This window comes from Gnatocerus cornutus, chromosome 1, assembly GCF_029298725.1.
Source record: "Gnatocerus cornutus isolate USDA-ARS CGAHR chromosome 1, icGnaCorn1.1, whole genome shotgun sequence".
Taxonomy (NCBI): Eukaryota; Metazoa; Arthropoda; class Insecta; order Coleoptera; family Tenebrionidae; genus Gnatocerus; species Gnatocerus cornutus.
The window spans coordinates 21,800,465-21,872,553 of record NC_142233.1 but is presented as its reverse complement, the minus strand read 5'-3'; positions in this window follow the sequence as shown (position 1 = coordinate 21,872,553).

Sequence of the window (72,089 nt, the reverse complement as noted above, 5' to 3'; positions counted from 1 at the left end):
TTGAATCTTGGTAAAAAGTCATGATTTTGTAGATTTCGTGCTCTTCTTTGCGAATTCAAGATAGAAAACAACGAAAATCAGCAAGAAATCGTCGTTTTGCATCGAAATATGCGGTTTTCTCTAAGAATTTTGATGATTTCGTGCAGAATTCTGCTGTTTTCTTGCAATTCAGCCGTTGAATCTTGGTAAAAAGTCATGATTTTGTAGATTTCGTGCTCTTCTTTGCAAATTCATGCCAGAAAACAACGAAAATCGGCGAGAAATCGTCGTTTTGCATCGAAATATGCGGTTTTCTGTAATAATTTTGATGATTTCGTGCAGAATTCTGCTGTTTTCTTGCAATTCAGCCGTTGAATCTTGGTAAAAAGTCATGATTTTGTAGATTTCGTGCTCTTCTTTGCGAATTCAAGCCAGAAAACAACGAAAATCGGCGAGAAATCGTCGTTTTGCATCGAAATATGCGGTTTTCTGTAAGAATTTTGATGATTTCGTGCAGAATTCTGCTGTTTTCTTGCAATTCAGCCGTTGAATCTAGGTAAAAAGTCATGATTTTGTAGATTTCGTGCTCTTCTTGGCAAATTCAAGATAGAAAACAACGAAAATCGGCGAGAAATCGTTGTTTTGCATCGAAATTTGCGGTTTTCAGTAAGAAATTTGATGATTTCGTGCAGAATTCTGCTGTTTTCTTGCAATTCAGCCGTTGAATCTTGGTAAAAAGTGATGATTTTGTAGATTTCGTGCTTTTCTTTGCGAATTCAAGCCAGAAAACAACGAAAATCGGCGAGAAATCGTCGTTTTGCATCAAAATATGCGGTTTTCTCTAAGAATTTTGACGATTTCGTGCAGAATTCTGCTGATTTCTTGCAATTCAGCCGTTGAATCTTGGTAAAAAGTCATGATTTTGTAGATTTCGTGCTCTTCTTTGCGAATTCAAGATAGAAAACAACGAAAATCAGCAAGAAATCGTCGTTTTGCATCGAAATATGCGGTTTTCTCTAAGAATTTTGACGATTTCGTGCAGAATTCTGCTGTTTTCTTGCAATTCAGCCGTTGAATCTTGGTAAAAAGTCATGATTTTGTAGATTTCGTGCTCTTCTTTGCGAATTCAAGATAGAAAACAACGAAAATCAGCAAGAAATCGTCGTTTTGCATCGAAATATGCGGTTTTCTCTAAGAATTTTGATGATTTCGTGCAGAATTCTGCTGTTTTCTTGCAATTCAGCCGTTGAATCTTGGTAAAAAGTCATGATTTTGTAGATTTCGTGCTCTTCTTTGCAAATTCATGCCAGAAAACAACGAAAATCGGCGAGAAATCGTCGTTTTGCATCGAAATATGCGGTTTTCTGTAAGAATTTTGATGATTTCGTGCAGAATTCTGCTGTTTTCTTGCAATTCAGCCGTTGAATCTTGGTAAAAAGTCATGATTTTGTAGATTTCGTGCTCTTCTTTGCGAATTCAAGCCAGAAAACAACGAAAATCGGCGAGAAATCGTCGTTTTGCATCGAAATATGCGGTTTTCTGTAAGAATTTTGATGATTTCGTGCAGAATTCTGCTGTTTTCTTGCAATTCAGCCGTTGAATCTAGGTAAAAAGTCATGATTTTGTAGATTTCGTGCTCTTCTTGGCAAATTCAAGATAGAAAACAACGAAAATCGGCGAGAAATCGTTGTTTTGCATCGAAATTTGCGGTTTTCTGTAAGAAATTTGATGATTTCGTGCAGAATTCTGCTGTTTTCTTGCAATTCAAATGTTGAATCTTGGTAAAAAGTGATGATTTTGTAGATTTCGTGCTCTTCTTTGCGAATTCAAGCCAGAAAACAACGAAAATCGGCGAGAAATCGTCGTTTTGCATCAAAATATGCGGTTTTCTCAAAGAATTTTGACGATTTCGTGCAGAATTCTGCTGATTTCTTGCAATTCAGCCGTTGAATCTTGGTAAAAAGTCATGATTTTGTAGATTTCGTGCTCTTCTTTGCGAATTCAAGATAGAAAACAACGAAAATCAGCAAGAAATCGTCGTTTTGCATCGAAATATGCGGTTTTCTCTAAGAATTTTGATGATTTCGTGCAGAATTCTGCTGTTTTCTTGCAATTCAGCCGTTGAATCTTGGTAAAAATGTCATGATTTTGTAGATTTCGTGCTCTTCTTTGCAAATTCATGCCAGAAAACAACGAAAATCGGCGAGAAATCGTCGTTTTGCATCGAAATATGCGGTTTTCTGTAAGAATTTTGATGATTTCGTGCAGAATTCTGCTGTTTTCTTGCAATTCAGCCGTTGAATCTTGGTAAAAAGTCATGATTTTGTAGATTTCGTGCTCTTCTTTGCGAATTCATGCCAGAAAACAACGAAAATCGGCGAGAAATCGTCGTTTTGCATCGAAATATGCGGTTTTCTGTAAGAATTTTGATGATTTCGTGCAGAATTCTGCTGTTTTCTTGCAATTCAGCCGTTAAATCTAGGTAAAAAGTCATGATTTTGTAGATTTCGTGCCCTTCTTTGCGAATTCAAGCCAGAAAACAACGAAAATCGGCGAGAAATCGTCGTTTTGCATCGAAATATGCGGTTTTCTCTAAGAATTTTGATGATTTCGTGCAGAATTCTGCTGTTTTCTTGCAATTCAGCCGTTGAATCTTGGTAAAAAGTCATGATTTTGTAGATTTTGTGCTCTTCTTTGCGAATTCAAGCCAGAAAACAACGAAAATCGGCGAGAAATCGTCGTTTTGCATCGAAATATGCGGTTTTCTGTAAGAATTTTGATGATTTCGTGCAGAATTCTGCTGTTTTCTTGCAATTCAGCCGTTGAATCTTGGTAAAAAGTCATGATTTTGTAGATTTCGTGCTCTTCTTTGCGAATTCAAGCCAGAAAACAACGAAAATCGGCGAGAAATCGTCGTTTTGCATCGAAATATGCGGTTTTCTGTAAGAATTTTGATGATTTCGTGCAGAATTCTGCTGTTTTCTTGCAATTCAGCCGTTGAATCTAGGTAAAAAGTCATGATTTTGTAGATTTCGTGCTCTTCTTGGCAAATTCAAGATAGAAAACAACGAAAATCGGCGAGAAATCGTTGTTTTGCATCGAAATTTGCGGTTTTCTGTAAGAAATTTGATGATTTCGTGCAGAATTCTGCTGTTTTCTTGCAATTCAGCCGTTGAATCTTGGTAAAAAGTGATGATTTTGTAGATTTCGTGCTCTTCTTTGCGAATTCAAGCCAGAAAACAACGAAAATCGGCGAGAAATCGTCGTTTTGCATCAAAATATGCGGTTTTCTCTAAGAATTTTGACGATTTCGTGCAGAATTCTGCTGATTTCTTGCAATTCAGCCGTTGAATCTTGGTAAAAAGTCATGATTTTGTAGATTTCGTGCTCTTCTTTGCGAATTCAAGATAGAAAACAACGAAAATCAGCAAGAAATCGTCGTTTTGCATCGAAATATGCGGTTTTCTCTAAGAATTTTGATGATTTCGTGCAGAATTCTGCTGTTTTCTTGCAATTCAGCCGTTGAATCTTGGTAAAAAGTCATGATTTTGTAGATTTCGTGCTCTTCTTTGCAAATTCATGCCAGAAAACAACGAAAATCGGCGAGAAATCGTCGTTTTGCATCGAAATATGCGGTTTTCTGTAAGAATTTTGATGATTTCGTGCAGAATTCTGCTGTTTTCTTGCAATTCAGCCGTTGAATCTTGGTAAAAAGTCATGATTTTGTAGATTTCGTGCTCTTCTTTGCGAATTCAAGCCAGAAAACAACGAAAATCGGCGAGAAATCGTCGTTTTGCATCGAAATATGCGGTTTTCTGTAAGAATTTTGATGATTTCGTGCAGAATTCTGCTGTTTTCTTGCAATTCAACCGTTAAATCTAGGTAAAAAGTCATGATTTTGTAGATTTCGTGCCCTTCTTTGCGAATTCAAGCCAGAAAACAACGAAAATCGGCGAGAAATCGTCGTTTTGCATCGAAATATGCGGTTTTCTGTAAGAATTTTGATGATTTCGTGCAGAATTCTGCTGTTTTCTTGCAATTCAGCCGTAGAATCTTGGTAAAAAGTGATGATTTTGTAGATTTCGTGCTCTTCTTTGCGAATTCAAGCCAGAAAACAACGAAAATCGGCGAGAAATCGTCGTTTTGCATCAAAATATGCGGTTTTCTCTAAGAATTTTGACGATTTCGTGCAGAATTCTGCTGTTTTCTTGCAATTCAGCCGTTGAATCTTGGTAAAAAGTCATGATTTTGTAGATTTCGTGCTCTTCTTTGCGAATTCAAGATAGAAAACACGAAAATCGGCGAGAAATCGTCGTTTTGCATCGAAAAATGCGGTTTTCTCTAAGAATTTTGATGATTTCGTGCAGAATTCTGCTGTTTTCTTGCAATTCAGCCGTTGAATCTTGGTAAAAAATCATGATTTTGTAGATTTCGTTCTCTTCTTTGCGAATTCAAGCCAGAAAACAACGAAAATCGGCGAGAAATAATCGTTTTGCATCGAAATATGCGGTTTTCTGTAAGAATTTTGATGATTTCGTGCAAAATTCTGCTGTTTTCTTGCAATTCAGCCGTTGAATCTTGGTAAAAAGTGACGATTTTGTAGATTTCGTGCTCTTCTTTGCGAATTCAAGCCAGAAAACCACGAAAATCGGCGAGAAATCGTCGTTTTGCATCGAAATATGCGGTTTTCTCTAAGAATTTTGATGATTTCGTGCAGAATTCTGCTGTTTTCTTGCAATTCAGCCGTTGAATCTTGGTAAAAAGTGACGATTTTGTAGATTTCGTGCTCTTCTTTGCGAATTCAAGCCAAAAAACAACGAAAATCGGCGAAAAATCGTCGTTTTGCATCGAAATATGCGGTTTTCTCTAAGAATTTTGACGATTTCGGGCAGAATTCTGCTGTTTTCTTGCAATTCAGCCGTTGAATCTTGGTAAAAAGTCATGATTTTGTAGATTTCGTGCTCTTCTTGGCGAATTCAAGATAGAAAACAACGAAAACCGGCGAGAAATCGTTGTTTTGCATCGAAATATGCAGTTTTCTCTAAGAATTTTGATGATTTCGTGCAGAATTCTGCTGTTTTCTTGCAATTCAGCCGTTGAATCTTGGTAAAAAGTCATGATTTTGTAGATTTCGTGCTCTTCTTTGCGAATTCAAGCCAGAAAACAACGAAAATCGGCGAGAAATCGTCGTTTTGCATCGAAATATGCGGTTTTCTGTAAGAATTTTGATGATTTCGTGCAGAATTCTGCTGTTCTCTTGCAATTCAGCCGTTGAATCTTGGTAAAAAGTCATGATTTTGTAGATTTCGTGCTCTTCTTTGCGAATTCAAGATAGAAAACAACGAAAATCAGCAAGAAATCGTCGTTTTGCATCGAAATATGCGGTTTTCTCTAAGAATTTTGATGATTTCGTGCAGAATTCTGCTGTTTTCTTGCAATTCAGCCGTTGAATCTTGGTAAAAAGTCATGATTTTGTAGATTTCGTGCTCTTCTTTGCAAATTCATGCCAGAAAACAACGAAAATCGGCGAGAAATCGTCGTTTTGCATCGAAATATGCGGTTTTCTGTAAGAATTTTGATGATTTCGTGCAGAATTCTGCTGTTTTCTTGCAATTCAGCCGTTGAATCTTGGTAAAAAGTCATGATTTTGTAGATTTCGTGCTCTTCTTTGCGAATTCAAGCCAGAAAACAACGAAAATCGGCGAGAAATCGTCGTTTTGCATCGAAATATGCGGTTTTCTGTAAGAATTTTGATGATTTCGTGCAGAATTCTGCTGTTTTCTTGCAATTCAGCCGTTGAATCTAGGTAAAAAGTCATGATTTTGTAGATTTCGTGCTCTTCTTGGCAAATTCAAGATAGAAAACAACGAAAATCGGCGAGAAATCGTTGTTTTGCATCGAAATTTGCGGTTTTCTGTAAGAAATTTGATGATTTCGTGCAGAATTCTGCTGTTTTCTTGCAATTCAGCCGTTGAATCTTGGTAAAAAGTGATGATTTTGTAGATTTCGTGCTCTTCTTTGCGAATTCAAGCCAGAAAACAACGAAAATCGGCGAGAAATCGTCGTTTTGCATCAAAATATGCGGTTTTCTCTAAGAATTTTGACGATTTCGTGCAGAATTCTGCTGATTTCTTGCAATTCAGCCGTTGAATCTTGGTAAAAAGTCATGATTTTGTAGATTTCGTGCTCTTCTTTGCGAATTCAAGATAGAAAACAACGAAAATCAGCAAGAAATCGTCGTTTTGCATCGAAATATGCGGTTTTCTCTAAGAATTTTGATGATTTCGTGCAGAATTCTGCTGTTTTCTTGCAATTCAGCCGTTGAATCTTGGTAAATAGTCATGATTTTGTAGATTTCGTGCTCTTCTTTGCAAATTCATGCCAGAAAACAACGAAAATCGGCGAGAAATCGTCGTTTTGCATCGAAATATGCGGTTTTCTGTAAGAATTTTGATGATTTCGTGCAGAATTCTGCTGTTCTCTTGCAATTCAGCCGTTGAATCTTGGTAAAAAGTCATGATTTTGTAGATTTCGTGCTCTTCTTTGCGAATTCAAGATAGAAAACAACGAAAATCAGCAAGAAATCGTCGTTTTGCATCGAAATATGCGGTTTTCTCTAAGAATTTTGATGATTTCGTGCAGAATTCTGCTGTTTTCTTGCAATTCAGCCGTTGAATCTTGGTAAAAAGTCATGATTTTGTAGATTTCGTGCTCTTCTTTGCAAATTCATGCCAGAAAACAACGAAAATCGGCGAGAAATCGTCGTTTTGCATCGAAATATGCGGTTTTCTGTAAGAATTTTGATGATTTCGTGCAGAATTCTGCTGTTTTCTTGCAATTCAGCCGTTGAATCTTGGTAAAAAGTCATGATTTTGTAGATTTCGTGCTCTTCTTTGCGAATTCAAGCCAGAAAACAACGAAAATCGGCGAGAAATCGTCGTTTTGCATCGAAATATGCGGTTTTCTGTAAGAATTTTGATGATTTCGTGCAGAATTCTGCTGTTTTCTTGCAATTCAGCCGTTGAATCTAGGTAAAAAGTCATGATTTTGTAGATTTCGTGCTCTTCTTGGCAAATTCAAGATAGAAAACAACGAAAATCGGCGAGAAATCGTTGTTTTGCATCGAAATTTGCGGTTTTCTGTAAGAAATTTGATGATTTCGTGCAGAATTCTGCTGTTTTCTTGCAATTCAGCCGTTGAATCTTGGTAAAAAGTGATGATTTTGTAGATTTCGTGCTCTTCTTTGCGAATTCAAGCCAGAAAACAACGAAAATCGGCGAGAAATCGTCGTTTTGCATCAAAATATGCGGTTTTCTCTAAGAATTTTGACGATTTCGTGCAGAATTCTGCTGATTTCTTGCAATTCAGCCGTTGAATCTTGGTAAAAAGTCATGATTTTGTAGATTTCGTGCTCTTCTTTGCGAATTCAAGATAGAAAACAACGAAAATCAGCAAGAAATCGTCGTTTTGCATCGAAATATGCGGTTTTCTCTAAGAATTTTGATGATTTCGTGCAGAATTCTGCTGTTTTCTTGCAATTCAGCCGTTGAATCTTGGTAAAAAGTCATGATTTTGTAGATTTCGTGCTCTTCTTTGCAAATTCATGCCAGAAAACAACGAAAATCGGCGAGAAATCGTCGTTTTGCATCGAAATATGCGGTTTTCTGTAAGAATTTTGATGATTTCGTGCAGAATTCTGCTGTTTTCTTGCAATTCAGCCGTTGAATCTTGGTAAAAAGTCATGATTTTGTAGATTTCGTGCTCTTCTTTGCGAATTCAAGCCAGAAAACAACGAAAATCGGCGAGAAATCGTCGTTTTGCATCGAAATATGCGGTTTTCTGTAAGAATTTGGATGATTTCGTGCAGAATTCTGCTGTTTTCTTGCAATTCAGCCGTAGAATCTTGGTAAAAAGTGATGATTTTGTAGATTTCGTGCTCTTCTTTGCGAATTCAAGCCAGAAAACAACGAAAATCGGCGAGAAATCGTCGTTTTGCATCAAAATATGCGGTTTTCTCTAAGAATTTTGACGATTTCGTGCAGAATTCTGCTGTTTTCTTGCAATTCAGCTGTTGAATCTTGGTAAAAAGTCATGATTTTGTAGATTTCGTGCTCTTCTTTGCGAATTCAAGATAGAAAACACGAAAATCGGCGAGAAATCGTCGTTTTGCATCGAAAAATGCGGTTTTCTCTAAGAATTTTGATGATTTCGTGCAGAATTCTGCTGTTTTCTTGCAATTCAGCCGTTGAATCTTGGTAAAAAATCATGATTTTGTAGATTTCGTTCCCTTCTTTGCGAATTCAAGCCAGAAAACAACGAAAATCGGCGAGAAATAATCGTTTTGCATCGAAATATGCGGTTTTCTGTAAGAATTTTGATGATTTCGTGCAAAATTCTGCTGTTTTCTTGCAATTCAGCCGTTGAATCTTGGTAAAAAGTGACGATTTTGTAGATTTCGTGCTCTTCTTTGCGAATTCAAGCCAGAAAACCACGAAAATCGGCGAGAAATCGTCGTTTTGCATCGAAATATGCGGTTTTCTCTAAGAATTTTGATGATTTCGTGCAGAATTCTGCTGTTTTCTTGCAATTCAGCCGTTGAATCTTGGTAAAAAGTGACGATTTTGTAGATTTCGTGCTCTTCTTTGCGAATTCAAGCCAAAAAACAACGAAAATCGGCGAAAAATCGTCGTTTTGCATCGAAATATGCGGTTTTCTCTAAGAATTTTGACGATTTCGTGCAGAATTCTGCTGTTTTCTTGCAATTCAGCCGTTGAATCTTGGTAAAAAGTCATGATTTTGTAGATTTCGTGCTCTTCTTGGCGAATTCAAGATAGAAAACAACGAAAACCGGCGAGAAATCGTTGTTTTGCATCGAAATATGCAGTTTTCTCTAAGAATTTTGATGATTTCGTGCAGAATTCTGCTGTTTTCTTGCAATTCAGCCGTTGAATCTTGGTAAAAAGTCATGATTTTGTAGATTTCGTGCTCTTCTTTGCGAATTCAAGCCAGAAAACAACGAAAATCGGCGAGAAATCGTCGTTTTGCATCGAAATATGCGGTTTTCTGTAAGAATTTTGATGATTTCGTGCAGAATTCTGCTGTTCTCTTGCAATTCAGCCGTAGAATCTTGGTAAAAAGTGATGAATTTGTAGATTTCGTGCTCTTCTTTGCGAATTCAAGCCAGAAAACAACGAAAATCGGCGAGAAATCGTTGTTATGCGTCGAAATATGCGGTTTTCTGTAAGAATTTTGACGATTTCGTGCAGAATTCTGCTGTTTTCTTGCAATTCAGCCGTAGAATCTTAGTAAAAAGTGATGATTTTGTAGATTTCGTGCTCTTCTTTGCGAATTCAAGCCAGAAAACAACGAAAATCGGCGAGAAATCGTCGTTTTGCATCAAAATATGCGGTTTTCTGTAAGAATTTTGATGATTTCGTGCAGAATTCTGCTGTTTTCTTGCAATTCAGCCGTAGAATCTTGGTAAAAAGTGATGATTTTGTAGATTTCGTGCTCTTCTTTGCGAATTCAAGCCAGAAAACAACGAAAATCGGCGAGAAATCGTCGTTTTGCATCGAAAAATGCGGTTTTCTGTAAGAATTTTGATGATTTCGTGCAGAATTCTGCTGTTTTCTTGCATTCAGCCGTTGAATCTTGGTAAAAAGTCATGATTTTGTAGATTTCGTGCTCTTCTTTGCGAATTCAAGCCAGAAAACAACGAAAATCGGCTAGAAATCGTCGTTTTGCATCGAAATATGCGGTTTTCTCTAAGAATTTTGATGATTTCGTGCAGAATTCTGCTGTTTTCTTGCAATTCAGCCGTTGAATCTTGGTAAAAATTGATGATTTTGTAGATTTCGTGCTATTCTTTGCGAATTCAAGCCAGAAAACAACAAAAATCGGCGAGAAATCGTCGTTTTGCATCGAAATATGCGGTTTTCTCTAAGAATTTTGATGATTTCGTGCAGAATTCTGCTGTTTTCTTGCAATTCAGCCGTTGAATCTTGGTAAAAAGTCATGATTTTGTAGATTTCGTGCCCTTCTGTGCAAATTCAAGCCAGAAAACAACGAAAATCGGCGAGAAATCGTCGTTTTGCATCAAAATATGCGGTTTTCTGTAAGAATTTTGATGATTTCGTGCAGAATTCTGCTGTTTTCTTGCAATTCAGCCGTAGAATCTTGGTAAAAAGTGATGATTTTGTAGATTTCGTGCTCTTCTTTGCGAATTCAAGCCAGAAAACAACGAAAATCGGCGAGAAATCGTTGTTATGCGTCGAAATATGCGGTTTTCTGTAAAAATTTTGATGATTTCGTGCAGAATTCTGCTGTTTTCTTGCAATTCAGCCGTAAAATCTTGGTAAAAAGTGATGATTTTGTAGATTTCGTGCTCTTCTTTGCGAATTCAAGCCAGAAAACAACGAAAATCGGCGAGAAATCGTTGTTTTGCATCGAAATATGCGGTTTTCTGTAAGAATTTTGATGATTTCGTGCAGAATTCTGCTGTTTTCTTGCAATTCAGCCGTTGAATCTTGGTAAAAAGTGATGATTTTGTAGATTTCGTGCTCTTCTTTGCGAATTCAAGCCAGAAAACAACGAAAATCGGCGAGAAATCGTCGTTTTGCATCGAAATATGCGGTTTTCTCTAAGAATTTTGACAATTTCGTGCAGAATTCTGCTGTTTTCTTGCAATTCAGCCGTTGAATCTTGGTAAAAAGTCATGATTTTGTAGATTTCGTGCTCTTCTTTGCAAATTCATGCCAGAAAACAACGAAAATCGGCGAGAAATCGTCGTTTTGCATCGAAAAATGCGGTTTTCTGTAAGAATTTTGATGATTTCGTGCAGAATTCTGCTGTTTTCTTGCAATTCAGCCGTAGAATCTTGGTAAAAAGTGATGATTTTGTAGATTTCGTGCTCTTCTTTGCGAATTCAAGCCAGAAAACAACGAAAATCGGCGAGAAATCGTTGTTATGCGTCGAAATATGCGGTTTTCTGTAAGAATTTTGATGGTTTCGTGCAGAATTCTGCTGTTTTCTTGCAATTCAGCCGTAGAATCTTGGTAAAAAGTGATGATTTTGTAGATTTCGTGCTCTTCCTTGCGAATTCAAGCCAGAAACAACGAAAATCGTCGAGAAATCGTCGTTTTGCATCAAAATATGCAGTTTTCTGTAAGAATTTTGATGATTTCGTGCAGAATTCTGCTGTTTTCTTGCAATTCAGCCGTAGAATCTTAGTAAAAAGTGATGATTTTGTAGATTTCGTGCTCTTCTTTGCGAATTCAAGCCAGAAAACAACGAAAATCGGCGAGAAATCGTCGTTTTGCATCAAAATATGCGGTTTTCTGTAAGAATTTTGATGATTTCGTGCAGAATTCTGCTGTTTTCTTGCAATTCAGCCGTAGAATCTTGGTAAAAAGTGATGATTTTGTAGATTTCGTGCTCTTCTTTGCAAATTCAAGCCAGAAAACAACGAAAATCGGCGAGAAATCGTCGTTTTGCATCGAAAAATGCGGTTTTCTGTAAGAATTTTGATGATTTCGTGCAGAATTCTGCTGTTTTCTTGCATTCAGCCGTTGAATCTTGGTAAAAAGTCATGATTTTGTAGATTTCGTGCTCTTCTTTGCGAATTCAAGCCAGAAAACAACGAAAGTCGGCGAGAAATCGTCGTTTTGCATCGAAATATGCGGTTTTCTCTAAGAATTTTGATGATTTCGTGCAGAATTCTGCTGTTTTCTTGCAATTCAGCCGTTGAATCTTGGTAAAAATTGATGATTTTGTAGATTTCGTGCTCTTCTTTGCGAATTCAAGCCAGAAAACAACAAAAATCGGCGAGAAATCGTCGTTTTGCATCGAAATATGCGGTTTTCTCTAAGAATTTTGATGATTTCGTGCAGAATTCTGCTGTTTTCTTGCAATTCAGCCGTTGAATCTTGGTAAAAAGTCATGATTTTGTAGATTTCGTGCCCTTCTTTGCAAATTCAAGCCAGAAAACAACGAAAATCGGCGAGAAATCGTCGTTTTGCATCAAAATATGCGGTTTTCTGTAAGAATTTTGATGATTTCGTGCAGAATTCTGCTGTTTTCTTGCAATTCAGCCGTAGAATCTTGGTAAAAAGTGATGATTTTGTAGATTTCGTGCTCCTCTTTGCGAATTCAAGCCAGAAAACAACGAAAATCGGCGAGAAATCGTTGTTATGCGTCGAAATATGCGATTTTCTGTAAAAATTTTGATGATTTCGTGCAGAATTCTGCTGTTTTCTTGCAATTCAGCCGTAAAATCTTGGTAAAAAGTGATGATTTTGTAGATTTCGTGCTCTTCTTTGCGAATTCAAGCCAGAAAACAACGAAAATCGGCGAGAAATCGTTGTTTTGCATCGAAATATGCGGTTTTCTGTAAGAATTTTGATGATTTCGCGCAGAATTCTGCTGTTTTCTTGCAATTCAGCCGTTGAATCTTGGTAAAAAGTGATGATTTTGTAGATTTCGTGCTCTTCTTTGCGAATTCAAGCCAGAAAACAACGAAAATCGGCGAGAAATCGTCGTTTTGCATCGAAATATGCGGTTTTCTCTAAGAATTTTGACAATTTCGTGCAGAATTCTGCTGTTTTCTTGCAATTCAGCCGTTGAATCTTGGTAAAAAGTCATGATTTTGTAGATTTCGTGCTCTTCTTTGCAAATTCATGCCAGAAAACAACGAAAATCGGCGAGAAATCGTCGTTTTGCATCGAAAAATGCGGTTTTCTGTAAGAATTTTGATGATTTCGTGCAGAATTCTGCTGTTTTCTTGCAATTCAGCCGTTGAATCTTGGTAAAAAGTTATGATTTTGTAGATTTCGTGCTCTTCTTTGCGAATTTAAGACAGAAAACAACGAAAATCAGCGAGAAATCATTGTTTTGCATCGAAATATGCGGTTTTCTCTAAGAATTTTGATGATTTCGTGCAGAATTCTGCTGTTTTCTTGCAATTCAGCCGTAGAATCTTGGTAAAAAGTGATGATTTTGTAGATTTCGAGCTCTTCTTTGCGAATTCAAGCCAGAAAACAACGAAAATCGGCGAGAAATCGTTGTTTTGCATCGAAATATGCGGTTTTCTGTAAGAATTTTGATGATTTCGTGCAGAATTCTGCTGTTTTCTTGCAATTCAGCCGTTGAATCTTGGTAAAAAGTTATGATTTTGTAGATTTCGTGCTCTTCTTTGCGAATTGAAGCCAGAAAACAACGAAAATCGGCGAGAAATCGTCGTTTTGCATCGAAATATGCGGTTTTCTCTAAGAATTTTGATGATTTCGTGCAGAATTCTGCTGTTTACTTGCAATTCAGCCGTTGAATCTTAGTAAAAAGTCATGATTTTGTAGATTTCGTGCTCTTCTTTGCGAATTCAAGATAGAAAACAACGAAAATCAGCGAGAAATTGTCGTTTTGCATCGAAATATGCGGTTTTCTCTAAGAATTTTGATGATTTCGTGCAGAATTCTGCTGTTTTCTTGCAATTCAGCCGTTGAATCTTGGTAAAAAGTGATGATTTTGTAGATTTCGTGCTCTTCTTTGCGAATTCAAGCCAGAAAACAACGAAAATCGGCGAGAAATCGTCGTTTTGCATCGAAATATGCGGTTTTCTCTTAGAATTTTGATGATTTCGTGCAGAATTCTGCTGTTTTCTTGCAATTCAGCTGTTGAATCTAGGTAAAAAGTCATGATTTTGTAGATTTCGTGCTCTTCTTGGCGAATTCAAGATTGAAAACAACGAAAATCGGCGAGAAATCGTTGTTTTGCATCAAAATATGCAGTTTTCTCTAAGAATTTTGATGATTTCGTGCAGAATTCTGCTGTTTTCTTGCAATTTAGCCGTTGAATCTAAGTAAAAAGTCATGATTTTGTAGATTTTGTGCTCTTCTTTGCGAATTCAAGCCAGAAAACAACGAAAATCGGCGAGAAATCGTCGTTTTGCATCGAAATATGCGGTTTTCTGTAAGAATTTTGATGATTTCGTGCAGAATTCTGCTGTTTTCTTGCAATTCAGCTGTTGAATCTAGGTAAAAAGTCATGATTTTGTAGATTTCGTGCTCTTCTTGGCGAATTCAAGATTGAAAACAACGAAAATCGGCGAAAAATCGTTGTTTTGCATCGAAATATGCGGTTTTCTGTAAGAATTTTGATGATTTCGAGCAGAATTCTGCTGTTTTCTTGCAATTCAGCCGTTGAATCTATGTAAAAAGTTATGATTTTGTAGATTTCGTGCTCTTCTTGGCGAATTCAAGATAGAAAACAACGAAAATCGGCTAGAAATCGTTGTTTTGCATCGAAATATGCAGTTTTCTCTAAGAATTTTGATGATTTCGTGCAGAATTCTGCTGTTTTCTTGCAATTCAGCCGTTGAATCCTGGTAAAAAGTCATGATTTTGTAGATTTCGTGCTCTTCTTTGCGAATTCAAGCCAGAAAACAACGAAAATCGGCGAGAAATCGTCGTTTTGCATCGAAATATGCGGTTTTCTCTAAGAATTTCAACGATTTCGTGCAGAATTCTGCTGTTTTCTTGCAATTCAGCCGTTGAATCTTGGTAAAAAGTAATGATTTTGTAGATTTCGTGCTCTTCTTTGCGAATTCAAGCCAGAAAACAACGAAAATCGGCGAGAAATCGTCGTTTTGCATCGAAATATGCGGTTTTCTCTAAGAATTTCGACGATTTCGTGCAGAATTCTGCTGTTTTCTTGCAATTCAGCCGTTGAATCTTGGTAAAAAGTCATGATTTTGTAGATTTTGTGCTCTTCTTTGCGAATTCAAGATTGAAAACAACGAAAATCAGCGAGAAATCGTCGTTTTGCATCGAAATATGCGGTTTTATCTAAGAATTTTGATGATTTCGTGCAGAATTCTGCTGTTTTCTTGCAATTCAGCCGTTGAATCTTGGTAAAAAGTCATGATTTTGTAGATTTCGTGCTCTTCTTAGCAAATTCATGCTAGAAAAGAACGAAAATCGGCGAGAAATCGTCGTTTTGCATCGAAATATGCGGTTTTCTGTAAGAATTTTGATGATTTCGTGCAGAATTCTGCTGTTTTCTTGCAATTCAGCCGTTGAATCTTGGTAAAAAGTCATGATTTTGTAGATTTCATGCTCTTCTTTGCGAATTCAAGCCAGAAAACAACGAAAATCGGCGAAAAATCGTCGCTTTGCATCGAAATATGCGGTTTTCTGTAAAGATTCAACGGCTGAATTGCAAGTAAACAGCAGAATTCTGCACGAAATCGTCAAAATTCTTAGAGAAAACCGCATATTTCGATGCAAAACGACGATTTCTCGCCGATTTTCGTTGTTTTCTGGCTTGAATTCGCAAAGAAGAGCACGAAATCTACAAAATCATAACTTTTTACCAAGATTCAACGGCTGAATTGCAAGAAAACAGCAGAATTCTGCACGAAATCATCAAAATTCTTACAGAAAACCGCATATTTCGATGCAAAACAACGATTTCTCGCCGATTTTCGTTGTTTTCTGGCTTGAATTCGCAAAGAAGAGCAGGAAATCTACAAAATCATCACTTTTTACCAAGATTCTACGACTGAATTGCAAGAAAACAGCAGAATTCTGCACGAAATCATCAAAATTCTTACAGAAAACCGCATATTTCGACGCATAACAACGATTTCTCGCCGATTTTCGTTGTTTTCTGGCTTGAATTCGCAAAGAAGAGCACGAAATCTACAAAATCATCACTTTTTACCAAGATTCTACGGCTGAATTGCAAGAAAACAGCAGAATTCTGCACGAAATCATCAAAATTCTTACAGAAAACCGCATTTTTCGATGCAAAACGACGATTTCTCGCCGATTTTCGTTGTTTTCTGGCTTGAATTCGCAAAGAAGAGCACGAAATCTACAAATTCATCACTTTTTACCAAGATTCAACGGCTGAATTGCAAGAAAACAGCAGAATTCTGCACGAAATTATCAAAATTCTTGGAGAAAACCGCATATTTCGATGCAAAACGACGATTTCTCGACGATTTTCGTTGTTTTCTGGCTTAAATTCGCAAAGAAGAGCACGAAATCTACAAAATCATCACTTTTTACCAAGATTCAACGGCTGAATTGCAAGAAAACAGCAGAATTCTGCACGAAATCATCAAAATTCTTAGAGAAAACCGCATATTTCGATGCAAAACGACGAATTCTCGCCGATTTTCGTTGTTTTCTGGCTTGAATTCGCAAAGAAGAGCACGAAATCTACAAAATCATGACTTTTTACCAAGATTCAACGGCTGAATTGCAAGAAAACAGCAGAATTCTGCACGAAATCATCAAAATTCTTACAGAAAACCGCATTTTTCGATGCAAAACGACGATTTCTCGCCGATTTTCGTTGTTTTCTGGCTTGAATTCGCAAAGAAGAGCACGAAATCTACAAAATCATAACTTTTTACCAAGATTCAGCGGCTGAATTGCAAAAAAACAGCAGAATTCTGCACGAAATCATCAAAATTCTTACAGAAAACCGCATATTTCGATGCAAAACAACGATTTCTCGCCGATTTTCGTTGTTTTCTGGCTTGAATTCGCAAAGAAGAGCACGAAATCAACAAAATCATCACTTTTTACCAAGATTCTACGGCTGAATTGCAAGAAAACAGCAGAATTCTGTTCAAAATCATCAAAATTCTTACAGAAAACCGCATATTTCGATGCAAAACGACGATTTCTCGCCGATTTTCGTTGTTTTCTGGCTTGAATTCGCAAAGAAGAGCACGAAATCTACAAAATCATAACTTTTTACCAAGATTCAACGGCTGAACTGCAAGAAAACAGCAGAATTCTGCACGAAATCATCAAAATTCTTACAGAAAACCGCATATTTCGATGCAAAACAACGATTTCTCGCCGATTTTCGTTGCTTTCTGGCTTGAATTCGCAAAGAAGAGAACGAAATCTACAAAATCATCACTTTTTACCAAGATTCTACGGCTGAATTGCAAGAAAACAGCAGAATTCTACACGAAATCATCAAAATTCTTACAGAAAACCGCATATTTCGATGCAAAACGACGATTTCTCGCCGATTTTCGTTGTTTTCTGGCTTGAATTCGCAAAGAAGAGCACGAAATCTACAAAATCATGACTTTTTACCAAGATTCAACGGCTGAATTGCAAGAAAACAGCAGAATTCTGCACGAAATCATGAAAATTCTTAGAGAAAACTGCATATTTCGATGCAAAACAACGATTTCTCGCCGATTTTCGTTGTTTTCTATCTTGAATTCGCCAAGAAGAGCACGAGATCTACAAAATCATGACTTTTTACCAAGATTCAACGGCTGAATTGCAAGAAAACAGCAGAATTCTGCACGAAATCGTCAAAATTCTTAGAGAAAACCGCATATTTCGATGCAAAACGACGATTTCTCGCCGATTTTCGTTGTTTTCTGGCTTGAATTCGCAAAGAAGGGCACGAAATCTACAAAATCATCACTTTTTACCAAGATTCAACAGCTGAATTGCAAGAAAACAGCAGAATTCTGCACGAAATCATCAAAATTCTTCACGAAATCATCAAAATTCTTAGAGAAAACCGCATATTTCGATGCAAAACGACGATTTCTCGCCGATTTTCGTGGTTTTCTGGCTTGAATTCGCAAAGAAGAGCACGAAATCTACAAAATCATGACTTTTTTCCAAGATTCAACGGCTGAATTGCAAGAAAACAGCAGAATTTTGCACGAAATCATCAAAATTCTTACAGAAAACCGCATATTTCGATGCAAAACGATTATTTCTCGCCGATTTTCGTTGTTTTCTGGCTTGAATTCGCAAAGAATAGCACGAAATCTACAAAATCATGACTTTTTACCAAGATTCAACGGCTGAATTGCAAGAAAACAGCAGAATTCTGCTCGAAATCATCAAAATTCTTACAGAAAACCGCATTATTCGATGCAAAACGACGATTTCTCGCCGATTTTCGTTGTTTTCTGGCTTGAATTCGCAAAGAAGAGCACGAAATCTACAAAATCATGACTTTTTACCAAGATTCAACGGCTGAAATGCAAGAAAACAGCAGAATTCTGCACGAAATCATCAAAATTCTTACAGAAAACCGCATATTTCGATGCAAAACGACGATTTCTCGGCGATTTTCGTTGTTTTCTGGCATGAATTTGCAAAGAAGAGCACGAAATCTACAAAATCATGACTTTTTACCAAGATTCAACTGCTGAATTGCAAGAAAACAGCAGAATTCTGCACGAAATCGTCAAAATTCTTAGAGAAAACCGCATATTTCGATGCAAAACAACGATTTCTCGCCGATTTTCGTTGTTTTCTGGCTTGAATTCGCAAAGAAGAGCACGAAATCTACAAAATCATCACTTTTTACCAAGATTCTACGGCTGAATTGCAAGAAAACAGCAGAATTCTGCACGAAATCATCAAAATTCTTACAGAAAACCGCATATTTCGATGCAAAACAACGATTTCTCGCCGATTTTCGTTGTTTTCTATCTTGAATTCGCCAAGAAGAGCACGAAATCTACAAAATCATGACTTTTTACCTAGATTCAACGGCTGAATTGCAAGAAAACAGCAGAATTCTGCACGAAATCATCAAAATTCTTACAGAAAACCGCATATTTCGATGCAAAACGACGATTTCTCGCCGATTTTCGTTGTTTTCTGGCTTGAATTCGCAAAGAAGAGCACGAAATCTACAAAATCATCACTTTTTACCAAGATTCAACGGCTGAATTGCAAGAAAACAGCAGAATTCTGCACGAAACCATCAAAATTCTTAGAGAAAACTGCATATTTCGATGCAAAACAACGATTTCTCGCCGATTTTCGTTGTTTTCTATCTTGAATTCGCCAAGAAGAGCACGAAATCTACAAAATCATGACTTTTTACCTAGATTCAACGGCTGAATTGCAAGAAAACAGCAGAATTCTGCACGAAATCATCAAAATTCTTACAGAAAACCGCATATTTCGATGCAAAACGACGATTTCTCGCCGATTTTCGTTGTTTTCTGGCTTGAATTCGCAAAGAAGAGCACGAAATCTACAAAATCATGACTTTTTACCAAGATTCAACGGCTGAATTGCAAGAAAACAGCAGAATTCTGCACGAAATCATCAAAATTCTTACAGAAAACCGCATATTTCGATGCAAAACGACGATTTCTCGCCGATTTTCGTTGTTTTCTGGCTTGAATTCGCAAAGAAGAGCACGAAATCTACAAAATCATGACTTTTTACCAAGATTCAACGGCTGAATTGCAAGAAAACAGCAGAATTCTGCACGAAATCATCAAAATTCTTAGAGAAAACCGCATATTTCGATGCAAAACGACGATTTCTCGCTGATTTTCGTTGTTTTCTATCTTGAATTCGCAAAGAAGAGCACGAAATCTACAAAATCATCACTTTGTACCAAGATTCAACGGCTGAATTGCAAGAAAACAGCAGAATTCTGCACGAAATCATCAAAATTCTTAGACAAAACCGCATATTTCGATGCAAAACGACGATTTCTCGCCGATTTTCGTTGTTTTCTGGCTTGAATTCGCAAAGAAGAGCACGAAATCTACAAAATCATCACTTTTTACCAAGATTCAACGGCTGAATTGCAAGAAAACAGCAGAATTCTGCACGAAATCATCAAAATTCTTACAGAAAACCGCATTTTTCAATGCAAATCGACGATTTCTCACCGATTTTCGTTGTTTTCTGGCTTGAATTCGTAAAGAAGAGCACGAAATCTACAAAATCATGACTTTTTACCAAGATTCAACCGCTGAATTGCAAGAAAACAGCAGAATTCTGCACGAAATCATCAAAATTCTTACAGAAAACCGCATATTTCGGTGCAAAACAACGATTTCTCGCCGATTTTCGTTGTTTTCTGGCTTGAATTTGCAAAGAAAAGCACGAAATCTACAAAATCATCACTTTTTACCAAGAGTCTACGGCTGAACAGCAGAATTCTGCACGAAATCATCAAAATTCTTACAGAAAACCGCATATTTCGATGCAAAACGACGATTTCTCGCCGATTTTCGTTGTTTTCTGGCTTGAACTCGCAAAGAAGAGCACGAAATCTACAAAATCATGACTTTTTACCAAGATTCAACGGCTGAATTGCAAGAAAACAGCAGAATTTTGCACGAAATCATCAAAATTCTTACAGAAAACCGCATATTTCGATGCAAAACGATTATTTCTCGCCGATTTTCGTTGTTTTCTGGCTTGAATTCGCAAAGAATAGCACGAAATCTACAAAATCATGACTTTTTACCAAGATTCAACGGCTGAATTGCAAGAAAACAGCAGAATTCTGCTCGAAATCATCAAAATTCTTACAGAAAACCGCATTATTCGATGCAAAACGACGATTTCTCGCCGATTTTCGTTGTTTTCTGGCTTGAATTCGCAAAGAAGAGCACGAAATCTACAAAATCATGACTTTTTACCAAGATTCAACGGCTGAAATGCAAGAAAACAGCAGAATTCTGCACGAAATCATCAAAATTCTTACAGAAAACCGCATATTTCGATGCAAAACGACGATTTCTCGGCGATTTTCGTTGTTTTCTGGCATGAATTTGCAAAGAAGAGCACGAAATCTACAAAATCATGACTTTTTACCAAGATTCAACTGCTGAATTGCAAGAAAACAGCAGAATTCTGCACGAAATCGTCAAAATTCTTAGAGAAAACCGCATATTTCGATGCAAAACAACGATTTCTCGCCGATTTTCGTTGTTTTCTGGCTTGAATTCGCAAAGAAGAGCACGAAATCTACAAAATCATCACTTTTTACCAAGATTCTACGGCTGAATTGCAAGAAAACAGCAGAATTCTGCACGAAATCATCAAAATTCTTACAGAAAACCGCATATTTCGATGCAAAACAACGATTTCTCGCCGATTTTCGTTGTTTTCTATCTTGAATTCGCCAAGAAGAGCACGAAATCTACAAAATCATGACTTTTTACCTAGATTCAACGGCTGAATTGCAAGAAAACAGCAGAATTCTGCACGAAATCATCAAAATTCTTACAGAAAACCGCATATTTCGATGCAAAACGACGATTTCTCGCCGATTTTCGTTGTTTTCTGGCTTGAATTCGCAAAGAAGAGCACGAAATCTACAAAATCATCACTTTTTACCAAGATTCAACGGCTGAATTGCAAGAAAACAGCAGAATTCTGCACGAAACCATCAAAATTCTTAGAGAAAACTGCATATTTCGATGCAAAACAACGATTTCTCGCCGATTTTCGTTGTTTTCTATCTTGAATTCGCCAAGAAGAGCACGAAATCTACAAAATCATGACTTTTTACCTAGATTCAACGGCTGAATTGCAAGAAAACAGCAGAATTCTGCACGAAATCATCAAAATTCTTACAGAAAACCGCATATTTCGATGCAAAACGACGATTTCTCGCCGATTTTCGTTGTTTTCTGGCTTGAATTCGCAAAGAAGAGCACGAAATCTACAAAATCATGACTTTTTACCAAGATTCAACGGCTGAATTGCAAGAAAACAGCAGAATTCTGCACGAAATCATCAAAATTCTTACAGAAAACCGCATATTTCGATGCAAAACGACGATTTCTCGCCGATTTTCGTTGTTTTCTGGCTTGAATTCGCAAAGAAGAGCACGAAATCTACAAAATCATGACTTTTTACCAAGATTCAACGGCTGAATTGCAAGAAAACAGCAGAATTCTGCACGAAATCATCAAAATTCTTAGAGAAAACCGCATATTTCGATGCAAAACGACGATTTCTCGCTGATTTTCGTTGTTTTCTATCTTGAATTCGCAAAGAAGAGCACGAAATCTACAAAATCATCACTTTGTACCAAGATTCAACGGCTGAATTGCAAGAAAACAGCAGAATTCTGCACGAAATCATCAAAATTCTTAGACAAAACCGCATATTTCGATGCAAAACGACGATTTCTCGCCGATTTTCGTTGTTTTCTGGCTTGAATTCGCAAAGAAGAGCACGAAATCTACAAAATCATCACTTTTTACCAAGATTCAACGGCTGAATTGCAAGAAAACAGCAGAATTCTGCACGAAATCATCAAAATTCTTACAGAAAACCGCATTTTTCAATGCAAATCGACGATTTCTCACCGATTTTCGTTGTTTTCTGGCTTGAATTCGTAAAGAAGAGCACGAAATCTACAAAATCATGACTTTTTACCAAGATTCAACCGCTGAATTGCAAGAAAACAGCAGAATTCTGCACGAAATCATCAAAATTCTTACAGAAAACCGCATATTTCGGTGCAAAACAACGATTTCTCGCCGATTTTCGTTGTTTTCTGGCTTGAATTTGCAAAGAAAAGCACGAAATCTACAAAATCATCACTTTTTACCAAGAGTCTACGGCTGAACAGCAGAATTCTGCACGAAATCATCAAAATTCTTACAGAAAACCGCATATTTCGATGCAAAACGACGATTTCTCGCCGATTTTCGTTGTTTTCTGGCTTGAACTCGCAAAGAAGAGCACGAAATCTACAAAATCATGACTTTTTACCAAGATTCAACGGCTGAATTGCAAGAAAACAGCAGAATTCTGCCCGAAATGGTCAAAATTCTTAGAGAAAACTGCATATTTCGATGCAAAACAACGATTTCTCGCCGATTTTCGTTGTTTTCTATCTTGAATTCGCCAAGAAGAGCACGAAATCTACAAAATCATGACTTTTTACCTAGATTCAACAGCTGAATTGCAAGAAAACAGCAGAATTCTGCACGAAATCATCAAAATTCTTACAGAAAACCGCATATTTCGATGCAAAACAACGATTTCTCGCCGATTTTCGTTGTTTTCTCGCTTGAATTCGCAAAGAAGAGCACGAAATCTACAAAATCATGACTTTTTACCAAGATTCAACGGCTGAATTGCAAGAAAACAGCAGAATTCTGCACGAAATCATCAAAATTCTTACAGAAAACCGCATATTTCGATGCAAAACGACGATTTCTCGCCGATTTTCGTTGTTTTCTGGCATGAATTTGCAAAGAAGAGCACGAAATCTACAAAATCATGACTTTTTACCAAGATTCAACGGCTGAATTGCAAGAAAACAGCAGAACTCTGCACGAAATCATCAAAATTCTTACAGAAAACCGCATTTTTCGATGCAAATCGACGATTTCTCACCGATTTTCGTTGTTTTCTGGCTTGAATTCGTAAAGAAGAGCACGAAATCTACAAAATCATGACTTTTTACCAAGATTCAACGGCTGAATTGCAAGAAAACAGCAGAATTCTGCTCGAAATCATCAAAATTCTTACAGAAAACCGCATATTTCGATGCAAAACGACGATTTCTCGCCGATTTTCGTTGTTTTCTGGCATGAATTTGCAAAAAAGAGCACGAAATCTACAAAATCATGACTTTTTACCAAGATTCAACGGCTGAATTGCAAGAAAACAGCAGAATTCTGCACGAAATCATCAAAATTCTTACAGAAAACCGCATATTTCGATGCAAAACGACGATTTCTCGCCGATTTTCGTTGTTTTCTGGCATGAATTTGCAAAGAAGAGCACGAAATCTACAAAATCATGACTTTTTACCAAGATTCAACGGCTGAATTGCAAGAAAACAGCAGAATTCTGCACGAAATCATCAAAATTCTTAGAGAAAACCGCATATTTCGATGCAAAACGACGATTTCTCGCTGATTTTCGTTGTTTTCTCGCTCGAATTCGCAAAGAAGAGCACGAAATGTACAAAATCATGACTTTTTACCAAGATTCAACGGCTGAATTGCATGAAAACAGCAGAATTCTGCTCGAAATCATCAAAATTCTTACAGAAAACCGCATATTTCGATGCAAAACGACGATTTCTCGCCGATTTTCGTTGTTTTCTGGCATGAATTTGCAAAGAAGAGCACGAAATCTACAAAATCATGACTTTTGTCCAAGATTCAACGGCTGAATTGCAAGAAAACAGCAGAATTCTGCACGAAATCATCAAAATTCTTAGAGAAAACCGCATATTTCGATGCAAAACGACGATTTCTCGCTGATTTTCGTTGTTTTCTATCTTGAATTCGCAAAGAAGAGCACGAAATCTACAAAATCATGACTTTTTACCAAGATTCAACGGCTGAATTGCAAGTAAACAGCAGAATTCTGCACGAAATCGTCAATATTCTTAGAGAAAACCGCATATTTCGATGCAAAACGACGATTTCTCGCCGATTTTCGTTGTTTTCTGGCTTGAATTCGCAAAGAAGAGCACGAAATCTACAAAATCATAACTTTTTACCAAGATTCAACGGCTGAATTGCAAGAAAACAGCAGAATTCTGCACGAAATCATCAAAATTCTTACAGAAAACCGCACATTTCGATGCAAAACAACGATTTCTCGCCGATTTTCGTTGTTTTCTGGCTTGAATTCGCAAAGAAGAGCACGAAATGTACAAAATCATCACTTTTTACCAAGATTCTACGGCTGAATTGCAAGAAAACAGCAGAATTCTGCACGAAATCATCAAAATTCTTACAGAAAACCGCATATTTCGATGCAAAACGACGATTTCTCGCCGATTTTCGTTGTTTTCTGGCATGAATTTGCAAAGAAGAGCACGAAATCTACAAAATCATGACTTTTTACCAAGATTCAACGGCTGAATTGCAAGAAAACAGCAGAATTCTGCACGAAATCATCAAAATTCTTAGAGAAAACCGCATATTACGATGCAAAACGACGATTTCTCGCTGATTTTCGTTGTTTTCTATCTTGAATTCGCAAAGAAGAGCACGAAATCTACAAAATCATGACTTTTTACCAAGATTCAACGGCTGAATTGCAAGTAAACAGCAGAATTCTGCACGAAATCGTCAATATTCTTAGAGAAAACCGCATATTTCGATGCAAAACGACGATTTCTCGCCGATTTTCGTTGTTTTCTGGCTTGAATTCGCAAAGAAGAGCACGAAATCTACAAAATCATAACTTTTTACCAAGATTCAACGGCTGAATTGCAAGAAAACAGCAGAATTCTGCACGAAATCATCAAAATTCTTACAGAAAACCGCACATTTCGATGCAAAACAACGATTTCTCGCCGATTTTCGTTGTTTTCTGGCTTGAATTCGCAAAGAAGAGCACGAAATCTACCAAATCATCACTTTTTACCAAGATTCTACGGCTGAATTGCAAGAAAACAGCAGAATTCTGCACGAAATCATCAAAATTCTTACAGAAAACCGCATATTTCGATGCAAAACGACAATTTCTCGACGATTTTCGTTGTTTTCTGGCTTGAATTCGCAAAGAAGAGCACGAAATCTACAAAATCATCACTTTTTACCAAGATTCTACGGCTGAATTGCAAGAAAACAGCAGCATTCTGCACGAAATCATCAAAATTCTTACAGAAAACCGCATTTTTCGATGCAAAACGACGATTTCTCGCCGATTTTCGTTGTTTTCTGGCATGAATTTGCAAAGAAGAGCACGAAATCTACAAAATCATGACTTTTTACCAAGATTCAACGGCTGAATTGCAAGAAAACAGCAGAATTCTGCACGAAATCATCAAAATTCTTAGAGAAAACCGCATATTTCAATGCAAAACGACGATTTCTCGGCGATTTTCGTTGTTTTCTGGCTTGAATTCGCAAAGAAGAGCACGAAATCTACAAAATCATCACTTTTTACCAAGATTCAACGGCTGAATTGCAAGAAAACAGCAGAATTCTGCACGAAATCATCAAAATTCTTAGAGAAAACCGCATATTTCGATGCAAAACGACGATTTCTCGCCGATTTTCGTTGTTTTCTGGCTTGAATTCGCAAAGAAGAGCACGAAATCTACAAAATCATGACTTTTTACCAAGATTCAACGGCTGAATTGCAAGAAAACAGCAGAATTCTGCACGAAATCATCAAAATTCTTACAGAAAACCGCATTTTTCGATGCAAAACGACGATTTCTCGCCGATTTTCGTAGTTTTCTGGCTTGAATTCGCAAAGAAGAGCACGAAATCTACAAAATCATAACTTTTTACCAAGATTCAGCGGCTGAATTGCAAGAAAACAGCAGAATTCTGCACGAAATCATCAAAATTCTTACAGAAAACCGCATATTTCGATGCAAAACAACGATTTCTCGCCGATTTTCGTTGTTTTCTGGCTTGAATTCGCAAAGAAGAGCACGAAATCTACAAAATCATCACTTTTTACCAAGATTCTACGGCTGAATTGCAAGAAAACAGCAGAATTCTGCACGAAATCATCAAAATTCTTACAGAAAACCGCATATTTCGACGCATAACAACGATTTCTCGCCGATTTTCGTTGTTTTCTGGCGTGAATTCGCAAAGAAGAGAACGAAATCTACAAAATCATCACTTTTTACCAAGATTCTACGGCTGAATTGCAAGAAAACAGCAGAATTCTACACGAAATCATCAAAATTCTTACAGAAAACAGCATATTTCGATGCAAAACGACGATTTCTCGCCGATTTTCGTTGTTTTCTGGCTTGAATTCGCAAAGAAGAGCACGAAATCTACAAAATCATGACTTTTTACCAAGATTCAACGGCTGAATTGCAAGAAAACAGCAGAATTCTGCACGAAATCATGAAAATTCTTAGAGAAAACTGCATATTTCGATGCAAAACAACGATATCTCGCCGATTTTCGTTGTTTTCTATCTTGAATTCGCCAAGAAGAGCACGAGATCTACAAAATCATGACTTTTTTCCAAGATTCAACGGCTGAATTGCAAGAAAACAGCAGAATTTTGCACGAAATCATCAAAATTCTTACAGAAAACCGCATATTTCGATGCAAAACGATTATTTCTCGCCGATTTTCGTTGTTTTCTGGCTTGAATTCGCAAAGAATAGCACGAAATCTACAAAATCATGACTTTTTACCAAGATTCAACGGCTGAATTGCAAGAAAACAGCAGAATTCTGCACGAAATCATCAAAATTCTTACAGAAAACCGCATAATTCGATGCAAAACGACGATTTCTCGCCGATTTTCGTTGTTTTCTGGCTTGAATTCGCAAAGAAGAGCACGAAATCTACAAAATCATGACTTTTTACCAAGATTCAACAGCTGAATTGCAAGAAAACCGCAGATTTCTGCACGAAATCATCAAAATTCTTACAGAAAACCGCATTTTTCGATGCAAATCGACGATTTCTCGCCGATTTTCGTTGTTTTCTGGCTTGAATTCGCAAAGAAGAGCACGAAATCTACAAAATCATGACTTTTTACCAAGATTCAACGGCTGAATTGCAAGAAATCACCAGAATTCTGCACGAAATCATCAAAATTCTTACAGAAAACCGCATATTTCGATGCAAAACGACGATTTCTCGGCGATTTTCGTTGTTTTCAGGCATGAATTTGCAAAGAAGAGCACGAAATCTACAAAATCATGACTTTTTACAAAGATTCAACTGCTGAATTGCAAGAAAACAGCAGAATTCTGCACGAAATCATCAAAATTCTTACAGAAAACCGCATATTTCGATGCAAAACGACGATTTCTCGCCGATTTTCGTTGTTTTCTGGCATGAATTTGCAAAGAAGAGCACGAAATCTACAAAATCATGACTTTTTACCAAGATTCAACGGCTGAATTGCAAGAAAACAGCAGAACTCTGCACGAAATCATCAAAATTCTTACAGAAAACCGCATTTTTCGATGCAAATCGACGATTTCTCACCGATTTTCGTTGTTTTCTGGCTTGAATTCGTAAAGAAGAGCACGAAATCTACAAAATCATGACTTTTTACCAAGATTCAACGGCTGAATTGCAAGAAAACAGCAGAATTCTGCTCGAAATCATCAAAATTCTTACAGAAAAACCGCATATTTCGATGCAAAACGACGATTTCTCGCCGATTTTCGTTGTTTTCTGGCATGAATTTGCAAAAAAGAGCACGAAATCTACAAAATCATGACTTTTTACCAAGATTCAACGGCTGAATTGCAAGAAAACAGCAGAATTCTGCACGAAATCATCAAAATTCTTACAGAAAACCGCATATTTCGATGCAAAACGACGATTTCTCGCCGATTTTCGTTGTTTTCTGGCATGAATTTGCAAAGAAGAGCACGAAATCTACAAAATCATGACTTTTTACCAAGATTCAACGGCTGAATTGCAAGAAAACAGCAGAATTCTGCACGAAATCATCAAAATTCTTAGAGAAAACCGCATATTTCGATGCAAAACGACGATTTCTCGCTGATTTTCGTTGTTTTCTCGCTCGAATTCGCAAAGAAGAGCACGAAATGTACAAAATCATGACTTTTTACCAAGATTCAACGGCTGAATTGCATGAAAACAGCAGAATTCTGCTCGAAATCATCAAAATTCTTACAGAAAACCGCATATTTCGATGCAAAACGACGATTTCTCGCCGATTTTCGTTGTTTTCTGGCATGAATTTGCAAAGAAGAGCACGAAATCTACAAAATCATGACTTTTTACCAAGATTCAACGGCTGAATTGCAAGAAAACAGCAGAATTCTGCACGAAATCATCAAAATTCTTAGAGAAAACCGCATATTTCGATGCAAAACGACGATTTCTCGCTGATTTTCGTTGTTTTCTATCTTGAATTCGCAAAGAAGAGCACGAAATCTACAAAATCATGACTTTTTACCAAGATTCAACGGCTGAATTGCAAGTAAACAGCAGAATTCTGCACGAAATCGTCAATATTCTTAGAGAAAACCGCATATTTCGATGCAAAACGACGATTTCCCGCCGATTTTCGTTGTTTTCTGGCTTGAATTCGCAAAGAAGAGCACGAAATCTACAAAATCATAACTTTTTACCAAGATTCAACGGCTGAATTGCAAGAAAACAGCAGAATTCTGCACGAAATCATCAAAATTCTTACAGAAAACCGCACATTTCGATGCAAAACAACGATTTCTCGCCGATTTTCGTTGTTTTCTGGCTTGAATTCGCAAAGAAGAGCACGAAATGTACAAAATCATCACTTTTTACCAAGATTCTACGGCTGAATTGCAAGAAAACAGCAGAATTCTGCACGAAATCATCAAAATTCTTACAGAAAACCGCATATTTCGATGCAAAACGACGATTTCTCGCCGATTTTCGTTGTTTTCTGGCATGAATTTGCAAAGAAGAGCACGAAATCTACAAAATCATGACTTTTTACCAAGATTCAACGGCTGAATTGCAAGAAAACAGCAGAATTCTGCACGAAATCATCAAAATTCTTAGAGAAAACCGCATATTACGATGCAAAACGACGATTTCTCGCTGATTTTCGTTGTTTTCTATCTTGAATTCGCAAAGAAGAGCACGAAATCTACAAAATCATGACTTTTTACCAAGATTCAACGGCTGAATTGCAAGTAAACAGCAGAATTCTGCACGAAATCGTCAATATTCTTAGAGAAAACCGCATATTTCGATGCAAAACGACGATTTCTCGCCGATTTTCGTTGTTTTCTGGCTTGAATTCGCAAAGAAGAGCACGAAATCTACAAAATCATAACTTTTTACCAAGATTCAACGGCTGAATTGCAAGAAAACAGCAGAATTCTGCACGAAATCATCAAAATTCTTACAGAAAACCGCACATTTCGATGCAAAACAACGATTTCTCGCCGATTTTCGTTGTTTTCTGGCTTGAATTCGCAAAGAAGAGCACGAAATCTACCAAATCATCACTTTTTACCAAGATTCTACGGCTGAATTGCAAGAAAACAGCAGAATTCTGCACGAAATCATCAAAATTCTTACAGAAAACCGCATATTTCGATGCAAAACGACAATTTCTCGACGATTTTCGTTGTTTTCTGGCTTGAATTCGCAAAGAAGAGCACGAAATCTACAAAATCATCACTTTTTACCAAGATTCTACGGCTGAATTGCAAGAAAACAGCAGCATTCTGCACGAAATCATCAAAATTCTTACAGAAAACCGCATTTTTCGATGCAAAACGACGATTTCTCGCCGATTTTCGTTGTTTTCTGGCATGAATTTGCAAAGAAGAGCACGAAATCTACAAAATCATGACTTTTTACCAAGATTCAACGGCTGAATTGCAAGAAAACAGCAGAATTCTGCACGAAATCATCAAAATTCTTAGAGAAAACCGCATATTTCAATGCAAAACGACGATTTCTCGGCGATTTTCGTTGTTTTCTGGCTTGAATTCGCAAAGAAGAGCACGAAATCTACAAAATCATCACTTTTTACCAAGATTCAACGGCTGAATTGCAAGAAAACAGCAGAATTCTGCACGAAATCATCAAAATTCTTAGAGAAAACCGCATATTTCGATGCAAAACGACGATTTCTCGCCGATTTTCGTTGTTTTCTGGCTTGAATTCGCAAAGAAGAGCACGAAATCTACAAAATCATGACTTTTTACCAAGATTCAACGGCTGAATTGCAAGAAAACAGCAGAATTCTGCACGAAATCATCAAAATTCTTACAGAAAACCGCATTTTTCGATGCAAAACGACGATTTCTCGCCGATTTTCGTAGTTTTCTGGCTTGAATTCGCAAAGAAGAGCACGAAATCTACAAAATCATAACTTTTTACCAAGATTCAGCGGCTGAATTGCAAGAAAACAGCAGAATTCTGCACGAAATCATCAAAATTCTTACAGAAAACCGCATATTTCGATGCAAAACAACGATTTCTCGCCGATTTTCGTTGTTTTCTGGCTTGAATTCGCAAAGAAGAGCACGAAATCAACAAAATCATCACTTTTTACCAAGATTCTACGGCTGAATTGCAAGAAAACAGCAGAATTCTGTTCAAAATCATCAAAATTCTTACAGAAAACCGCATATTTCGATGCAAAACGACGATTTCTCGCCGATTTTCGTTGTTTTCTGGCTTGAATTCGCAAAGAAGAGCACGAAATCTACAAAATCATCACTTTTTACCAAGATTCTACGGCTGAATTGCAAGAAAACAGCAGAATTCTGCACGAAATCATCAAAATTCTTACAGAAAACCGCATATTTCGACGCATAACAACGATTTCTCGCCGATTTTCGTTGTTTTCTGGCGTGAATTCGCAAAGAAGAGAACGAAATCTACAAAATCATCACTTTTTACCAAGATTCTACGGCTGAATTGCAAGAAAACAGCAGAATTCTGCACGAAATCATCAAAATTCTTACAGAAAACCGCATATTTCGATGCAAAACGACGATTTCTCGCCGATTTTCGTTGTTTTCTGGCATGAATTTGCAAAGAAGAGCACGAAATCTACAAAATCATGACTTTTTACCAAGATTCAACGGCTGAATTGCAAGAAAACAGCAGAATTCTGCACGAAATCATCAAAATTCTTAGAGAAAACCGCATATTACGATGCAAAACGACGATTTCTCGCTGATTTTCGTTGTTTTCTATCTTGAATTCGCAAAGAAGAGCACGAAATCTACAAAATCATGACTTTTTACCAAGATTCAACGGCTGAATTGCAAGTAAACAGCAGAATTCTGCACGAAATCGTCAATATTCTTAGAGAAAACCGCATATTTCGATGCAAAACGACGATTTCTCGCCGATTTTCGTTGTTTTCTGGCTTGAATTCGCAAAGAAGAGCACGAAATCTACAAAATCATAACTTTTTACCAAGATTCAACGGCTGAATTGCAAGAAAACAGCAGAATTCTGCACGAAATCATCAAAATTCTTACAGAAAACCGCACATTTCGATGCAAAACAACGATTTCTCGCCGATTTTCGTTGTTTTCTGGCTTGAATTCGCAAAGAAGAGCACGAAATCTACCAAATCATCACTTTTTACCAAGATTCTACGGCTGAATTGCAAGAAAACAGCAGAATTCTGCACGAAATCATCAAAATTCTTACAGAAAACCGCATATTTCGATGCAAAACGACAATTTCTCGACGATTTTCGTTGTTTTCTGGCTTGAATTCGCAAAGAAGAGCACGAAATCTACAAAATCATCACTTTTTACCAAGATTCTACGGCTGAATTGCAAGAAAACAGCAGCATTCTGCACGAAATCATCAAAATTCTTACAGAAAACCGCATTTTTCGATGCAAAACGACGATTTCTCGCCGATTTTCGTTGTTTTCTGGCATGAATTTGCAAAGAAGAGCACGAAATCTACAAAATCATGACTTTTTACCAAGATTCAACGGCTGAATTGCAAGAAAACAGCAGAATTCTGCACGAAATCATCAAAATTCTTAGAGAAAACCGCATATTTCAATGCAAAACGACGATTTCTCGGCGATTTTCGTTGTTTTCTGGCTTGAATTCGCAAAGAAGAGCACGAAATCTACAAAATCATCACTTTTTACCAAGATTCAACGGCTGAATTGCAAGAAAACAGCAGAATTCTGCACGAAATCATCAAAATTCTTAGAGAAAACCGCATATTTCGATGCAAAACGACGATTTCTCGCCGATTTTCGTTGTTTTCTGGCTTGAATTCGCAAAGAAGAGCACGAAATCTACAAAATCATGACTTTTTACCAAGATTCAACGGCTGAATTGCAAGAAAACAGCAGAATTCTGCACGAAATCATCAAAATTCTTACAGAAAACCGCATTTTTCGATGCAAAACGACGATTTCTCGCCGATTTTCGTAGTTTTCTGGCTTGAATTCGCAAAGAAGAGCACGAAATCTACAAAATCATAACTTTTTACCAAGATTCAGCGGCTGAATTGCAAGAAAACAGCAGAATTCTGCACGAAATCATCAAAATTCTTACAGAAAACCGCATATTTCGATGCAAAACAACGATTTCTCGCCGATTTTCGTTGTTTTCTGGCTTGAATTCGCAAAGAAGAGCACGAAATCAACAAAATCATCACTTTTTACCAAGATTCTACGGCTGAATTGCAAGAAAACAGCAGAATTCTGTTCAAAATCATCAAAATTCTTACAGAAAACCGCATATTTCGATGCAAAACGACGATTTCTCGCCGATTTTCGTTGTTTTCTGGCTTGAATTCGCAAAGAAGAGCACGAAATCTACAAAATCATCACTTTTTACCAAGATTCTACGGCTGAATTGCAAGAAAACAGCAGAATTCTGCACGAAATCATCAAAATTCTTACAGAAAACCGCATATTTCGACGCATAACAACGATTTCTCGCCGATTTTCGTTGTTTTCTGGCGTGAATTCGCAAAGAAGAGAACGAAATCTACAAAATCATCACTTTTTACCAAGATTCTACGGCTGAATTGCAAGAAAACAGCAGAATTCTGCACGAAATCATCAAAATTCTTACAGAAAACCGCATATTTCGATGCAAAACGACGATTTCTCGCCGATTTTCGTTGTTTTCTGGCATGAATTTGCAAAGAAGAGCACGAAATCTACAAAATCATGACTTTTTACCAAGATTCAACGGCTGAATTGCAAGAAAACAGCAGAATTCTGCACGAAATCATCAAAATTCTTAGAGAAAACCGCATATTACGATGCAAAACGACGATTTCTCGCTGATTTTCGTTGTTTTCTATCTTGAATTCGCAAAGAAGAGCACGAAATCTACAAAATCATGACTTTTTACCAAGATTCAACGGCTGAATTGCAAGTAAACAGCAGAATTCTGCACGAAATCGTCAATATTCTTAGAGAAAACCGCATATTTCGATGCAAAACGACGATTTCTCGCCGATTTTCGTTGTTTTCTGGCTTGAATTCGCAAAGAAGAGCACGAAATCTACAAAATCATAACTTTTTACCAAGATTCAACGGCTGAATTGCAAGAAAACAGCAGAATTCTGCACGAAATCATCAAAATTCTTACAGAAAACCGCACATTTCGATGCAAAACAACGATTTCTCGCCGATTTTCGTTGTTTTCTGGCTTGAATTCGCAAAGAAGAGCACGAAATCTACCAAATCATCACTTTTTACCAAGATTCTACGGCTGAATTGCAAGAAAACAGCAGAATTCTGCACGAAATCATCAAAATTCTTACAGAAAACCGCATATTTCGATGCAAAACGACAATTTCTCGACGATTTTCGTTGTTTTCTGGCTTGAATTCGCAAAGAAGAGCACGAAATCTACAAAATCATCACTTTTTACCAAGATTCTACGGCTGAATTGCAAGAAAACAGCAGCATTCTGCACGAAATCATCAAAATTCTTACAGAAAACCGCATTTTTCGATGCAAAACGACGATTTCTCGCCGATTTTCGTTGTTTTCTGGCATGAATTTGCAAAGAAGAGCACGAAATCTACAAAATCATGACTTTTTACCAAGATTCAACGGCTGAATTGCAAGAAAACAGCAGAATTCTGCACGAAATCATCAAAATTCTTAGAGAAAACCGCATATTTCAATGCAAAACGACGATTTCTCGGCGATTTTCGTTGTTTTCTGGCTTGAATTCGCAAAGAAGAGCACGAAATCTACAAAATCATCACTTTTTACCAAGATTCAACGGCTGAATTGCAAGAAAACAGCAGAATTCTGCACGAAATCATCAAAATTCTTAGAGAAAACCGCATATTTCGATGCAAAACGACGATTTCTCGCCGATTTTCGTTGTTTTCTGGCTTGAATTCGCAAAGAAGAGCACGAAATCTACAAAATCATGACTTTTTACCAAGATTCAACGGCTGAATTGCAAGAAAACAGCAGAATTCTGCACGAAATCATCAAAATTCTTACAGAAAACCGCATTTTTCGATGCAAAACGACGATTTCTCGCCGATTTTCGTAGTTTTCTGGCTTGAATTCGCAAAGAAGAGCACGAAATCTACAAAATCATAACTTTTTACCAAGATTCAGCGGCTGAATTGCAAGAAAACAGCAGAATTCTGCACGAAATCATCAAAATTCTTACAGAAAACCGCATATTTCGATGCAAAACAACGATTTCTCGCCGATTTTCGTTGTTTTCTGGCTTGAATTCGCAAAGAAGAGCACGAAATCAACAAAATCATCACTTTTTACCAAGATTCTACGGCTGAATTGCAAGAAAACAGCAGAATTCTGTTCAAAATCATCAAAATTCTTACAGAAAACCGCATATTTCGATGCAAAACGACGATTTCTCGCCGATTTTCGTTGTTTTCTGGCTTGAATTCGCAAAGAAGAGCACGAAATCTACAAAATCATCACTTTTTACCAAGATTCTACGGCTGAATTGCAAGAAAACAGCAGAATTCTGCACGAAATCATCAAAATTCTTACAGAAAACCGCATATTTCGACGCATAACAACGATTTCTCGCCGATTTTCGTTGTTTTCTGGCGTGAATTCGCAAAGAAGAGCACGAGATCTACAAAATCATGACTTTTTTCCAAGATTCAACGGCTGAATTGCAAGAAAACAGCAGAATTTTGCACGAAATCATCAAAATTCTTACAGAAAACCGCATATTTCGATGCAAAACGATTATTTCTCGCCGATTTTCGTTGTTTTCTGGCTTGAATTCGCAAAGAATAGCACGAAATCTACAAAATCATGACTTTTTACCAAGATTCAACGGCTGAATTGCAAGAAAACAGCAGAATTCTGCACGAAATCATCAAAATTCTTACAGAAAACCGCATAATTCGATGCAAAACGACGATTTCTCGCCGATTTTCGTTGTTTTCTGGCTTGAATTCGCAAAGAAGAGCACGAAATCTACAAAATCATGACTTTTTACCAAGATTCAACAGCTGAATTGCAAGAAAACCGCAGATTTCTGCACGAAATCATCAAAATTCTTACAGAAAACCGCATTTTTCGATGCAAATCGACGATTTCTCGCCGATTTTCGTTGTTTTCTGGCTTGAATTCGCAAAGAAGAGCACGAAATCTACAAAATCATGACTTTTTACCAAGATTCAACGGCTGAATTGCAAGAAATCACCAGAATTCTGCACGAAATCATCAAAATTCTTACAGAAAACCGCATATTTCGATGCAAAACGACGATTTCTCGGCGATTTTCGTTGTTTTCAGGCATGAATTTGCAAAGAAGAGCACGAAATCTACAAAATCATGACTTTTTACAAAGATTCAACTGCTGAATTGCAAGAAAACAGCAGAATTCTGCACGAAATCATCAAAATTCTTAGAGAAAACCGCATATTTCGATGCAAAACGATGATTTCTCGCTGATTTTCGTTGTTTTCTGTCTTGAATTCGCAAAGAAGAGCACGAAATCTACAAAATCATGACCTTTTTCCAAGATTCAACGGCTGAATTGCAAGAAAACAGCAGAATTTTGCACGAAATCATCAAAATTCTTAGAGAAAACCGCATATTTCGATGCAAAACGATGATTTCTCGCTGATTTTCGTTGTTTTCTGTCTTGAATTCGCAAAGAAGAGCACGAAATCTACAAAATCATGACTTTTTACCAAGATTCAACGGCTGAATTGCAAGTAAACAGCAGAATTCTGCACGAAATCGTCAAAATTCTTAGAGAAAACCGCATATTTCGATGCAAAACGACGATTTCTCGCCGATTTTCGTTGTTTTCTGGCTTGAATTCGCAAAGAAGAGCACGAAATCTACAAAATCATGACTTTTTACCAAGATTCAACAGCTGAATTGCAAGAAAACAGCAGAATTCTGCACGAAATCATCAAAATTCTTACAGAAAACCGCATATTTCGATGCAAAACGACGATTTCTCGCCGATTTTCGTTGTTTTCTGGCTTGAATTCGCAAAGAAGAGCACGAAATCTACAAAATCATGACTTTTTACCAAGATTCAACGGCTGAATTGCAAGAAAACAGCAGAATTCTGCACGAAATCATCAAAATTCTTAGAGAAAACTGCATCTTTCGATGCAAAACAACGATTTCTCGCCGATTTTCGTTGTTTTCTATCTTGAATTCGCCAAGAAGAGCACGAAATCTACAAAATCATGACTTTTTACCTAGATTCAACGGCTGAATTGCAAGAAAACAGCAGAATTCTGCACGAAATCATCAAAATTCTTACAGAAAACCGCATATTTCGATGCAAAACGACGATTTCTCGCCGATTTTCGTTGTTTTCTGGCTTGAATTCGCAAAGAAGAGCACGAAATCTACAAAATCATGACTTTTTACCAAGATTCAACGGCTGAATTGCAAGAAAACAGCAGAATTCTGCACGAAATCTTCAAAATTCTTACAGAAAACCGCATATTTCGATGCAAAACGACGATTTCTCGCCGATTTTCGTTGTTTTCTGGCTTGAATTCGCAAAGAAGAGCACGAAATCTACAAAATCATGACTTTTTACCAAGATTCAACGGCTGAATTGCAAGAAAACAGCAGAATTCTGCACGAAATCATCAAAATTCTTAGAGAAAACCGCATATTTCGATGCAAAACGACGATTTCTCGCTGATTTTCGTTGTTTTCTATCTTGAATTCGCAAAGAAGAGCACGAAATCTACAAAATCATGACTTTTTACCAAGATTCAACGGCTGAATTGCAAGTAAACAGCAGAATTCTGCACGAAATCGTCAAAATTCTTAGAGAAAACCGCATATTTCGATGAAAAACGACGATTTCTCGCCGATTTTCGTTGTTTTCTGGCTTGAATTCGCAAAGAAGAGCACGAAATCTACAAAATCATCACTTTTTACCAAGATTCAACGGCTGAATTGCAAGAAAACAGCAGAATTCTGCACGAAATCATCAAAATTCCTAAAGAAAACCGCATATTTCGATGCAAAACGACGATTTCTCGCCGATTTTCGTTGTTTTCTGGCTTGAATTCGCAAAGAAGAGCACGAGATCTACAAAATCATCACTTTTTACCAAGATTCTATGGCTGAATTGCAAGAAAACAGCAGAATTCTGCACGAAATCATCAAAATTCTTACAGAAAACCGCATATTTCGATGCAAAACGACGATTTCTCGCCGATTTTCGTTGTTTTCTGGCTTGAATTCGCAAAGAAGAGCACGAAATCTACAAAATCATCACATTTTACCAAGATTCTACGGCTGAATTGCAAGAAAACAGCAGAATTCTGCACGAAATCATCAAAATTCTTACAGAAAACCGCATATTTCGATGCAAAACAACGATTTCTCGCCGATTTTCGTTGTTTTCTGGCTTGAATTCGCAAAGAAAAGCACGAAATCTACAAAAGCATCACTTTCTACCAAGATTCTACGGCTGAATTGCAAGAAAACAGCAGAATTCTGCACGAAATCATCAAAATTCTTACAGAAAACCGCATATTTCGATGCAAAACGACGATTTCTCGCCGATTTTCGGTATTTTCTGGCTTGAATTCGCAAAGAAGAGCACGAAATCTACAAAATCATGCCTTTTTACCAAGATTCAACGGCTGAATTGCAAGAAAACAGCAGAATTCTGCACGAAATCATCAAAATTCTTAGAGAAAACTGCATATTTCGATGCAAAACAACGATTTCTCGCCGATTTTCGTTGTTTTCTATCTTGAATTCGCCAAGAAGAGCACGAAATCTACAAAATCATGACTTTTTACCAAGATTCAACGGCTGAATTGCAAGAAAACAGCAGAATTCTGCACGAAATCGTCAAAATTCTTAGAGAAAACCGCATATTTCGATGCAAAACGACGATTTCTCGCCGATTTTCGTTGTTTTCTGGCTTGAATTCGCAAAGAAGAGCACGAAATCTACAAAATCATCACTTTTTACCAAGATTCTACGGCTGAATTGCAAGAAAACAGCAGAATTCTGCACGAAATCATCAAAATTCTTAGAGAAACCCGCATATTTCGATGCAAAACGACGATTTCTCGCCGATTTTCGTTGTTTTCTGGCTTGAATTCGCAAAGAAAAGCACGAAATCTACAAAAGCATCACTTTCTACCAAGATTCTACGGCTGAATTGCAAGAAAACAGCAGAATTCTGCACGAAATCATCAAAATTCTTACAGAAAACCGCATATTTCGATGCAAAACGACGATTTCTCGCCGATTTTCGTTGTTTTCTGGCTTGAATTCGCAAAGAAGAGCACGAAATCTACAAAATCATGCCTTTTTACCAAGATTCAACGGCTGAATTGCAAGAAAACAGCAGAATTCTGCACGAAATCATCAAAATTCTTAGAGAAAACTGCATATTTCGATGCAAAACAACGATTTCTCGCCGATTTTCGTTGTTTTCTATCTTGAATTCGCCAAGAAGAGCACGAAATCTACAAAATCATGACTTTTTACCAAGATTCAACGGCTGAATTGCAAGAAAACAGCAGAATTCTGCACGAAATCGTCAAAATTCTTAGAGAAAACCGCATATTTCGATGCAAAACGACGATTTCTCGCCGATTTTCGTTGTTTTCTGGCTTGAATTCGCAAAGAAGAGCACGAAATCTACAAAATCATCACTTTTTACCAAGATTCTACGGCTGAATTGCAAGAAAACAGCAGAATTCTGCACGAAATCATCAAAATTCTTAGAGAAAACCGCATATTTCGATGCAAAACGACGATTTCTCGCCGATTTTTGTGGTTTTCTGGCTTGAATTCGCAAGAAAGAGCACGAAATCTACAAAATCATGACTTTTTACCAAGATTCAACGGCAGAATTGCAAGAAAACAGCAGAATTCTGCACGAAATCATCAAAATTTTTACAGAAAACCGCATATTTCGATGCAAAACGATTATTTCTTTCCGATTTTCGTTGTTTTCTGGCTTGAATTCGAAAAGAAGAGCACGAAATCTACAAAATCATGACTTTTTACCAAGATTCAACGGCTGAATTGCAAGATAACAGCAGAATTCTGCACGAAATCATCAAAATTTTTACAGAAAACCGCATATTTCGATGCAAAACGATTATTTCTTGCCGATTTTCGTTGTTTTCTGGCTTGAATTCGAAAAGAAGAGCACGAAATCTACAAAATCATGACTTATTACCAAGATTCAACGGCTGAATTGCAAGATAACAGCAGAATTCTGCACGAAATCATCAAAATTCTTACAGAAAACCGCATATTTTGATGCAAAACGACGATTTCTCGCCGATTTTCGTTGTTTTCTGGCTTGAATTCGCAAAGAAGAGCACGAAATCTACTAAATCATGACTTTTTACCAAGATTCAACGGCTGAATTGCAAGAAAACAGAAGAATTCTGCAGGAAATCATCAAAATTCTTACAGAAAACCGCATATTTCGATGCAAAACGATTATTTCTCGCCGATTTTCGTTGTTTTTTGGCTTGATTTCGCAAAGAAGAGCACGAAATCTACAAAATCATGACTTTTTACCAAGATTCAACGGCTGAATTGCAAGATAACAGCAGAATTCTGCACGAAATCATCAAAATTCTTACAGAAAACCGCATATTTCGATGCAAAACGACGATTTCTCGCCGATTTTCGTTGTTTTCTGGCTTGAATTCGCAAAGAAGAGCACGAAATCTACAAAATCATCACTTTTTACCAAGATTCTACGGCTGAATTGCAAGAAAACAGCAGAATTCTGCACGAAATCATCAACATTTTTACAGAAAACCGCATATTTCGATGCAAAACGACGATTTCTCGCCGATTTTCGTTGTTTTCTGGCTTGAATTCGCAAAGAAGAGCACGAAATCTACAAAATCATGACTTTTTACCAAGATTCAACGGCTGAATTGCAAGAAAACAGCAGAATTCTGCACGAAATCATCAAAATGCTTAGAGAAAACTGCATATTTCGATGCAAAACAACGATTTCTCGCCGATTTTCGTTGTTTTCTATCTTGAATTCGCCAAGAAGAGCACGAAATCTACAAAATCATGACTTTTTACCAAAATTCAACGGCTGACTTGCAAGAAAACAGCAGAATTCTGCACGAAATCATCAAAATTCTTACAGAAAACCGCATATTTCGATGCAAAACGATTATTTCTCGCCGATTTTCGTTGTTTTCTGGCTTGAATTCGCAAAGAAGAGCACGAAATCTACAAAATCATGACTTTTTACCAAGATTCAACGGCTGAATTGCAAGAAAACAGCAGAATTCTGCACGAAATCATCAAAATTCTTACAGAAAACCGCATATTTCGATGCAAAACGATTATTTCTCGCCGATTTTCGTTGTTTTCTGGCTTGAATTCGCAAAGGAGAGCACGAAATCTACAAAATCATGACTTTTTACCAAGATTCAACGGCTAAATTGCAAGATAACAGCAGAATTCTGCACGAAATCATCAAAATTCTTACATAAAACCGCATATTTCCATGCAAAACGACGATTTCTCGCCGATTTTCGTTGTTTTCTGGCTTGAATTCGCAAAGAAGAGCTCGAAATCTACAAAATTATGACTTTTTACCAAGATTCAACAGCTGAATTGCAAGAAAACAGCAGAATTCTGCACGAAATCATCAAAACTCTTACAGAAAACCGCATATTTCGATGCAAAACAACGATTTCTCGCCGATTTTCGTTGTTTTCTGGCTTGAATTTGCAAAGAAGAGCACAAAACCTACAAAATCATGACTTTTTACCAAGATTCAACGGCTGAATTGCAAGAAAACAGCAGAATTCTGCACGAAATCATCAAAATTCTTACAGAAAACCGCATATTTCGATGCAAAACGACGATTTCTCGGCGATTTTCGTTGTTTTCTGGCATGAATTTGCAAAGAAGAGCACAAAATCTACAAAATCATGACTTTTTACCAAGATTCAACTGCTGAATTGCAAGAAAACAGCAGAATTCTGCACTAAATCATCAAAATTCTTAGAGGAAACCGCATATTTCGATGCAAAACGACGATTTCTCGCTGATTTTCGTTGTTTTCTATCTTGAATTCGCAAAGAAGAGCACGAAATCTACAAAATCATGACTTTTTACCAAGATTCAACGGCTGAATTGCAAGTAAACAGCAGAATTCTGCACGAAATCGTCAAAATTCTTAGAGAAAACCGCATATTTCGATGCAAAACGACTATTTCTCGCCGATTTTCGTTGTTTTCTGGCTTGAATTCGCAAAGAAGAGCACGAAATCTACAAAATCATGACTTTTTACCAAGATTCAACGGCTGAATTGCAAGATAACAGCAGAATTCTGCACGAAATCATCAAAATTCTTACAGAAAACCGCATATTTCGATGCAAAACGACGATTTCTCGCCGATTTTCGTTGTTTTCTGGCTTGAGTTCGCAAAGAAGAGCACGAAATCTACGAAATCATGACTTTTTACCAAGATTCAACGGCTGAATTGCAAGAAAACAGCAGAATTCTGCAGGAAATCATCAAAATTCTTATAGAAAACCGCATATTTCGATGCAAAACGACGATTTCTCGCCGATTTTCGTTGTTTTCTGGCTTGAATTCGCAAAGAAGAGCACGAAATCTACAAAATCATGACTTTTTACCAAGATTCAACGGCTGAATTGCAAGAAAACAGCAAAATTCTGCACAAAATCATCAAAATTCTTACAGAAAACCGCATATTTCGATGCAAACAACGATTTCTTGCCGATTTTCGTTGTTTTCTGGCTTGAATTCGCAAAGATGAGCACGAAATCTACAAAATCATCACTTTTTACCAAGATTCTACGGCTGAATTGCAAGAAAACAGCAGAATTCTGCACGAAATCATCAAAATTCTTACAGAAAACCGCATATTTCGATGCAAAACGACGATTTCTCGGCGATTTTCGTTGTTTTCTGGCATGAATTTGCAAAGAAGAGCACAAAATCTACAAAATCATGACTTTTTACCAAGATTCAACTGCTGAATTGCAAGAAAACAGCAGAATTCTGCACTAAATCATCAAAATTCTTAGAGAAAGCCGCATATTTCGATGCAAAACGACGATTTCTCGCTGATTTTCGTTGTTTTCTATCTTGAATTCGCAAAGAAGAGCACGAAATCTACAAAATCATGACTTTTTACCAAGATTCAACGGCTGAATTGCAAGTAAACAGCAGAATTCTGCACGAAATCGTCAAAATTCTTAGAGAAAACCGCATATTTCGATGCAAAACGACTATTTCTCGCCGATTTTCGTTGTTTTCTGGCTTGAATTCGCAAAGAAGAGCACGAAATCTACAAAATCATGACTTTTTACCAAGATTCAACGGCTGAATTGCAAGATAACAGCAGAATTCTGCACGAAATCATCAAAATTCTTACAGAAAACCGCATATTTCGATGCAAAATGACGATTTCTCGCCGATTTTCGTTGTTTTCTGGCTTGAATTCGCAAAGAAGAGCACGAAATCTACGAAATCATGACTTTTTACCAAGATTCAACGGCTGAATTGCAAGAAAACAGCAGAATTCTGCAGGAAATCATCAAAATTCTTACAGAAAACCGCATATTTCGATGCAAAACGACGATTTCTCGCCGATTTTCGTTGTTTTCTGGCTTGAATTCGCAAAGAAGAGCACGAAATCTACAAAATCATGACTTTTTACCAAGATTCAACGGCTGAATTGCAAGAAAACAGCAAAATTCTGCACGAAATCATCAAAATTCTTACAGAAAACCGCATATTTCGATGCAAAACAACGATTTCTTGCCGATTTTCGTTGTTTTCTGGCTTGAATTCGCAAAGATGAGCACGAAATCTACAAAATCATCACTTTTTACCAAGATTCTACGGCTGAATTGCAAGAAAACAGCAGAATTCTGCACGAAATCATCAAAATTCTTACAGAAAACCGCATATTTCGATGCAAAACGACGATTTCTCGCCGATTTTCGTTGTTTTCTGGCTTGAATTCGCAAAGAAGAGCACGAAATCTACAAAATCATCACTTTTTACCAAGATTCTACGGCTGAATTGCAAGAAAACAGCAGAATTCTGCACGAAATCGTCAAAATTCTTAGAGAAAACCGCATATTTCGATGCAAAACGACGATTTCTCGCCGATTTTCGTTGTTTTCTGGCTTGAATTCGCAAAGAAGAGCACGAAATCTACAAAATCATCATTTTTTACCAAGATTCTACGGCTGAATTGCAAGAAAACAGCAGAATTCTGCACGAAATCATCAAAATTTTTACAGAAAACCGCATATTTCGATGCAAAACGACGATTTCTCGCCGATTTTCGTTGTTTTCTGGCTTGAATTCGCAAAGAAGAGCACGAAATCTACAAAATCATGACTTTTTACCAAGATTCAACGGCTGAATTGCAAGAAAACAGCAGAATTCTGCACGAAATCATCAAAATGCTTAGAGAAAACTGCATATTTCGATGCAAAACAACGATTTCTCGCCGATTTTCGTTGTTTTCTATCTTGAATTCGCCAAGAAGAGCACGAAATCTACAAAATCATGACCTTTTACCAAGATTCAACGGCTGAATTGCAAGAAAACAGCAGAATTCTGCACGAAATCGTCAAAATTCTTAGAGAAAACCGCATATTTCGATGCAAAACGACGATTTCTCGCCGATTTTCGTTGTTTTCTGGCTTGAATTCGCAAAGAAGAGCACGAAATCTACAAAATCATCACTTTTTACCAAGATTCAACGGCTGAATTGCAAGAAAACAGCAGAATTCTGCACGAAATCATCAAAATTCTTAGAGAAAACCGCATATTTCGATGCAAAACGACGATTTCTCGCCGATTTTTGTGGTTTTCTGGCTTGAATTCGCAAAAAAGAGCACGAAATCTACAAAATCATGACTTTTTACCAAGATTCAACGGCTGAATTGCAAGAAAACAGCAGAATTCTGCACGAAATCATCAAAATTCTTACAGAAAACCGCATATTTCGATGCAAAACGATTATTTCTCGCCAATTTTCGTTGTTTTCTGGCTTGAATTCGCAAAGAAGAGCACGAAATCTACAAAATCATGACTTTTTACCAAGATTCAACGGCTGAATTGCAAGATAACAGCAGAATTCTGCACGAAATCATCAAAATTCTTACAGAAAACCGCATATTTCGATGCAAAACGACGATTTCTCGCCGATTTTCGTTGTTTTCTGGCTTGAATTCGCAAAGAAGAGCACGAAATCTACAAAATCATGACTTTTTACCAAGATTCAACGGCTGAATTGCAAGAAAACAGCAGAATTCTGCACGAAATCATCAAAATTCTTAAAGAAAATCGCATATTTCGATGCAAAACGACGATTTCTCGCCGATTTTCGTTGTTTTCTGGCTTGAATTTGCAAAGAAGAGCACAAAATCTACAAAATCATGACTTTTTACCAAGATTCAACGGCTGAATTGCAAGAAAACAGCAGAATTCTGCACGAAATCATCAAAATTCTTACAGAAAACCGCATATTTCGATGCAAAACGACGATTTCTCGGCGATTTTCGTTGTTTTCTGGCATGAATTTGCAAAGAAGAGCACAAAATCTACAAAATCATGACTTTTTACCAAGATTCAACTGCTGAATTGCAAGAAAACAGCAGAATTCTGCACTAAATCATCAAAATTCTTAGAGAAAACCGCATATTTCGATGCAAAACGACGATTTCTCGCTGATTTTCGTTGTTTTCTATCTTGAATTCGCAAAGAAGAGCACGAAATCTACAAAATCATGACTTTTTACCAAGATTCAACGGCTGAATTGCAAGTAAACAGCAGAATTCTGCACGAAATCGTCAAAATTCTTAGAGAAAACCGCATATTTCGATGCAAAACGACTATTTCTCGCCGATTTTCGTTGTTTTCTGGCTTGAATTCGCAAAGAAGAGCACGAAATCTACAAAATCATGACTTTTTACCAAGATTCAACGGCTGAATTGCAAGATAACAGCAGAATTCTGCACGAAATCATCAAAATTCTTACAGAAAACCGCATATTTCGATGCAAAACGACGATTTCTCGCCGATTTTCGTTGTTTTCTGGCTTGAATTCGCAAAGAAGAGCACGAAATCTACGAAATCATGACTTTTTACCAAGATTGAACGGCTGAATTGCAAGAAAACAGCAGAATTCTGCAGGAAATCATCAAAATTCTTATAGAAAACCGCATATTTCGATGCAAAACGACGATTTCTCGCCGATTTTCGTTGTTTTCTGGCTTGAATTCGCAAAGAAGAGCACGAAATCTACAAAATCATGACTTTTTACCAAGATTCAACGGCTGAATTGCAAGAAAACAGCAAAATTCTGCACGAAATCATCAAAATTCTTACAGAAAACCGCATATTTCGATGCAAAACAACGATTTCTTGCCGATTTTCGTTGTTTTCTGGCTTGAATTCGCAAAGATGAGCACGAAATCTACAAAATCATCACTTTTTACCAAGATTCTACGGCTGAATTGCAAGAAAACAGCAGAATTCTGCACGAAATCATCAAAATTCTTACAGAAAACCGCATATTTCGATGCAAAACGACGATTTCTCGGCGATTTTCGTTGTTTTCTGGCATGAATTTGCAAAGAAGAGCACAAAATCTACAAAATCATGACTTTTTAGCAAGATTCAACTGCTGAATTGCAAGAAAACAGCAGAATTCTGCACTAAATCATCAAAATTCTTAGAGAAAACCGCATATTTCGATGCAAAACGACGATTTCTCGCTGATTTTCGTTGTTTTCTATCTTGAATTCGCAAAGAAGAGCACGAAATCTACAAAATCATGACTTTTTACCAAGATTCAACGGCTGAATTGCAAGTAAACAGCAGAATTCTGCACGAAATCGTCAAAATTCTTAGAGAAAACCGCATATTTCGATGCAAAACGACTATTTCTCGCCGATTTTCGTTGTTTTCTGGCTTGAATTCGCAAAGAAGAGCACGAAATCTACAAAATCATGACTTTTTACCAAGGTTCAACGGCTGAATTGCAAGATAACAGCAGAATTCTGCACGAAATCATCAAAATTCTTACAGAAAACCGCATATTTCGATGCAAAACGACGATTTCTCGCCGATTTTCGTTGTTTTCTGGCTTGAATTCGCAAAGAAGAGCACGAAATCTACGAAATCATGACTTTTTACCAAGATTCAACGGCTGAATTGCAAGAAAACAGCAGAATTCTGCAGAAAATCATCAAAATTCTTACAGAAAACCGCATATTTTGATGCAAAACGACGATTTCTCGCCGATTTTCGTTGTTTTCTGGCTTGAATTCGCAAAGAAGAGCACGAAATCTACAAAATCATGACTTTTTACCAAGATTCAACGGCTGAATTGCAAGAAAACAGCAAAATTCTGCACGACATCATCAAAATTCTTACAGAAAACCGCATATTTCGATGCAAAACAACGATTTCTTGCCGATTTTCGTTGTTTTCTGGCTTGAATTCGCAAAGATGAGCACGAAATCTACAAAATCATCACTTTTTACCAAGATTCTACGGCTGAATTGCAAGAAAACAGCAGAATTCTGCACGAAATCATCAAAATTCTTACAGAAAACCGCATATTTCGATGCAAAACGACGATTTCTCGCCGATTTTCGTTGTTTTCTGGCTTGAATTCGCAAAGAAGAGCACGAAATCTACAAAATCATCACTTTTTACCAAGATTCTACGGCTGAATTGCAAGAAAACAGCAGAATTCTGCACGAAATCGTCAAAATTCTTAGAGAAAACCGCATATTTCGATGCAAAACGACGATTTCTCGCCGATTTTCGTTGTTTTCTGGCTTGAATTCGCAAAGAAGAGCACGAAATCTACAAAATCATCATTTTTTACCAAGATTCTACGGCTGAATTGCAAGAAAACAGCAGAATTCTGCACGAAATCATCAAAATTTTTACAGAAAACCGCATATTTCGATGCAAAACGACGATTTCTCGCCGATTTTCGTTGTTTTCTGGCTTGAATTCGCAAAGAAGAGCACGAAATCTACAAAATCATGACTTTTTACCAAGATTCAACGGCTGAATTGCAAAAAAACAGCAGAATTCTGCACGAAATCATCAAAATGCTTAGAGAAAACTGCATATTTCGATGCAAAACAACGATTTCTCGCCGATTTTCGTTGTTTTCTATCTTGAATTCGCCAAGAAGAGCACGAAATCTACAAAATCATGACCTTTTACCAAGATTCAACGGCTGAATTGCAAGAAAACAGCAGAATTCTGCACGAAATCGTCAAAATTCTTAGAGAAAACCGCATATTTCGATGCAAAATGACGATTTCTCGCCGATTTTCGTTGTTTTCTGGCTTGAATTCGCAAAGAAGAGCACGAAATCTACAAAATCATCACTTTTTACCAAGATTCAACGGCTGAATTGCAAGAAAACAGCAGAATTCTGCACGAAATCATCAAAATTCTTAGAGAAAACCGCATATTTCGATGCAAAACGACGATTTCTCGCCGATTTTTGTGGTTTTCTGGCTTGAATTCGCAAAAAAGAGCACGAAATCTACAAAATCATGACTTTTTACCAAGATTCAACGGCTGAATTGCAAGAAAACAGCAGAATTCTGCACGAAATCATCAAAATTCTTACAGAAAACCGCATATTTCGATGCAAAACGATTATTTCTCGCCGATTTTCGTTGTTTTTTGGCTTGAATTCGCAAAGAAGAGCACGAAATCTACAAAATCATGACTTTTTACCAAGATTCAACGGCTGAATTGCAAGATAACAGCAGAATTCTGCACGAAATCATCAAAATTCTTACAGAAAACCGCATATTTCGATGCAAAACGACGATTTCTCGCCGATTTTCGTTGTTTTCTGGCTTGAATTCGCAAAGAAGAGCACGAAATCTACAAAATCATGACTTTTTACCAAGATTCAACGGCTGAATTGCAAGAAAACAGCAGAATTCTGCACGAAATCATCAAAATTCTTACAGAAAACCGCATATTTCGATGCAAAACGATTATTTCTCGCCGATTTTCGTTGTTTTCTGGCTTGAGTTCGCAAAGGAGAGCACGAAATCTACAAAATCATGACTTTTTACCAAGATTCAACGGCTGAATTGCAAGATAACAGCAGAATTCTGCACGAAATCATCAAAATTCTTACATAAAACCGCATATTTCGATGCAAAACGACAATTTCTCGCCGATTTTCGTTGTTTTCTGGCTTGAATTCGCAAAGAAGAGCTCGAAATCTACAAAATCATGACTTTTTACCAAAATTCAACGGCTGAATTGCAAGAAAACAGCAGAATTCTGCACGAAATCATCAAAATTCTTACAGAAAACCGCATATTTCGATGCAAAACAACGATTTCTCGGCGATTTTCGTTGTTTTCTGGCTTGAATTCGCAAAGAAGAGCACGAAATCTACAAAATCATCACTTTTTACCAAGATTCTACGGCTGAATAGCAAGAAAACAGCAGAATTCTGCACGAAATCATCAAAATTCTCACAGAAAACCGCATATTTCGATGCAAAACGACGATTTCTCGCCGATTTTCGTTGTTTTCTGGCTTGAATTCGCAAAGAAGAGCACAAAATCTACAAAATCATGACTTTTTACCAAGATTCAACAACTGAATTGCAAGAAAACAGCAGAATTCTGCACGAAATCATCAAAATTCTTAGAGAAAACTGCATATTTCGATGCAAAACAACGATTTCTCGCCGATTTTCGTTGTTTTCTATCTTGAATTCGCCAAGAAGAGCACGAAATCTACAAAATCATGACTTTTTACCTAGATTCAACGGCTGAATTGCAAGAAAACGGCAGAATTCTGCACGAAATCATCAAAATTCTTACAGAAAACCGCATATTTCGATGCAAAACAACGATTTCTCGCCGATTTTCGTTGTTTTCTATCTTGAATTCGCCAAGAAGAGCACGAAATCTATAAAATCATGACTTTTTACCTAGATTCAACGGCTGAATTGCAAGAAAACAGCAGAATTCTGCACGAAATCGTCAAAATTCTTACAGAAAATCGCATATTTCGATGCAAAACGACGATTTCTCGCCGATTTTCGTTGTTTTCTGGCTTGAATTTGCAAAGAAGAGCACAAAATCTACAAAATCATGACTTTTTACCAAGATTCAACGGCTGAATTGCAAGAAAACAGCAGAGTTCTGCACGAAATCATCAAAATTCTTACAGAAAACCGCATATTTCGATGCAAAACAACGATTTCTCGCCGATTTTCGTTGTTTTCTGGCTTGAATTCGCAAAGAAGAGCACGAAATCTACAAAATCATCACTTTTTACCAAGATTCTACGGCTGAATTGCAAGAAAACAGCAGAATTCTGCACGAAATCATCAAAATTCTTACAGAAAACCGCATATTTCGATGCAAAACGACGATTTCTCGCCGATTTTCGTTGTTTTCTGGCTTGAATTCGCAAAGAAGAGCACAAAATCTACAAAATCATGACTTTTTACCAAGATTCAACAACTGAATTGCAAGAAAACAGCAGAATTCTGCACGAAATCATCAAAATTCTTAGAGAAAACTGCATATTTCGATGCAAAACAACGATTTCTCGCCGATTTTCGTTGTTTTCTATCTTGAATTCGCCAAGAAGAGCACGAAATCTACAAAATCATGACTTTTTACCTAGATTCAACGGCTGAATTGCAAGAAAACAGCAGAATTCTGCACGAAATCATCAAAATTCTTACAGAAAACCGCATATTTCGATGCAAAACAACGATTTCTCGCCGATTTTCGTTGTTTTCTATCTTGAATTCGCCAAGAAGAGCACGAAATCTATAAAATCATGACTTTTTACCTAGATTCAACGGCTGAATTGCAAGAAAACAGCAGAATTCTGCACGAAATCATCAAAATTCTTACAGAAAATCGCATATTTCGATGCAAAACGACGATTTCTCGCCGATTTTCGTTGTTTTCTGGCTTGAATTTGCAAAGAAGAGCACAAAATCTACAAAATCATGACTTTTTACCAAGATTCAACGGCTGAATTGCAAGAAAACAGCAGAATTCTGCACGAAATCATCAAAATTCTTACAGAAAACCGCATATTTCGATGCAAAACGACGATTTCTCGGCGATTTTCGTTGTTTTCTGGCATGAATTTGCAAAGAAGAGCACAAAATCTACAAAATCATGACTTTTTACCAAGATTCAACTGCTGAATTGCAAGAAAACAGCAGAATTCTGCACTAAATCATCAAAATTCTTAGAGAAAACCGCATATTTCGATGCAAAACGACGATTTCTCGCTGATTTTCGTTGTTTTCTATCTTGAATTCGCAAAGAAGAGCACGAAATCTACAAAATCATGACTTTTTACCAAGATTCAACGGCTGAATTGCAAGTAAACAGCAGAATTCTGCACGAAATCGTCAAAATTCTTAGAGAATACCATATATTTCGATGCAAAACGACTATTTCTCGCCGATTTTCGTTGTTTTCTGGCTTGAATTCGCAAAGAAGAGCACGAAATCTACAAAATCATCACTTTTTACCAAGATTCAACGGCTGAATTGCAAGAAAACAGCAGAATTCTGCACGAAATCATCAAAATTCTTAGAGAAAACCGCATATTTCGATGCAAAACGACGATTTCTCGCCGGTTTTCATTGTTTTCTGGCTTGAATTCGCAAAGAAGAGCACGAAATCTACAAAATCATGACTTTTTACCAAGATTCAACGGCTAAATTGCAAGAAAACATCAGAATTCTGCACGAAATCATCAAAATTCTTACAGAAAACCGCATATTTCGATGCAAAACGACGATTTCTCGCCGATTTTCGTTGTTTTCTGGCTTGAATTCGCAAAGAAGAGCACGAGATCTACAAAATCGTGACTTTTAACCAAGATTCAACGGCTGAATTGCAAGAAAACAGCAAAATTCTGCACGAAATCATCAAAATTCTTACAGAAAACCGCATATTTCGATGCAAAACGACGATTTCTCGCCGATTTTCGTTGTTTTCTGGCTTGAATTCGCAAAGAAGAGCACGAAATCTACAAAATCATGACTTTTTACTAAGATTCAACGGCTGAATTGCAAGAAAACCGCAGAATTCTGCACGAAATCATCAAAATTCTTACAGAAAACCGCATTTTTCGATGCAAATCGACGATTTCTCACCGATTTTCGTTGTTTTCTGGCTTGAATTCGCAAAGAAGAGCACGAAATCTACAAAATCATGACTTTTTACCAAGATTCAACCGCTGAATTGCAAGAAAACAGCAGAATTCTGCACGAAATCATCAAAATTCTTAGAGAAAACTGCATATTTCGATGCAAAACAACGATTTCTCGCCGATTTTCGTTGTTTTCTATCTTGAATTCGCCAAGAAGAGCACGAAATCTACAAAATCATGACTTTTTACCTAGATTCAACGGCTGAATTGCAAGAAAACAGCAGAATTCTGCACGAAATCATCAAAATTCTTACAGAAAACCGCATATTTCGATGCAAAACAACGATTTCTCGCCGATTTTCGTTGTTTTCTATCTTGAATTCGCCAAGAAGAGCACGAAATCTATAAAATCATGACTTTTTACCTAGATTCAACGGCTGAATTGCAAGAAAACAGCAGAATTCTGCACGAAATCATCAAAATTCTTACAGAAAATCGCATATTTCGATGCAAAACGACGATTTCTCGCCGATTTTCGTTGTTTTCTGGCTTGAATTTGCAAAGAAGAGCACAAAATCTACAAAATCATGACTTTTTACCAAGATTCAACGGCTGAATTGCAAGAAAACAGCAGAATTCTGCACGAAATCATCAAAATTCTTACAGAAAACCGCATATTTCGATGCAAAACGACGATTTCTCGGCGATTTTCGTTGTTTTCTGGCATGAATTTGCAAAGAAGAGCACAAAATCTACAAAATCATGACTTTTTACCAAGATTCAACTGCTGAATTGCAAGAAAACAGCAGAATTCTGCACTAAATCATCAAAATTCTTAGAGAAAACCGCATATTTCGATGCAAAACGACGATTTCTCGCTGATTTTCGTTGTTTTCTATCTTGAATTCGCAAAGAAGAGCACGAAATCTACAAAATCATGACTTTTTACCAAGATTCAACGGCTGAATTGCAAGTAAACAGCAGAATTCTGCACGAAATCGTCAAAATTCTTAGAGAATACCATATATTTCGATGCAAAACGACTATTTCTCGCCGATTTTCGTTGTTTTCTGGCTTGAATTCGCAAAGAAGAGCACGAAATCTACAAAATCATCACTTTTTACCAAGATTCAACGGCTGAATTGCAAGAAAACAGCAGAATTCTGCACGAAATCATCAAAATTCTTAGAGAAAACCGCATATTTCGATGCAAAACGACGATTTCTCGCCGGTTTTCATTGTTTTCTGGCTTGAATTCGCAAAGAAGAGCACGAAATCTACAAAATCATGACTTTTTACCAAGATTCAACGGCTAAATTGCAAGAAAACATCAGAATTCTGCACGAAATCATCAAAATTCTTACAGAAAACCGCATATTTCGATGCAAAACGACGATTTCTCGCCGATTTTCGTTGTTTTCTGGCTTGAATTCGCAAAGAAGAGCACGAGATCTACAAAATCGTGACTTTTAACCAAGATTCAACGGCTGAATTGCAAGAAAACAGCAAAATTCTGCACGAAATCATCAAAATTCTTACAGAAAACCGCATATTTCGATGCAAAACGACGATTTCTCGCCGATTTTCGTTGTTTTCTGGCTTGAATTCGCAAAGAAGAGCACGAAATCTACAAAATCATGACTTTTTACTAAGATTCAACGGCTGAATTGCAAGAAAACCGCAGAATTCTGCACGAAATCATCAAAATTCTTACAGAAAACCGCATTTTTCGATGCAAATCGACGATTTCTCACCGATTTTCGTTGTTTTCTGGCTTGAATTCGCAAAGAAGAGCACGAAATCTACAAAATCATGACTTTTTACCAAGATTCAACCGCTGAATTGCAAGAAAACAGCAGAATTCTGCACGAAATCATCAAAATTCTTACATGAAACCGCATATTTCGATGCAAAACAACGATTTCTCGCCGATTTTCGTTGTTTTTGTAGATTTCGTGCTCTTCTTTGCGAATTCAAGCCAGAAAACAACGAAAATCGGCGAGAAATCGTCGTTTTGCATCGAAATATGCGGTTTTCTGTAAGAATTTTGATGATTTCGTGCAGAATTCTGCTGTTTTCTGGCAATTCAGCCGTAGAATCTTGATAAAAAGTGATGATTTTGTAGATTTCGTGCTCTTCTTTGCGAATTCAAGCCAAGAAAACCGCAGAATTCTGCACGAAATCATCAAAATTCTTACAGAAAACCGCATTTTTCGATGCAAATCGACGATTTCTCACTGATTTTCGTTGTTTTCTGGCTTGAATTCGCAAAGAAGAGCACGAAATCTACAAAATCATGACTTTTACCAAGATTCAACGGCTGAATTGCAAGAAAACAGCAGAATTCTGCACAAAATCATCAAAATTCTTACAGAAAACCGCATATTTCGATGCAAAACAACGATTTCTCGCCGATTTTCGTTGTTTTCTGGCTTGAATTCGCAAAGAAGAGCACGAAATCTACAAAACCATGACTTTTTACCAAGATTCAACGGCTGAATTGCAAGAAAACAGAAGAATTCTGCACGAAATCATCAAAATTCTTACAGAAAACCGCATATTTCGATGCAAAACGACGATTTCTCGCCGATTTTCGTTGTTTTCTGGCTTGAATTCGCAAAGAAGAGCACGAAATCTACAAAATCATCACTTTTTACCAAGATTCTACGGCTGAATTGCAAGAAAACAGCAGAATTCTGCACGAAATCATCAATATTCTTACAGAAAACCGCATATTTCGATGCAAAACAACGATTTCTCGCCGATTTTCGTTATTTTCTGGCTTGAATTCGCAAAGAAGAGCACGAAATCTACAAAATCATCACTTTTTACCAAGATTCTACGGCTGAATTGCAAGAAAACAGCAGAATTCTGCACGAAATCATCAATATTCTTACAGAAAAACGCATATTTCGATGCAAAACGACGATTTCTCGCCGATTTTCGTTGTTTTCTGGCTTGAATTCGCAAAGAAGAGCACGAAATCTACAAAATCATGACTTTTTACCAAGATTCAACGGCTGAATTGCAAGAAAACAGCAGAATTCTGCACGAAATCATCAAAATTCTTAGAGAAAACTGCATATTTCGATGCAAAACAACGATTTCTCGCCGATTTTCGTTGTTTTCTATCTTGAATTCGCCAAGAAGAGCACGAAATCTACAAAATCATGACTTTTTACCAAGATTCAACGGCTGAATTGCAAGAAAACAGCAGAATTCTGCACGAAATCGTCAAAATTCTTAGAAAAAAACCGCATATTTCGATGCAAAACGACGATTTCTCGCCGATTTTCGTTGTTTTCTGGCTTGAATTCGCAAAGAAGAGCACGAAATCTACAAAATCATCACTTTTTACCAAGATTCAACGGCTGAATTGCAAGAAAACAGCAGAATTCTGCACGAAATCATCAAAATTCCGAAAGAAAACCGCATATTTCGATGCAAAACGACGATTTCTCGCCGATTTTCGTTGTTTTCTATCTTGAATTTGCAAAGAAGAGCACGGAATCTACAAAATCATGATTTTTACCAAGATTCAACGGCTGAATTGCAAGAAAACAGCAGAATTCTGCACGAAATCATCAAAATTTTTACAGAAAACTGCATATTTCGATGCAAAACGACGATTTCTCGCCGATTTTCGTTGTTTTCTGGCTTGAATTTGCAAAGAAGAGCACGAAATCTACAAAATCATGACTTTTTACCAAGATTCAACGGCTGAATTGCAAGAAAACAGCAGAATTCTGCACGAAATCATCAAAATTCTTACAGAAAACCGCATTTTTCGATGCAAAACGACGATTTCTCGCCGATTTTCGTTGTTTTCTGGCTTGAATTCGCAAAGAAGAGCACGAAATCTACAAAATCATGACTTTTTACCAAGATTCAACGGCTGAATTGCAAGAAAACAGCAAAACTTTGCACGAAATCATCAAAATTCTTACAGAAAACCGCATATTTCGATGCAAAACAACGATTTCTTGCCGATTTTCGTTGTTTTCTGGCTTGAATTCGCAAAGAAGAGCACGAAATCTACAAAATCATCACTTTTTACCACGATTCTACGGCTGAATTGCAAGAAAACAGCAGAATTCTGCACGAAATCATCAAAATTCTTACAGAAAACCACATATTTCGATGCAAAACGACAATTTCTCGCCGATTTTCGTTGTTTTCTGGCTTGAATTCGCAAAGAAGAGCACGAAATCTACAAAATCATCACTTTTTACCAAGATTCTACGGCTGAATTGCAAGAAAACAGCAGAATTCTGCACGAAATCATCAAAATTCTTACAGAAAACCGCATATTTCGATGCAAAACAACGATTTCTCGCCGATTTTCGTTGTTTTCTGGCTTGAATTCGCAAAGAAGAGCACGAAATCTACAAAATCATCACTTTTTACCAAGATTCTACGGCTGAATTGCAAGAAAACAGCAGAATTCTGCACGAAATCATCAAAATTCTTACAGAAAACCGCATATTTCGATGCAAAACGACGATTTCTCGCCGATTTTCGTTGTTTTCTGGCTTGAATTCGCAAAGAAGAGCACGAAATCTACAAAATCATGACTTTTTGCCAAGCTTCAACGGCTGAATTGCAAGATAACTGCAGAATTCTGCACGAAATCATCAAAATTCTTACAGAAAACCGCATATTTCGATGCAAAACGACGATTTCTCGCCGATTTTCGTTGTTTTCTGGCTTGAATTCGCAAAGAAGAGCACGAAATCTACAAAATCATGACTTTTTACCAAGATTTAACGGCTGAATTGCAAGAAAACAGCAGAATTCTGCACGAAATCATCAAAATTTTTACAGAAAACCGCATATTTCGATGCAAAACGACGATTTCTCGCCGATTTTCGTTGTTTTCTGGCTTGAATTCGCAAAGAAGAGCACGAAATCTACAAAATCATGACTTTTTACCAAGATTCAACGGCTGAATTGCAAGAAAACAGCAGAATTCTGCACGAAATCATCAAAATTCTTACAGAAAACCGCATTTTTCGATGCAAAACGACGATTTCTCGCCGATTTTCGTTGTTTTCTGGCTTGAATTCGCAAAGAAGAGCACGAAATCTACAAAATTATGACTTTTTACCAAGATTCAACGGCTGAATTGCAAGAAAACAGCAAAATTCTGCACGAAATCATCAAAATTCTTACAGAAAACCGCATATTTCGATGCAAAACAACGATTTCTTGCCGATTTTCGTTGTTTTCTGGCTTGAATTCGCAAAGAAGAGTACGAAATCTACAAAATCATCACTTTTTACCAAGATTCTACGGCTGAGTTGCAAGAAAACAGCAGAATTCTGCACGAAATCATCAAAATTCTTACAGAAAACCGCATATTTCGATGCAAAACGACGATTTCTCGCCGATTTTCGTTGTTTTCTGGCTTGAATTCGCAAAGAAGAGCACGAAATCTACAAAATCATGACTTTTTGCCAAGCTTCAACGGCTGAATTGCAAGATAACAGCAGAATTCTGCACGAAATCATCAAAATTCTTACAGAAAACCGCATATTTCGATGCAAAACGACGATTTCTCGCCGATTTTCGTTGTTTTCTGGCTTGAATTCGCAAAGAAGAACACGAAATCTACAAAATCATCACTTTTTACCAAGATTCAACGGCTGAATTGCAAGAAAACAGCAGAATTCTGCACGAAATCATCAAAATTCTGAAAGAAAACTGCATATTTCGATGCAAAACGACGATTTCTCGCCGATTTTCGTTGTTTTCTATCTTGAATTTGCAAAGAAGAGCACGGAATCTACAAAATCATGATTTTTACCAAGATTCAACGGCTGAATTGCAAGAAAACAGCAGAATTCTGCACGAAATCATCAAAATTCTTACAGAAAACTGCATATTTCGATGCAAAACGACGATTTCTCGCCGATTTTCGTTGTTTTCTGGCTTGAATTCGCAAAGAAGAGCACGAAATCTACAAAATCATGACTTTTTACCAAAATTCAACAGCTGAATTGCAAGAAAACAGCAGAATTCTGCACGAAATCATCAAAATTCTTACAGAAAACCGCATTTTTCGATGCAAAACGACGATTTCTCGCCGATTTTCGTTGTTTTCTGGCTTGAATTCGCAAAGAAGAGCACGAAATCTACAAAATCATGACTTTTTACCAAGATTCAACGGCTGAATTGCAAGAAAACAGCAAAATTCTGCACGAAATCATCAAAATTCTTACAGAAAACCGCATATTTCGATGCAAAACAACGATTTCTTGCCGATTTTCGTTGTTTTCTGGCTTGAATTCGCAAAGAAGAGCACGAAATCTACAAAATCATCACTTTTTACCAAGATTCTACGGCTGAGTTGCAAGAAAACAGCAGAATTCTGCACGAAATCATCAAAATTCTTACAGAAAACCGCATATTTCGATGCAAAACGACGATTTCTCGCCGATTTTCGTTGTTTTCTGGCTTGAATTTGCAAAGAAGAGCACGAAATCTACAAAATCATGACTTTTTGCCAAGCTTCAACGGCTGAATTGCAAGATAACAGCAGAATTCTGCACGAAATCATCAAAATTCTTACAGAAAACCGCATATTTCGATGCAAAACGACGATTTCTCGCCGATTTTCGTTGTTTTCTGGCTTGAATTCGCAAAGAGGAGCACGAAATCTACAAAATCATGACTTTTTACCAAGATTCAACGGCTGAATGCAAGAAAACAGCAGAATTCTGCACGAAATCATCAAAATTCTTACAGAAAACCGCATATTTCGATGCAAAACGACGATTTCTCGCCGATTTTCGTTGTTTTCTGGCTTGAATTCGCAAAGAAGAGCACGAAATCTACAAAATCATGACTTTTTACCAAGATTCAACGGCTGAATTGCAAGAAAACAGCAGAATTCTGCACGAAATCATCAAAATTCTTACAGAAAACCGCATTTTTCGATGCAAAACGACGATTTCTCGCCGATTTTCGTTGTTTTCTGGCTTGAATTCGCAAAGAAGAGCACGAAATCTACAAAATCATCACTTTTTACCAAGATTCTACGGCTGAATTGCAAGAAAACAGCAGAATTCTGCACGAAATCATCAAAATTCTTACAGAAAACCGCATATTTCGATGCAAAACAACGATTTCTCGCCGATTTTCGTTGTTTTCTGGCTTGAATTCGCAAAGAAGAGCACGAAATCTACAAAATCATCACTTTTTACCAAGATTCTACGGCTGAATTGCAAGAAAACAGCAGAATTCTGCACGAAATCATCAAAATTCTTACAGAAAACCGCATATTTCGATGCAAAACGACGATTTCTCGCCGATTTTCGTTGTTTTCTGGCTTGAATTCGCAAAGAAGAGCACGAAATCTACAAAATCATGACTTTTTGCCAAGCTTCAACGGCTGAATTGCAAGATAACAGCAGAATTCAGCACGAAATCATCAAAATTCTTACAGAAAACCGCATATTTCGATGCAAAACGACGATTTCTCGCCGATTCTCGTTGTTTTCTGGCTTGAATTCGCAAAGAAGAGCACGAAATCTACAAAATCATGACTTTTTACCAAGATTTAACGGCTGAATTGCAAGAAAACAGCAAATTTCTGCACGAAATCATCAAAATTCTTACAGAAAACCGCATATTTCGATGCAAAACAACGATTTCTTGCCGATTTTCGTTGTTTTCTGGCTTGAATTCGCAAAGAAGAGCACAAAATCTACAAAATCATCACTTTTTACCAAGATTCTACGGCTGAGTTGCAAGAAAACAGCAGAATTCTGCACGAAATCATCAAAATTCTTACAGAAAACCGCATATTTCGATGCAAAACGACGATTTCTCGCCGATTTTCGTTGTTTTCTGGCTTGAACTCGCAAAGAAGAGCACGAAATCTACAAAATCATGACTTTTTGCCAAGCTTCAACGGCTGAATTGCAAGATAACAGCAGAATTCTGCACGAAATCATCAAAATTCTTACAGAAATCCGCATATTTCGATGCAAAACGACGATTTCTCGCCGATTTTCGTTGTTTTCTGGCTTGAATTCGCAAAGAAGAGCACGAAATCTACAAAATCATGACTTTTTACCAAGATTCAACGGCTGAATTGCAAGAAAACAGCAGAATTCTGCACGAAATCATCAAAATTCTTACAGAAAACCGCATATTTCGATGCGAAACGATTATTTCTCGCCGATTTTCGTTGTTTTCTGGCTTGAATTCGCAAAGAAGAGCACGAAATCTACAAAATCATCACTTTTTACCAAGATTCTACGGCTGAATTGCAAGAAAACAGCAGAATTCTGCACGAAATCATCAAAATTCTTACAGAAAACCGCATATTTCGATGCAAAACGACAATTTCTCGCCGATTTTCGTTGTTTTCTGGCTTGAATTCGCAAAGAAGAGCACGAAATCTACAAAATCATGACTTTTTACCAAGATTCAACGGCTGAATTGCAAGAAAACAGCAGAATTCTGCACGAAATCATCAAAATTCTTACAGAAAACCGCATATTTCGATGCAAAACGATTATTTCTCGCCGATTTTCGTTGTTTTCTGGCTTGAATTCGCAAAGAAGAGCACGAAATCTACAAAATCATCACTTTTTACCAAGATTCTACGGCTGAATTGCAAGAAAACAGCAGAATTCTGCACGAAATCATCAAAATTCTTACAGAAAACCGCATATTTCGATGCAAAACGACAATTTCTCGCCGATTTTCGTTGTTTTCTGGCTTGAATTCGCAAAGAAGAGCACGAAATCTACAAAATCATCACTTTTTACCAAGATTCTACGGCTGAATTTCAAGAAAACAGCAGAATTCTGCACGAAATCATCAAAATTCTTACAGAAAACCGCATATTTCGATGCAAAACAACGATTTCTCGCCGATTTTCGTTGTTTTCTGGCTTGAATTCGCAAAGAAGAGCACGAAATCTACAAAATCATCACTCTTTACCAAGATTCTACGGCTGAATTGCAAGAAAACAGCAGAATTCTGCACGAAATCATCAAAATTCTTACAGAAAACCGCATATTTCGATGCAAAACGACGATTTCTCGCCGATTTTCGTTGTTTTCTGGCTTGAATTCGCAAAGAAGAGCACGAAATCTACAAAATCATGACTTTTTGCCAAGCTTCAACGGCTGAATTGCAAGATAACAGCAGAATTCTGCACGAAATCATCAAAATTCTTACAGAAAACCGCATATTTCGATGCAAAACGACGATTTCTCGCCGATTTTCGTTGTTTTCTGGCTTGAATTCGCAAAGAAGAGCACGAAATCTACAAAATCATGACTTTTTGCCAAGCTTCAACGGCTGAATTGCAAGATAACAGCAGAATTCTGCACGAAATCATCAAAATTCTTACAGAAAACCGCATATTTCGATGCAAAACGACGATTTCTCGCCGATTTTCGTTGTTTTCTGGCTTGAATTCGCAAAGAAGAGCACGAAATCTACAAAATCATCACTTTTTACCAAGATTCTACGGCTGAATTGCAAGAAAACAGCAGAATTCTGCACGAAATCATCAAAATTCTTACAGAAAACCGCATATTTCGATGCAAAACGACGATTTCTCGCCGATTTTCGTTGATTTCTGGCTTGAATTCGCAAAGAAGAGCACGAAATCTACAAAATCATCACTTTTTACCAAGATTCAACGGCTGAATTGCAAGAAAACAGCAGAATTCAGCACGAAATCATCAAAATTCTTAGAGAAAACCGCATATTTCGATGCAAAACGACGATTTCTCGCTGATTTTCGTTGTTTTCTATCTTGAATTCGCAAAGAAGAGCACGGAATCTACAAAATCATGATTTTTACCAAGATTCAACGGCTGAATTGCAAGAAAACAGCAGAATTCTGCACGAAATCATCAAAATTCTTACAGAAAACCGCATATTTCGATGCAAAACGACGATTTCTCGCCGATTTTCGTTGTTTTCTGGCTTGAATTCGCAAAGAAGAGCACGAAATCTACAAAATCATGACTTTTTACCAAGATTCAACGGCTGAATTGCAAGAAAACAGCAGAATTCTGCACGAAATCATCAAAATTCTTACAGAAAACCGCATTTTTCGATGCAAAACGACGATTTCTCGCCGATTTTCGGTGTTTTCTGGCTTGAATTCGCAAAGAAGAGCACGAAATCTACAAAATCATGACTTTTTACCAAGATTCAACGGCTGAATTGCAAGAAAACAGCAAAATTCTGCACGAAATCATCAAAATTCTTACAGAAAACCGCATATTTCGATGCAAAACAACGATTTCTCGCCGATTTTCGTTGTTTTCTGGCTTGAATTCGCAAAGAAGAGCACGAAATCTACAAAATCATGACTTTTTACCAAGATTCAACGGCTGAATTGCAAGAAAACAGCAGAATTCTGCACGAAATCATCAAAATTCTTACAGAAAACCGCATTTTTCGATGCAAAACGACGATTTCTCGCCGATTTTCGGTGTTTTCTGGCTTGAATTCGCAAAGAAGAGCACGAAATCTACAAAATCATGACTTTTTACCAAGATTCAACGGCTGAATTGCAAGAAAACAGCAAAATTCTGCACGAAATCATCAAAATTCTTACAGAAAACCGCATATTTCGATGCAAAACAACGATTTCTCGCCGATTTTCGTTGTTTTCTGGCTTGAATTCGCAAAGAAGAGCACGAAATCTACAAAATCATGACTTTTTGCCAAGCTTCAACGGCTGAATTGCAAGATAACAGCAGAATTCTGCACGAAATCATCAAAATTCTTACAGAAAACCGCATATTTCGATGCAAAACGACGATTTCTCGCCGATTTTCGTTGTTTTCTGGCTTGAATTCGCAAAGAAGAGCACGAAATCTACAAAATCATGACTTTTTACCAAGATTCAACGGCTGAATTGCAAGAAAACAGCAGAATTCTGCACGAAATCATCAAAATTCTTACAGAAAACCATATTTCGATGCAAAACGATTATTTCTCGCCGATTTTCGTTGTTTTCTGGCTTGAATTCGCAAAGAAGAGCACGAAATCTACAAAATCATGACTTTTTACCAAGATTCAACGGCTGAATTGCAAGATAACAGCAGAATTCTGCACGAAATCATCAAAATTCTTACAGAAAACCGCATATTTCGATGCAAAACGACGATTTCTCGCCGATTTTCGTTGTTTTCTGACTTGAATTCGCAAAGAAGAGCACGAAATCTACAAAATCATCACTTTTTACCAAGATTCTACGGCTGAATTGCAAGAAAACAGCAGAATTCTGCACGAAATCATCAAAATTCTTACAGAAAACCGCATATTTCGATGCAAAACTACGATTTCTCGCCGATTTTCGTTGTTTTCTGGCTTGAATTCGCAAAGAAGAGCACGAAATCTACAAAATCATGACTTTTTGCCAAGCTTCAACGGCTGAATTGCAAGATAACAGCAGAATTCTGCACGAAATCATCAAAATTCTTACAGAAAACCGCATATTTCGATGCAAAACGACGATTTCTCGCCGATTTTCGTTGTTTTCTGGCTTGAATTCGCAAAGCGGAGCACGAAATCTACAAAATCATGACTTTTTACCAAGATTCAACGGCTGAATGCAAGAAAACAGCAGAATTCTGCACGAAATCATCAAAATTCTTACAGAAAACCGCATATTTCGATGCAAAACGACGATTTCTCGCCGATTTTCGTTGTTTTCTGGCTTGAATTCGCAAAGAAAAGCACGAAATCTACAAAATCATGACTTTTTACCAAGATTCAACGGCTGAATTGCAAGAAAACAGCAGAATTCTGCACGAAATCATCAAAATTCTTACAGAAAACCGCATTTTTCGATGCAAAACGACGATTTCTCGCCGATTTTCGTTGTTTTCTGGCTTGAATTCGCAAAGAAGAGCACGAAATCTACAAAATCATCACTTTTTACCAAGATTCTACGGCTGAATTGCAAGAAAACAGCAGAATTCTGCACGAAATCATCAAAATTCTTACAGAAAACCGCATATTTCGATGCAAAACAACGATTTCTCGCCGATTTTCGTTGTTTTCTGGCTTGAATTCGCAAAGAAGAGCACGAAATCTACAAAATCATCACTTTTTACCAAGATTCTACGGCTGAATTGCAAGAAAACAGCAGAATTCTGCACGAAATCATCAAAATTCTTACAGAAAACCGCATATTTCGATGCAAAACGACGATTTCTCGCCGATTTTCGTTGTTTTCTGGCTTGAATTCGCAAAGAAGAGCACGAAATCTACAAAATCATGACTTTTTGCCAAGCTTCAACGGCTGAATTGCAAGAAAACAGCAGAATTCTGCACGAAATCATCAAAATTCTTACAGAAAACCGCATATTTCGATGCAAAACAACGATTTCTCGCCGATTTTCGTTGTTTTCTGGCTTGAATTCGCAAAGAAGAGCACGAAATCTACAAAATCATGACTTTTTACCAAGATTCAACGGCTGAATTGCAAGAAAACAGCAGAATTCTGCACGAAATCATCAAAATTCTTACAGAAAACCGCATTTTTCGATGCAAAACGACGATTTCTCGCCGATTTTCGTTGTTTTCTGGCTTGAATTCGCAAAGAAGAGCACGAAATCTACAAAATCATGACTTTTTACCAAGATTCAACGGCTGAATTGCAAGAAAACAGCAAAATTCTGCACGAAATCATCAAAATTCTTACAAAAAACCGCATATTTCGATGCAAAACAACGATTTCTTGCCGATTTTCGTTGTTTTCTGGCTTGAATTCGCAAAGAAGAGCACGAAATCTACAAAATCATCACTTTTTACCAAGATTCTACGGCTGAATTGCAAGAAAACAGCAGAATTCTGCACGAAATCATCAAAATTCTTACAGAAAACCGCATATTTCGAAGCAAAACGACGATTTCTCGCCGATTTTCGTTGTTTTCTGGCTTGAATTCGCAAAGAAAAGCACGAAATCTACAAAATCATGACTTTTTACCAAGATTCAACGGCTGAATTGCAAGAAAACAGCAGAATTCTGCACGAAATCATCAAAATTCTTACAGAAAACCGCATTTTTCGATGCAAAACGACGATTTCTCGCCGATTTTCGTTGTTTTCTGGCTTGAATTCGCAAAGAAGAGCACGAAATCTACAAAATCATCACTTTTTACCAAGATTCTACGGCTGAATTGCAAGAAAACAGCAGAATTCTGCACGAAATCATCAAAATTCTTACAGAAAACCGCATATTTCGATGCAAAACAACGATTTCTCGCCGATTTTCGTTGTTTTCTGGCTTGAATTCGCAAAGAAGAGCACGAAATCTACAAAATCATCACTTTTTACCAAGATTCTACGGCTGAATTGCAAGAAAACAGCAGAATTCTGCACGAAATCATCAAAATTCTTACAGAAAACCGCATATTTCGATGCAAAACGACGATTTCTCGCCGATTTTCGTTGTTTTCTGGCTTGAATTCGCAAAGAAGAGCACGAAATCTACAAAATCATGACTTTTTGCCAAGCTTCAACGGCTGAATTGCAAGAAAACAGCAGAATTCTGCACGAAATCATCAAAATTCTTACAGAAAACCGCATATTTCGATGCAAAACAACGATTTCTCGCCGATTTTCGTTGTTTTCTGGCTTGAATTCGCAAAGAAGAGCACGAAATCTACAAAATCATGACTTTTTACCAAGATTCAACGGCTGAATTGCAAGAAAACAGCAGAATTCTGCACGAAATCATCAAAATTCTTACAGAAAACCGCATTTTTCGATGCAAAACGACGATTTCTCGCCGATTTTCGTTGTTTTCTGGCTTGAATTCGCAAAGAAGAGCACGAAATCTACAAAATCATGACTTTTTACCAAGATTCAACGGCTGAATTGCAAGAAAACAGCAAAATTCTGCACGAAATCATCAAAATTCTTACAAAAAACCGCATATTTCGATGCAAAACAACGATTTCTTGCCGATTTTCGTTGTTTTCTGGCTTGAATTCGCAAAGAAGAGCACGAAATCTACAAAATCATCACTTTTTACCAAGATTCTACGGCTGAATTGCAAGAAAACAGCAGAATTCTGCACGAAATCATCAAAATTCTTACAGAAAACCGCATATTTCGAAGCAAAACGACGATTTCTCGCCGATTTTCGTTGTTTTCTGGCTTGAATTCGCAAAGAAGAGCACGAAATCTACAAAATCATCACTTTTTACCAAGATTCTACGGCTGAATTGCAAGAAAACAGCAGAATTCTGCAAGAAATCATCAAAATTCTTACAGAAAACCGCATATTTCGATGCAAAACAACGATTTCTCGCCGATTTTCGTTGTTTTCTGGCTTGAATTCGCAAAGAAGAGCACGAAATCTACAAAATCATGACTTTTTACCAAGATTCTACGGCTGAATTGCAAGAAAACAGCAGAATTCTGCAAGAAATCATCAAAATTCTTACAGAAAACCGAATATTTCGATGCAAAACAACGATTTTTCGCCGATTTTCGTTGTTTTCTGGCTTGAATTCGCAAAGAAGAGCACGAAATCTACAAAATCATCACTTTTTACCAAGATTCTACGGCTGAATTGCAAGAAAACAGCAGAATTCTGCACGAAATCATCAAAATTCTTACAGAAGACCGCATATTTCGATGCAAAACGACGATTTCACGCCGATTTTCGTTGTTTTCTGGCTTGAATTCGCAAAGAAGAGCACGAAATCTACAAAATCATGACTTTTTACCAAGATTCAACGGCTGAATTGCAAGAAAACAGCAGAATTCTGCACGAAATCATCAAAATTCTTAGAGAAAACTGCATATTTCGATGCAAAACAACGATTTCTCGCCGATTTTCGTTGTTTTCTATCTTGAATTCGCCAAGAAGAGCACGAAATCTACAAAATCATGACTTTTTACCAAGATTCAACGGCTGAATTGCAAGAAAACAGCAGAATTCTGCACGAAATCGTCAAAATTCTTAGAGAAAACCGCATATCTCGATGCAAAACGACGATTTCTCGCCGATTTTCGTTGTTTTCTGGCTTGAATTCGCAAAGAAGAGCACGAAATCTACAAAATCATCACTTTTTACCAAGATTCAACGGCTGAATTGCAAGAAAACAGCAGAATTCTGCACGAAATCATCAAAATTCTTAGAGAAAACCGCATATTTCGATGCAAAACGACGATTTCTCGCCGATTTTCGTTGTTTTCTGGCTTGAATTCGCAAAGAAGAGCACGAAATCTACAAAATCATGACTTTTTACCAAGATTCAACAGCTGAATTGCAAGAAAACAGCAGAATTCTGCACGAAATCATCAAAATTCTCACAGAAAACCGCATTTTTCGATGCAAAACGACGATTTCTCGCCGATTTTCGTTGTTTTCTGGCTTGAATTCGCAAAGAAGAGCACGAAATCTACAAAATCATGACTTTTTACCAAGATTCAACGGCTGAATTGCAAGAAAACAGCAAAATTCTGCACGAAATCATCAAAATTCTTACAGAAAACCGCATATATCGATGCAAAACAACGATTTCTTGCCGATTTTCGTTGTTTTCTGGCTTGAATTCGCAAAGAAGAGCACGAAATCTACAAAATCATCACTTTTTACCAAGATTCTACGGCTGAATTGCAAGAAAACAGCAGAATTCTGCACGAAATCATCAAAATTCTAACAGAAAACCGCATATTTCGATGCAAAACGACGATTTCTCGCCGATTTTCGTTGTTTTCTGGCTTGAATTCGCAAAGAAGAGCACGAAATCTACAAAATCATCACTTTTTACCAAGATTCTACGGCTGAATAGCAAGAAAACAGCAGAATTGTGCACGAAATCATCAAAATTCTTACAGAAAACCGCATATTTCGATGCAAAACGACGATTTCTCGCCGATTTTCGTTGTTTTCTGGCTTGAATTCGCAAAGAAGAGCACGAAATCTACAAAATCATGACTTTTTACCAAGATTCAACGGCTGAATTGCAAGAAAACAGCAGAATTCTGCACGAAATCATCAAAATTCTTAGAGAAAACTGCATATTTCGATGCAAAACAACGATTTCTCGCCGATTTTCGGTGTTTTCTATCTTGAATTCGCCAAGAAGAGCACGAAATCTACAAAATCATGACTTTTTACCAAGATTCAACGGCTGAATTGCAAGAAAACAGCAGAATTCTGCACGAAATCGTCAAAATTCTTAGAGAAACCCGCATATTTCGATGCAAAACGACGATTTCTCGCCGATTTTCGTTGTTTTCTGGCTTGAATTCGCAAAGAAGAGCACGAAATCTACAAAAAATCATGACTTTTTACCAAGATTCAACGGCTGAATTGCAAGAAAACAGCAGAATTCTGCACGAAATCATCAAAATTCTTACAGAAAACCGCATTTTTCGATGCAAAACGACGATTTCTCGCCGATTTTCGTTGTTTTCTGGCTTGAATTCGCAAAGAAGAGCACGAAATCTACAAAATCATGACTTTTTACCAAGATTCAACGGCTGAATTGCAAGAAAACAGCAAAATTCTGCACGAAATCATCAAAATTCTTACAGAAAACCGCATATTTCGATGCAAAACAACGATTTCTTGCCGATTTTCGTTGTTTTCTGGCTTGAATTCGCAAAGAAGAGCACGAAATCTACAAAATCATCACTTTTTACCAAGATTCTACGGCTGAATTGCAAGAAAACAGCAGAATTCTGCACGAAATCATCAAAATTCTTACAGAAAACCGCATATTTCGAAGCAAAACGACGATTTCTCGCCGATTTTCGTTGTTTTCTGGCTTGAATTCGCAAAGAAGAGCACGAAATCTACAAAATCATCACTTTTTACCAAGATTCTACGGCTGAATTGCAAGAAAACAGCAGAATTCTGCAAGAAATCATCAAAATTCTTACAGAAAACCGCATATTTCGATGCAAAACAACGATTTCTCGCCGATTTTCGTTGTTTTCTGGCTTGAATTCGCAAAGAAGAGCACGAAATCTACAAAATCATGACTTTTTACCAAGATTCTACGGCTGAATTGCAAGAAAACAGCAGAATTCTGCAAGAAATCATCAAAATTCTTACAGAAAACCGAATATTTCGATGCAAAACAACGATTTTTCGCCGATTTTCGTTGTTTTCTGGCTTGAATTCGCAAAGAAGAGCACGAAATCTACAAAATCATCACTTTTTACCAAGATTCTACGGCTGAATTGCAAGAAAACAGCAGAATTCTGCACGAAATCATCAAAATTCTTACAGAAAACCGCATATTTCGATGCAAAACGACGATTTCACGCCGATTTTCGTTGTTTTCTGGCTTGAATTCGCAAAGAAGAGCACGAAATCTACAAAATCATGACTTTTTACCAAGATTCAACGGCTGAATTGCAAGAAAACAGCAGAATTCTGCACGAAATCATCAAAATTCTTAGAGAAAACTGCATATTTCGATGCAAAACAACGATTTCTCGCCGATTTTCGTTGTTTTCTATCTTGAATTCGCCAAGAAGAGCACGAAATCTACAAAATCATGACTTTTTACCAAGATTCAACGGCTGAATTGCAAGAAAACAGCAGAATTCTGCACGAAATCGTCAAAATTCTTAGAGAAAACCGCATATCTCGATGCAAAACGACGATTTCTCGCCGATTTTCGTTGTTTTCTGGCTTGAATTCGCAAAGAAGAGCACGAAATCTACAAAATCATCACTTTTTACCAAGATTCAACGGCTGAATTGCAAGAAAACAGCAGAATTCTGCACGAAATCATCAAAATTCTTAGAGAAAACCGCATATTTCGATGCAAAACGACGATTTCTCGCCGATTTTCGTTGTTTTCTGGCTTGAATTCGCAAAGAAGAGCACGAAATCTACAAAATCATGACTTTTTACCAAGATTCAACAGCTGAATTGCAAGAAAACAGCAGAATTCTGCACGAAATCATCAAAATTCTCACAGAAAACCGCATTTTTCGATGCAAAACGACGATTTCTCGCCGATTTTCGTTGTTTTCTGGCTTGAATTCGCAAAGAAGAGCACGAAATCTACAAAATCATGACTTTTTACCAAGATTCAACGGCTGAATTGCAAGAAAACAGCAAAATTCTGCACGAAATCATCAAAATTCTTACAGAAAACCGCATATATCGATGCAAAACAACGATTTCTTGCCGATTTTCGTTGTTTTCTGGCTTGAATTCGCAAAGAAGAGCACGAAATCTACAAAATCATCACTTTTTACCAAGATTCTACGGCTGAATTGCAAGAAAACAGCAGAATTCTGCACGAAATCATCAAAATTCTAACAGAAAACCGCATATTTCGATGCAAAACGACGATTTCTCGCCGATTTTCGTTGTTTTCTGGCTTGAATTCGCAAAGAAGAGCACGAAATCTACAAAATCATCACTTTTTACCAAGATTCTACGGCTGAATAGCAAGAAAACAGCAGAATTCTGCACGAAATCATCAAAATTCTTACAGAAAACCGCATATTTCGATGCAAAACGACGATTTCTCGCCGATTTTCGTTGTTTTCTGGCTTGAATTCGCAAAGAAGAGCACGAAATCTACAAAATCATGACTTTTTACCAAGATTCAACGGCTGAATTGCAAGAAAACAGCAGAATTCTGCACGAAATCATCAAAATTCTTAGAGAAAACTGCATATTTCGATGCAAAACAACGATTTCTCGCCGATTTTCGGTGTTTTCTATCTTGAATTCGCCAAGAAGAGCACGAAATCTACAAAATCATGACTTTTTACCAAGATTCAACGGCTGAATTGCAAGAAAACAGCAGAATTCTGCACGAAATCGTCAAAATTCTTAGAGAAAACCGCATATTTCGATGCAAAACGACGATTTCTCGCCGATTTTCGTTGTTTTCTGGCTTGAATTCGCAAAGAAGAGCACGAAATCTACAAAATCATCACTTTTTACCAAGATTCAACGGCCGAATTGCAAGAAAACAGCAGAATTCTGCACGAAATCATCAAAATTCTTAGAGAAAACCGCATATTTCGATGCAAAACGACGATTTCTCGCCGATTTTTGCGGTTTTCTGGCTTGAATTCGCAAAAAAGAGCACGAAATCTACAAAATCATGACTTTTTACCAAGAATCAACGGCTGAATTGCAAGAAAACAGCAGAATTCTGCACGAAATCCTCAAAATTCTTACAGAAAACCGCATATTTCGATGCAAAACGATTTTTTCTCGCCGATTTTCGTTGTTTTCTGGCTTGAATTCGCAAAGAAGAGCACGAAATCTACAAAATCATGACTTTTTACCAAGATTCAACGGCTGAATTGCAAGATAACAGCAGAATTCTTCACGAAATCATCAAAATTCTTACAGAAAACCGCATATTTCGATGCAAAACGACGATTTCTCGCCGATTTTCGTTGTTTTCTGGCTTGAATTCGCAAAGAAGAGCACGAAATCTACAAAATCATGACTTTTTACCAAGATTCAACTGCTAAATTGCAAGAAAACAGCAGAATTCTGCACGAAATCATCAAAATTCTTAGAGAAAACCGCATATTTCGATGCAAAACGACGATTTCTCGCTGATTTTCGTTGTTTTCTATCTTGAATTCGCAAAGAAGAGCACGAAATCTACAAAATCGTGACTTTTTACCAAGATTCAACGGCTGAATTGCAAGTAAACAGCAGAATTCTGCACGAAATCGTCAAAATTCTTAGCGAAAATCGCATATTTCGATGCAAAACGACGATTTCTCGCCGATTTTCGTTGTTTTCTGGCTTGAATTCGCAAAGAAGAGCACGAAATCTACAAAATCATCACTTTTTACCAAGATTCAACGGCTGATTTGCAAGAAAACAGCAGAATTCTGCACGAAATCATCAAAATTCTTAGAGAAAACCGCATATTTCGATGCAAAACGACGATTTCTCGCCGATTTTTGTGGTTTTCTGGCTTGAATTCGCAAAAAAGAGCACGAAATCTACAAAATCATGACTTTTTACCAAGATTCAAGGGCTGAATTGCAAGAAAACAGCAGAATTCTGCACGAAATCATCAAAATTCTTACAGAAAACCGCATATTTCGATGCAAAACGACGATTTTTCGCCGATTTTCGTTGTTTTCTGGCTTGAATTCGCAAAGAAGAGCACGAAATCTACAAAATCATGACTTTTTACCAAGATTCAACGGCTGAATTGCAAGAAAACAGCAGAATTCTGCACGAAATCATCAAAATTCTTAGAGAAAACTGCATATTTCGATGCAAAACA